Source organism: Gossypium arboreum, chromosome 13 (assembly GCF_025698485.1).
Source record: "Gossypium arboreum isolate Shixiya-1 chromosome 13, ASM2569848v2, whole genome shotgun sequence".
NCBI classification, from domain to species: Eukaryota; Viridiplantae; Streptophyta; class Magnoliopsida; order Malvales; family Malvaceae; genus Gossypium; species Gossypium arboreum.
The window spans coordinates 110,632,608-110,704,696 of NC_069082.1; the positions used below are offsets into that span (position 1 = coordinate 110,632,608).

Below are 72,089 nucleotides of genomic sequence, written 5' to 3' on the forward strand. Positions count from 1 at the left end.
GCAAAGTCATTCACCTTTCTTCCTTTACACAAAGGGTCGACCATCAGTGAGAGAAATGAGGGAGATTATCATTCTAAAAATAGAAAACTCAAGAGTTGTAAGGAGTATTCAAAAGTTCTTGTGAGTAGCAAAAATTCAACATTTATAAGGCATTCGTGTGAAGGAACAAAGAAAAAGGAAGGAGGAAAAGCAAATACAAGTTGTGCAGCAGAGAAACACCTCACTTGTCTTCTAGTTCCTTTTTCTTAATTCTTTTGATTTTGTTCTGAATTTATGAACATGATTGCTAAATATATTTCTGCTTTTTATTTCATTAAAATGGCTTAATTTTGTTTATGTTAGATTGATTGCATTTTTTTAACTTAAATTATTAGAATTTTATTAATGATGTTATGTGCCTTGGTTGCTTATTCATTCAAATAAAATCTGAACATGTTATTCATGCATTATAAATGTTGGATGCAATTGAATTAACTATTAAATCAGAACCAAATTGTAATTAATTGACACAATAACTTAATGGTGCATGTTTGACTGTTTTATGATGAACTTAGGTCAAATTAGTAATAATATCAAAAGAACTTTATTACCTTGCATAACGCTAGGATTAATGTGATTAAACTATTTTAGTATAGAAATATTACCATTACCTCACATAATCTGATTTCTACTTATTAAAATACTAAGTTGATTGAACATAGACATATGCTAGAAAAACTTAATAATTTAATAAGTGTAATTTCTTAGACGATACCTGGAAAGGTAACCTTGAAGTTAGAGTTGACATAGAAATATGCATGGAGACTAAAAGGTCAAGCTTAAGTCTTCAAGAGAAGCCAAACATTCGTAAAATCAGGGTTAATAACAAGTTAAGTTGCCATGGATTTTTTTCGTAACATCATTATACTATTTTAATAATCATAAGTTAAAGATAGCAATTAATCGAACTCTTTTATGTCAACAGAATTAAACCTTATGAATTGTTGTTTGCTATCTTATGCTTATATCTTTCATTCATTTTTAGCGCACTTAGTTAAATTTTAGTTAAGTTGATTAGTTAACTCAAACCTCCCTTAATTAATTTTAATCACCAACTTGTAAGTGATAAATTTCACAATAATTGCCTATACAATCCCTGTGAAGACAATGACTCTTACTTACTACTTTATTACTTGTCAATGATTGTCTACACTTGCACATCATTCGAATTATTTCACGACAGCTTCCCCACAGCTCAAGCCACACGAGAAGAATTGTTCTTTTCACGATTTGGAACTCGCAGCTGGTATACTTTGAATATTCGGAGGCGCTACCTTTACGGAGAAAAGTGTCACGTCTTCACTAATCATAAAAGTTTGAAGTAGTTGTTTACGCGAGATGAGTTGAATTTGAGGCAACATAAGTGGCTCGAGTTACTTAACAATTATGATTTGATCATTGACTTTCATTCGGAAAAAGCCAATGTTATGGTTAATGCTCTGAGTCAAAAATCCATATTCGCTTTGAAATCGATGAATGTATATTTGGATTTGGAGTGAGATGGCTCTATTTTAGAAAAATTAAGGGTTAAACCTATGTTTCTTCAAAAAACTCGGGAGTTTCAAAAATGTGATAACTAGCTAAAAGCAAAGCGGAAGCTTGTTGGAAGTGAGCAAACTAGTGAATTCAACATAAGTGATGACGAGAGTTTATACTTTCATAGTAGATTGTGTACCAAATGATACAAGTTTGAAACCAAATATCATCCACAAAGCTCATAATAATACCTATGTGATGCATCCAGGTGACAACAAAATGCATAATGACTTGAGATTGTTCTACTGGTAGCTAGGCATGAAAAATGAGATAGTCGAATATGTAGCCAAGTGTTTGGTATGTCAACTAGTAACGACAGAACATCAAGTTCCTTCAGGATTTCCGCAACCTAAAATGATTCCTAAATGGAAGTGGGAGCCAGTCACTATGGATTTTGTGACATGATTGCCATTATCGCCAAAAAATAACTCAATTTGGGTGATAGTTGACAAGTTGATGAAGCCTACTCATTTTATTCTGTTGAGAGTTGATTATTTGCTAGAGAAATTTGTTGAATTGTATATCCCTAAAATTGTGAGGTTTTATAGAGTGCCATTGTCCACCATTTTGGATCAAGATTCGAGATTTTCCTCTAAATTTTGGGTAAATTACATAAAGCTTTAGGTACAAGGTTGAACTTTAGTACAAGGTTTCACCTTCAGACTAATGGTCAACTGAAGCGAGTAATTCAAATACTTGAAGCTATGTTGCGATGTTCTGTAATTGAATTCGAGGGAAGCTAGGAAAAGTTCCTACCTTTGGTTAAATTTGCATACAATAAAAACTACCAACCGAGTATCAAAATGCCACCTTAGGAAGCCTTGTATGGTTGTAAATGCTGAGCTTCTTTGTGTTTGATAGATTTGAGTGATAAAATGCTTATTGGAATTGATCTGGTAAGAGAAACCAAAGATAAAGTCAGGATTGTTCAAGATTTCTTAAAAGATCTTCAGATAGACAAAAGTCTTATTCCAATTTGAAAAGGAAAGACATTGAGTTTAAAGTTGGTGATAAAGTATTCTTGAAAGTCTCACCTTGAAAGAAAGTTTTACGATTAAAAAAAAAAGGAAGCTTAGTCCGAGATTCATTAGGCCTTACTAAATTCTCGAAAGAATTGGATCTATAGCATACCAATTAGCTTTACCTCCGGAATTAGATAAAATCTACAATGTTTTTCATGTCTCGATGCTAAGAAGATATACATCTGATCCCTCCCATGTCTTAACTCTCGATAAAATTGAGTTTCAGCCTAATTTGACATATGGCAAGGAACTTGTTAAGATATTAGATAGAGAAGTGAAAGAATTGAAAACCAAGCACGAGGCATTGGTGAAAGTATTATGGCATCATCACGACATAGAAGAGGCTACTTGGGAACTGGAAGAGACTATGAAATTCCAGTATCCCCATCTTTTCTCAAGTAAATTCTAAGGTCAAATTTTCTTAAAATGAAGAATTGTAATGGTCGGATATTTAGTGGTATCAAAAAATATGGTCTCAAAACCCTAATTTCGTAAAATAAGTCCATAAATCTAAAATTTGAATATTTAAAAAGTTAATATATATATATTGAAAAATGGTAGAATAATTTCGTCAATTAAATAGTTAATTAAGGTTTAGGGATTAAATTGTAAAATTCCAATCACTATAGAATTTTAATTGGCAAAAGGCTTGAGGACCTAAATAGAAATTAACCAAAGGTCTAAAATGGTAATTAAATCATTTTCCAGTAGGAATTAGTGGATGATGATGACATCTTCTGTAACAGCCCGATTTAGACCCTAGTCAGAACAGTGGTTTCGAGACAATGAATCCGATTAAAAAAATATTTTAATATTATTTTTGGTGTTTACAGTATGTGAATTAATATGTGTGAAAGTTTCATATGAAAATTTAGTCGATTGTGTGTTTAATTTTGATAAAAGGCCTAAATCGTAGAAAATGCAAAAGTGGCCTTCTATTTGATTAAGTGTCGAATTGATGTGTCTTATTAAATGTGAGGCCATTAAGATGTAAATGGACCATTGGAATTTTGCATGGACAAAGTTGGACATTACTTAGTGGTTTTTAAATGAAAATAGTAAGGTTAAATTAGTAAATGGCTTATTAATGTTTATTTAATTATAAAAAAAAACATGAGATTAGTGTATTATTCATCTTGTTTGCTGAAAAATACAAGAAAGAAAATAGGTTTTATGTGTTTAAAAGCATTTGGCACTCACATTTGCTAATTGAGGTATGCAATTTACTCGATTTTTGATGATTTTTATGTTTTTGAGATTGTTGCTTAAAAATCTATCAAGCTCATATCTCAATTTCAGAATTTGATGATGCTTTTGAATTATTCCATTGATGTTTTTGTGAGATTTGTGATGATAGTTGATGAAAAATGAAAGATATGTGTTGGATTAATATATTTTGTGTTTAGATTTTTGATGAATTTGCTAATTATGGACTAATTTGTTAAAATGAGAAATTGAGAGGTTAAAATGTGAAATAAATGAAATACATGGGCTGCTAGGGACCTTAGGAAGATTTGGCTAAGGCATGGTTTTGATGAATTTTGTGTATTTGGTGTTTCGTGTAATAAGGACTAAAATGTCAAAATATGAAATGTTAGGGTCTAAAGTGCAAAAATTCCCAAATGTATATTTTTGGATGAAATTGAAGGGATAGGTGATTAAATGAGTTAATTTTGAATACATATAGATTAAGAAAAGAGGAACTCAGACTTAGATCGAGGCAAGAACAAAGTACTCGATTAATCGGCTAGTTTCGTTGTTTCTACGACCGAGGTAAGTTCATAGATGTTAGTTTCATTATAAATGAATGTTATATGCTTTAATATTTCAAAAAAATGTATTTATGAGATTGTGGATAGTGATTTAATTGTGAAACCTACTATACGGAAGTGTTCGACAACGAAATCGACAAGCGAAATTTCTCGGTCAAACCTTAAATACAGATATGATGGTAATGAAATTTCATTAAGTTAATGTATTGGCTTCAAGACATTATATCGGCACTTTAGGTTTGAGTAAATACCTTGATTTTGCTACGGGCCTTAGTATAGGTATTTTGTGAGGAGTTACCTTGATTTGGCTACGGGCCATGGTATAGGTACTTATCGATTATGATCCTTAAGTATCCTATTTTTATTCTAAATGATCCAATGGGTAAAAGAATGACTTGTTTGAGAAAGAGGTTAGTACGAGGTGGTACAGGTACGTATGGAATTTATTTGAGTATTACAACGAGTAAGTTAAATGAGATGTTAAGGAATCATGTTTTGAGACATGATAAGAAGGTTTGTATAAATGAGATGTTGTTTTTGGTAATGTGTATATTATAGAATTATATTTATTTGATGAATTGAATTGCTTAACTACAAACTTAGTAAGCTATGAAGCTTACTGTGTGTTATTTGTCTATGTTTTATAGATAGTCAAAGCTAGCTGGAACTCGAGGATCATCAAGAGCATCGTCGCACTATCAAACATTTTTTGGTACTTTTAAAGCTTGTATATATGGTATATGGTGATGCATCGCTGAGAGCACCAAAAATATCCTATTCCCTGTAAAATAGTAAAAATAACAGTAAAGGGGAAGTAGGGTCGAATCCTCAGAATCAGTAAAGATAAATACTAAAAGATAAATACAAATAAATAAAGATAAATAAAGATAAATGAAAATAAATTCCAGAATTAAATCTAAATAAAAATCCTTAATAATTATCCTAATATAATTGAAATTAAAATAGAGTCTTGTGCTATAAAATCTCTTCTTTTGCATTTTAGTCCTTGGGTCTTCCATGTTTGCATTTTTGGCACCACTTCTCTCTTTCTTTGCATGTTCGCCCATTATATCTTCAAATTCGCACTTTTTGCCTTTAAATTATATGGACAGTAATGACCAAAGCAGCAGCAACAATAAAAAAAATCAGCATAAAAAAAACGACAGAAAAAATAAGGAATGCCTCCCTTACTTAAAACACATAGTCCTCGATGTGGAATAAATAAATAAATAGGCAAAAGAAAAGTTTAGAAGAACTCTCCGTATAGTTACTGTCGTTTGTATGGTAATGAGTTCTCCCTATTGTTGCTTCGGTTTACCTAGACAAAAGAAGAGAATTTTATCAACATCTAAAAAATAATAATAAAATAATAAATAGTAAAATAAAAAAAATAAAATTAATAATAATAAAAAAATTAGGTTGCCTCCCAATAAGCACTTATTTAACGTCGCTAGCTTGACGCCTCAACTAGTATTGGGGCTGTTCCAGCTGAATTCTTTCGTTCGTATGGGTTTGGAAATTCTCCTTTTTTATCACATCTACCATATTTGGGTTTAATCGTCCTTGCGCTTCTTTCCTTGGTTTCATATTTTCCTTCAAGGGGTTGATCCCTTCTAAGTCGGTAATGGTTCATCATTCTCTAAAAATGTGAATTTCAGATGTTCGGGAAGTGGTTTTAATATTAGATCCGGTGCCTGCACAATAGAAGGTAGAAGTTTAGTATTCATGGGAACCAATAATTTATTAACAGATTCAAAATCATCAAACATCATTTTAGATTTATCTCCATAAGATGACTCAAAATTTTTTTCTACTGATGAGTCATATGTCGACACGATTTACGTCCAAGACTTCACTTGGGTGACTAATAGTGCCATAAACATTAAACTTCATGATCTCCCCTCCAAACTCCATTGTGAGGGTTCTGCTTCGTACTTCAATCTTAGTATTCGCAGTACTAAGGAAAGGTTTCCCAACAAGATGTCTAAAGACCCAAGAGCGTTATCCTCCTCCATTTTTATCACATAAAAATCTGCAAGGAAGATAAGTGTAACATCCTAAACCCGGCCTAGACGTTACGACCGAATCTGGCGTGTCACATTGAAGCGTTATTAGAGAAGTCATGTTTTATCTAAAATATTTCTTAGTGTTTAAAAAACATTTTCATTTTAAATTAAAGTGAATGGAAGCTGTGCACCAGGTAGGATTCAAGAAAAGAGGAGGTGAGTCAGTTAGACTGCTTAAGTACTTAGCTCTTCCATGATCCAATCCTAGACATGCACACATCCATTGCCACACTTTAAGCTTATTGCTTGTCCACGAACAACAAATTAAGTTTAAGTCTATTTAAAATATTTATTTCCTTTGAAAACATTTACGTTGCGGAAGCTTTGCTCGGTTATCGTGATATTTTGAAAATAAGTAACTTTTATAAAACGTGCCCTAGAGCTAACCAATTTAAAAACCCAAAATAAAAAATAATAGAGCGGCCTTATTACAACTTTAACCAAAATAGAAATAATCAAAAATAAATGCAAAATTTAAAAGGAAGCTAATTGAAACTTATTTAAAAAAAAAAACCAAAAATTTAATCTTCGTGGCCACTCTAAATCCTGCCCAGCTCCAAGTCCACCAACTAGGGCTCACCTGCAAGGATGGAAGAGAAAGGGGGTGAGTTCGGAAAACTCAGTGTGTATGGAAAACCCATCCAAAGCCCAAGTCAGCTCAAGCCCCTTGGGCCGAAGCCCTATTCAGATAATAGTGAGTACTGGGTCGAAACCCTTTTCAGAATACAGTAAACTGGGCCTTAGCCCCTTTTCAGATAACAGTATGGTCCATAGGCTCATTCTAGAACAGAATAGACATATTCGTGTATGCAAGCCCAACCCAGCCTATAACCAACCGCTACACTCCACCCGTAGCAGCCCTACACTCCATGTGGGGAATAGCTCAACCTACCCAGCCCTACACTCCATAGTTGCAGCATTGTTGCTCAGATATCAATAAGTTGAGGCAAAGCCTCCAGTACGTGGACAAGTCACTTTCAGTACTTCCTCCATCAATAACCCAGTCCCATGCATCAGATAATAATAACATGGCATGCAGTAAATAGTAACAGTCAAACATGCATTCAGGTCAACCTTAACCCTAGGGGTATATCAGTAATTTTGCTCCTAGGGGTAAATCTATAAATTTTCCACCCATAAAGGTATTTCAGTAATTTTATCAGTTATAAGGGTTCTCATGAATGTTACTGTCCTTACTAGCCCATTTTTCATCGCAATAATTTAGTTATCTCAATTTCACAATTTTAGCCATTGGGCCCTAAAACCCCTAATGGGCCCTACAGTGTCCACTAGCAATTTAAGCCCATTTAATTCAAGTTTTATGACCAGTTTACCGGTTTAAGCAGTTTCGATTCTACAGTCTAACAGAACATACTTATTGCCTATTTTTTTATTATATTTTTTTCTCGTATGGACCTGTAAGCCTATTGGGCCCAATTTTAGCCTATCGAGGCCTAATTACCGAAGTGCACGAAATTTCACACACGACTAACTTGCCACTTTGCGATTTCAGATCTAATAATTTCTAAACGTCTTGTGAGCACTCGCATACTCACAAGCCCATGGAATATCGAATTTTCGGCATTTCGACTTTTGCCGATTTGAACTATGAGAGGGTGTTCGATACACACCTGATTTGCGAAAACTGCTACTGAGATCCCTTACGATGTCCTACAATTGATTACCACAATTCTTAGATTGCAACCCACAACAACCAATCCCAATATTCACCTACCCATATTCGAACCATGCCCCTAAAGCCTTTAGAATCTTACCTTTTTACCGAAAACCGATGACTAGGTCCAAGTCTAGTTGCTCCAAAGATCCAAGCCTTTGATCAAACCTCTAGAAGACACTAATCAACAAAAGAAATCATCGGTTAAAGACACTTAAAGCCCTATGCCCAAATCGATAGCCTCCCTATATTTTAGGGACTTCGGCTTTTCTAAATTGTAAAATAAGACTAGATCTGAGGTGATGAGCACTTACGACTTTTTCTTCTTTGATTTCTATGCAGATTTGATGCAGATCTATCCTCCAAACAATAGTAGAGCTCGAATCCAGGAGATTTGAAGTTTCGGCTATAAGTCCCTACATCTATGGTATTTCGGCTTTTTAAGTGATGAAGAAGATGACGATTTGAGGCTATAACTTTGAAGTAATGTTGCCTACAGATACTATGGGTTTAAAGAAGATGAAAGTTGATCAAAAAGAACAAAAATAACTGAAGGATTTTGGCTTGGAGAAATCAGCACAAGAAGTGAGTTTTCGGGATTTTGACTTTTGTGGCAATCGGCTATGGAGGTTTTGTGGAGGATGGGATTGACAGAGGAGGTGAGTAAGGTGATCAGAAGGTTTTGGCTAGATGAAAAAGTAAAAAAGGAAGAAAGAAAATGGAGGAAAAAGAAATCAACACTAAGGAGAAGGAATTTGCATTTTTGGCTTTTGTGAGAACTCAGAAAAGATGAATGGCAGTGAAAGCTTTCAGGTGGCTAACCTAATTCTCCAAGACAGAAAAAGAAAAGAACCTAACCCTAATATCAACTAAAACAATCGGTCCAACCTCCCTAAGGCCCTTGCCGAAATTCACTTAAATGATCATATGCCCGGCACATGCCTAAAATTAAAAAGTAACAATATGCTTACCTTGCAACTTGAACCCTAAACCTTTAATTCCTCCCCAGACGCCATTTTTTTTAGGAACTTAGTGGCGCCAGCTTTCCACTTTACCAAGGCCTTATTTGTGTCCTATTTTACCACCTCAACTTTAAAAGCCCATATCGCTAGAACCCTCTCTCCCAAAATTAAAATTCAGGAATTGCCTCGAATTAAATTTACTCTTGGGCCCTTTTTCCCACACCATAAACCCTTCGTAATTTATTTAATTACTAAACTAAACATACAAAATAATCATAATAACATCCAAATTATTCGGGCCGTTTTCCACCCGAACCCAGACTCAAGGCCTAATACTTCCAAGCCCAAAAATCGGGGCGTTACAATAAGCCCATTAACTTTGACTAATACATCCTCGAGGATTCCTTTGGGATGCACAATGGACCTGTCTTCTAACTAAATGGTAACACCTGTCTTTGTCAAAAAACCCGCGTTAAGTGATTCATAAATAGAAAAAGGCATGACATTTCTAGAGGCCCTTAAATCACATATAGCCTTCTTAATTCTTAAATGACCTATTTTACAAGGTATTGGAAACATGCCCCTATCTTTACATTTCGATGGCATTTTCCGCTGTAACACTGCAGATACATTCTCACCAACACTTACCTTTTCATTACCTGTTAATTTTCGTTTGTTGGTGCAGAGTTCTTTAAGGAACTTGTCATACCGCGGAATTTGTCTGATGGCATCCAATAGTGGTAAATGGATCACGACATTTCTAAATGTTTCGAGGATCTCCTTGTCTTCCTTACCTTTCTGACACTGATTTAATCGTCCTGGAAATAGAGGTTGGATTTTCGGTAGTGGAGGTTTCACTTAGACCTGTTCGTCTTTTTCAGGATTTTCCTGGGTGATTTCTTGGCCAAGATTTCTGCCAGGAATTGGTTCCAGTACCTTTCCACTTTGCAGCATCACTGCATTTGCGTTTTGCCTCAGTTTGATTCTGTTTATGATGGCAGCTTCTCTTGAGAGTTCAATCTCTCAATGATATTGTCAACTCCCTTATGGATGTCTCGGTTTTCTGTTGGAAATCCTTCGTCTCTCTTTGGAAATTAAAAGTTTGCTGTTGAAAATCAATGACATTAACTGCTAATTTATTGACCATGGTTTCTAGAGAATTACCTGAATCTCGAGCCTGTTGTGGGAACCAATTTTTGTTTGACTGGTTAAATCATAGGTTGGTCCCATAACTTAAGTTAGGGTGATCCATCCATCCTGGGTTGTAGGTATTAGCGTAAGGGTCGTATCGCCTTTGTGGCGGCCCAGGAAAATTTCCCACAGCATCTAAATAAGCCATAGTATCATCATTCAAACTGGGACATGCATCAGTTGTATGTTCAGAGGTAGCACATATTCTGCATAACCGGGCTGTCTTTGCTTTTTCTGCAATAAGAGAATTCAAAATATTAGCAATTCTATCAACCTTATCTTCTAAGGTCGAATTACTTAGCTGGTGAACCCTTCTAGGGGGTTCAGGATTGGCTTGAAATTGCTGAGAATTTGTAGCCATTGTGAAGATTAAGTCTCTTGTTTCTTGTGGAGTCATGTTGACCAACGCTCCTCTACTCGCGGCATCTACCATATTCATCTCCATGGGTTTCAGGCCTTCATAAAAGTACTGGAGCAAATACTGTTCCGTTATACCGTGTTGTGGGAAACTTGCACACAACTTCTTAAATCCCTCCCAATAGTCGTATAGAGACTCTGCGTCTTTTTGTCTTATTCCCACGATTTCTCTTCTTAACTTTCTTTGCTTGCGATTACTGGAAAAACTGTTGAGAAACAAACGAGACAATTCAGCCTAAGTCGTTACAGATCCAGGAGGTAAATAAAATAACCATTCCCTAGCATAATCTGCTAAGGAAAAAGGGAAAGCACGTAGCTTAATTTGATCCTCAGTTACCCCTTGAGGTTTCATACTAAGGCAAACCATAAGAAATTCTTTCAAATGCTTGTGGGGATTTTTGTTCTGTAACCCCCGAAAAGTTGGCAGTAACTGGATCAAGCCTGACTTTAATTCAAAATCAGTATCTATAGTAGGATATGCGATGTATAGTGGCGGTTGTTCCGTCGGTACTTCGGCCAGTTGCCGAATTATCTGAATTATAAGTTAAGGTGCTAAATTAGGGTTTACATCAACCCTAGCGTTAAGCACTTCTTCTGGGGAATCGACTTCTGCTTTTTCACCTTCAAATGTTTGAGTATGGTTTTCGTTAACCCTAGACTCTACTTCGTCGTCGATTCTAATTTCTAGCAGTGGATTACTTTGAGTCTCAACCACCACTGACTGCTTTTTCCTTATCTTTGTTTCCTTGCGATTAGCTCTCACAGTCTTCTCAATTTCTGAATCAAACGCAAGAGTTCCTGGAGCAGATCTGGTCATAAAAAACAAAAACAAGATTAGTATGTTATCGGTCCCCGGCAACGGCGCCAAAATTTAATGCATCGTTAAGAGTACCAAAAATATCTTATTCTCTGTAAAATAGTAAAAATAACAGTAAAGTTGAAGTAGGGTCGAATCCTCAGGGACCGGATTGTACGAATGCTAGTTTCTTGAAATCGTGGACAATTTCTTGGCCAAGAAAACCTGTGTTCCTGAAAAATAAAAAAAATATAATTAAGAATCTAAAAAAATAAGAACAGAATTTAAAGTGAATTGAAATTTGCAAATTAAATAGATTTCAGAAATTAAAATGGAAAAAATAAACAAAGTTTGAAAATAGAGAAAGTTTATTATGTGGCGAGATTCTAGCCTCCGGTTGTCTTATTCCGCCTTGGGTTCAATCCTTGACTTTTAAGTAACCCTTCTCGAGCAGGATAAGCCAATTATAGTGGAAGAGGACGCCTACGACCACCAACTCCAAGGATTTAAACTTAAAATTTGGCGGAGCCTGACTCTAGCCAATAATCGCTTTTGTGGGACTATCTTCTGCTAGATCACCTCTTCCCAACGGCGAATACCACGCCGTTTTGTCTCTTAGATTCACCAACCTCTGACGAAGAAGGCCAACGAACCAACTGTTCAACCTTCCCAAAAAGTACAAAGCTGCCGTTCCTTGCACAAGTTGAAAAGATCACCTATTAAGGGACATGGACGGAAGCGTCAGTCCCGTAATGCGGAGAAGCGATGAATACCTTGTTGAGAAAGCTAAGTCTGGATTTTAAGCCTCATGAACCTTTTTGGGGAATTTTGACAACCTTCGGCTAGATTGGTTTAGTAGCTCATGATTTTTGGGAAAGAAATAAATATAATAGAAGTGAGATTTTTATTGAAGAAAATATGGAGAGAACAAAAAGACAAAGTTTTGGGGAGAGGGAGTGATTACAGAAAAAGAGATGTCAAATATGTGCCACTCCATCCCCTATTTATAGTACTAGAAATCCTAGTATATTCCTAATAAAATTTTAAAAGATAAATACAAATAAATAAAGATAATTAAAGATAAATAAAGATAAATGAAAATAAATCTTAGAATTAAATTTAAATAAAATCCTTAATAATTATCCTAATATAATTGAAATTAAAATAGAGTCTTGTGCTATAAATCTCTTCTTTTGCATTTTAGTCCTTGGGTCTTTCATATTTTCATTTTTGGCTCCACTTCTCTCTTTCTTTGTATCTTGGCCCATTATATCTTCAAATTCGCACTTTTTTCCTTTAAATTTCCTCTTGCTTCCAATTTAATCGCTAAAAGATAAAAGACCACAAAATAATCCAAATTAGTGGGATCATACTCAAAATAAGCATGCAATTAGCACATAAAATATGTTGTTCTAGAGTATTATCAATATGGCATGTATGGCTAGTGTCATTTTGATATATTTTAAGCTATGATGTTAGCCATGTGAATTAGCTTGTTAATGATGTAAATGTTAGTATGTTTTTAGCCATTTAAGTTGGCTTAAGTCATATGCTTGATAATTGATATATATGGTGCTTATAATGCATTATATATATTGGGTTATTTTGGTATGTTGCTTTAATTGTGGATATAGCTAAATGCATGTTGAATTGGTTGTTATCAATGTTTGAGGAATGGTAATTTTTGTAGCTTGAAGTAGGTGATGATGAGATACATTTAGAAGTTATACAAGTTTAATAATTTTGGTGTAATTTGGTTATGGAATTGAGTAGTTGAAATGTTGTGCAAAGAGGACATAATATGTGTATGAATTGGTTTGTTTTGGTTGCTTATAAATGTCTTGAAATGGTACCATTTAGGTTGATTGATATGCATGAGATAAAGGTGGAAAAATTGGATTTTAAAATGGCCTATTTTTGTCTACACGGGCAGAGACACGGGCGTGATTCTCAGGTTGTGACACACGGCTATTTTACACGACCATGTGTCCCCTAGGATAGCCCTACAAAATTAAGTCAATCTCGAGCACGGGCTAGGCACACAGGCGTGTGGTTGGCCATTTGACCCAAGTCAGTAACCCCTCTAGTTTTCCCACGGCCAAGGCACATGGGCGTGTCTCTGGCCATGTGGTGCAAGTCAGTATGTATGCCCTTTTTTCACATGGTTTATGACACGGGGGTGTCTGGTAACCTTGTGAGGCACACGGCCTGTTCACACGAGCGTGTGACTCTGTAATTAAAGAAAATTTTCTAAGTTTCTTAAGGTTTGTTAATGTTATCGGTTTAGTCCCGAACCACTTTTAAGCATGTTTTAAGGTCTCGTAGAACCTTATAAGGGACGATGTGAACTTTTTGTGAATGGTTTTAGATAATGAATGTATAAATGTATGTGAATGGGATGTGTTATTCGGTAATGCCTCGTAACCCAATTCTGGTGTCAGTTATGGGTTAGGGGTGTTACATCTTCCATTATATATATGATTAAGAGATAATTATGTTAATTAAGGCATGATTAACTTAACTAAGCTAGGTTAATTAGTGAATAATCAATGCATAAAAGAAAAAATTAGTAAAGAGATGCATCATATTTTTCCACTTTCACCATCCACCATAGAAAAACCTTAAAGAAGCTTAAAAAATTCTTCCTACTATTCGGTCAACACTTAGATAATGAAATCAAGCCTTTTTCTTGTAATTTTTATAGATTTATGATCATAGAAGCTTGATTTAGTTAGCCCATATATTAATTTGATCAATTGTTGAAATTTTAGTAAGTTAAAATGGTGATAATTGATTAATTAGGCTTGGAATTGATAGATATTGAGCTTAGATTGTAAAAAGAAAACTAAATTATAAAGCTAGTTAAGCTTGTTTATTAACTTTGTTACATTAGGGACCAAATTAAATAAATGTAAAACCTGTCATGAAATTTTGTTAGAAATAGAAATTATAAGGTCTATGATTAAAGTATGTGAAATCTAATTTTAATTTGAAGCTAGGAATCAAAAGATATACTTCTCCCGAGTATAGGGACTAAATTGAATAAAATGAAAAATATGTGAGAAATAAAAAAAGAGTTTATTTAGGATCATGCATCTCATGACATTGTGTGATAATGTGTGGTATTGATTTAGTATATAAAATATTTGTATAGATCAAGAATTAGACCAAAGTGGAGCAAGTAAAGGAAAAGCATAAATTGTAGATTAGTCCCTAACGAATCCACCTGTATTGTGTTTTGAAAAGGTATGTTCATATGGAACTTACAACTCTTCTTTGGGTTATATGTATGCTTGTGTTTATTCCATTATAACTATGTTTGAACATGACTTTAAATGTTGATTAAGTTGGCATACATGGCTAGAAAATGAAATGGAATTGAATTGAATAAAAATGAATTAAGATTGATGATTTATATGAAATGGTACATGGTATGATATATAAATGTCAAAAATTATAAGGTATGAACATGTGAACATGAATGATTACAGGGTATGATAATGCAAATATGTATAATTGATGCATATGTGAACTTAGTAAAATGTTAGGATATGATTGGCATGCCAATAAGGTCATTTGCACGCTTGTTCGGGATGTGTGATGATACGGAAATTATGTGTAATGCCCTATTTTCAGTGAAATCAGAATAGTAGTTTTGGAACCATAAATTTAAGGTCGTAAAATTTATTTTAATATTATTTTAATATCAACAGCATGTTAGAATTATAGTATAAAAATTTCGTTAAGAAATTTTACCGTTTGTATGCTCAATTTGTGAATTAGAACTAAATTGAATAAAGTGCGAAAGTTGTGTTTTACTAGTAAATGTGTTAAACAGCTATAGAACTTTAAATTAGAGGTCCTTATTGAGTAATTAGACCACTAATTGAGTTAGTGGATGTACATGGAGTGTAATCATGAAATTAGTAATGTTAGGTTGGTATAAGGTAAATTAAAGATAAAATAAAACAAAAGAAAAGTTATCATCTTTTACATTTTGCTTACACCAACCTATTCTACAAACAAGAAATAGCCATGGAAGCTTGAAAATTTCAGCCAAGCTATTCCTTAGCATGTAAGTGATGCTTTGTCCTGTTTTTGTTGATTTTTATGTTTTCGGAACAGTTGTAGCTTAGTCTAGTTAAATAGAGGACTAATTTGCAATATGATTGAATTCTAGGGTGTTACCATGAGAGCATTTTTTTTTCTTGATGTTTAATGGAAGAAAATGAATCATTATTGTTAAATAAATAACTTTTGTTAAAGGATTTTTAATGAAATGGTCAAATATAGGTGAAATTGTGAAAAAAGAAAAGTTGGTGATAAATGTGTGAAATTATGCTATATGTGGGCTGTTTTGAGCACCTATAAAATTCAGCTAGGCTTGGGTGTTGAGTTGCATGAATTTCATTTTACGAGCCTAGGGGCTAAATTGTAAAGAACTTAAATGTTAGGGGCAAAATGATAATTTTTCCATATTATGAAATTGGACTGAATTAAATAGAATAATTATTAAATTAGTTAAATTTGATATTATATAGATTAAGAAAAGCCATGTTCAGATTTAAACCGAGGAAAAGAAAAAGTAGCGGATTGATCAGTCGATTTACTCCGTACTAATTCGAGGTAAGTTCGTATAATTACATTTTGTATTTATATACTTTAAATGAAATATATGTATGTGAATTTAGTAATTATGGTGTATAAATATTGAATGCATAACTGATATAGTACTAAGAATACCAAGCCCCATTTGAACATTAGAAATTCGTAAGATACAAATGACATGTCATTAGGGTTACCGATTTTGGTTGAGCTCTGGCATGTGTTGCGGACTCACCACAGCTTGTATGTGCTTACCGATTCTCAGCTCATATGGGCTTACCGTATTTTGGCTCAGAGGAGCTTACCGATTCTGGCTCGTAAAGGCATACATATATAGGAATTGACGAATTTATTGTTCAGTACATTTTGCATGTACCACTGGCGTATCTAACGGCATTCTAGATAGTTCAACAAGCATAATATTATTACAGGGTTATACAAGTCCAATATGAACAAGTTCAGGTATTTACATGGAAATGGTTGATATTTGATATATGATTACACAGCATAGGCATTACATGTACAGGGAATTCAATTAATCGATGAATTCATATATGATTTTCAGTTTTATGTGAATATATGACTAACATGATTATGGAGTATATGATAGGCTTTGGCCAAATTGAACTGAGTTATGCTTTGAGTTATTTATGGTAAGTTTTATTCTATGTTTTACGAACTTACTAAGCTAAATTGCTTACTCAGCTTATTTGTCCATGTTTTATAGTGCCTTGGAAGCTCGCTCGATTTAGAGGTCATCGGAGATTTGCGTCACACTATCAAATACCCATTTTGGTACTTTGGACTTTACATTTTGGGTTAAACGGCATGTATAGGTATTTTGGCTAATGTGGCCTATATGTTTTGTGGTGTAATTAGCCAATCGATCTAGCTTGAAAATGATATATGTTTTGATATGTAATTAGATGTAAATGTCCTTATGATATATTATGTATACTTTCTATGTGAAAGCCATGTTGATGAATTGGTATTGAAAGTTCCAAGTGGTTGAAATTTGAGAATGTTATGACTGTTAAGTTAGGCATAATGCCTCATACATGTAGTTGACCATTTAGGTAACCTTTGAAGTATATTTGGTATGTTTTAAAGTGGTCGAATGAATTTGTTTGTTATATCATGTTGTGGTGTAAATGTCCATGTTATAAACTTGATATTGGTTGGTTTTGAGTACCTATTTCTGTCATGGTTGTATGTTAATTGATGTGTATAGGTTGTGTAACAGCCCGATTTTGGGCCTAGTCGGAACAGTGGTTTCGGGACCACTATTCTGAGGCCAGAGAAAATTATTTTAGTATTATTTTATGTGTTATAATATGATTTTATAAGTGCATGTTAATTTTGGTATATTAATTTTAGCGATTACTAGTCCAATTTCGAAAAATGACTAAATCGCGTAAAAAGTAAAAGTTGTGTTTTAATACCTAAAGGTGTTAAATTGCCTTGTATCTTAAATTTGGGGTCTTTAAAGTGAAATTAGGCCATTGAAAGTGTGATGGCCGGCCATGGGAGACAAAATAGTTGAAAAGTCAAAATTAGACAAAATAGTTTTATTATTAACAAATAAAAAAAAAAAGAAAAAGAAAAAGCTATCATTTTTCTCTTCCCCTTCACCTAAATATGCAGCAAAGAAAAGGTTTTGAAGCTGGAAAATTTCAGCAACATATTTCCCTTGCTTGTAAGTGATTTTAATGTCTTTGCTCGATGATTTTTGTATTTTCGGAACCCCTAAAGCATAAGCTTTCATAAGAGGGGATTATTTTGCAAAATGATGAAGAGTCTAGGGTTTTACCATGAGATTAAATGTGTTGTTTTCTGTGTTTTTATGGAATATTATGAGCCCTAGTTGTCTAATAAACAACTTTTGTGAAAGAAATTGCATGAAAATACCTTAAAAAGGGGTAAATTGCTAAGTTGTAAAATGAGTTGTAAATGTGTAAAATAGTTGAAATTATGAGTTGCTATAGTTATGAAAATGGTTCATCTAGAATCAAGGAGTAAAGAAATGTGATAAAAAATAATTTACGAGCATTGGAGAAAAAGTGCAAATATACAAAAGTTTAGGGGTCAAAATGAAAATTTGTAAAAATATGATTTTTAGACCCATATGAATATTGTGACTGATTGGTAGGCTAAATGTGATGTTATAGATGATGAAAATTGAGATTTGGACCTAGAACGGAAAGAAATCGATTTATGGACGAGTATGTATTTTCACCTTTGTGGTATCGAGGTAAGTTCATGTGTAAATAATGTAGCATAATTGTTATTTTTAAGTTATTGATGTTAAATATATGATATGCTGATTTTTATCATGAAATATATGCTTTGTGGTTATTTTCGAATAAAATGCAAGTTACGTGTATTATCTGTTAAATATAAAGTGCTACCGAGTATTGGTTTTGGTATTTTACGGAAGATGGCAAGGATATGTGTTCGAGGAAAATCCCGTTTGAACCTTAGGAATAGATTAGGATACAAGTGACATGTCACTAGGATGGTTGAGCATCCGAACTCGTTGAGTTGAGTCCGAGTTCACTTATGGATGCGAATGTTCGAACTCGTTGAGTTGAGTCTCGAGTTCGTGAGATGTAACTAGGCATCCGAGCTCGTTGAGTTGAGTCCGAGTTCACTTATGGATCGACGCCCGAGCTCGTTGAGTTGAGTCCGAGTTCACTTATGGGCGGGTTACATGGTAGCTTGGCTACATATGTGGCACTTATGTGCAAACTTTCCATGTATCCGAATTATATTCCGATGTGTTCAACGGGTAAAATTCTACTCAAATGGAGGAATACTCGAGATGAAAGGGACGTATTGGTAAATGTTGTGAAATGGATACTTTGAACAGGTATGTACTTAACCCTCGGGTTGAAAACTCGACATAACAAGAATATGGTAAGATGGTAAATGAAAATGTGATATGAATGTCTCGGTGATGATTATACAAACGATGTTGTATTAATTTTGTGAACAATGATCATGAATGAGTAATTTAGCCTTGACAGATTTGAGTTACTGCAGTAGTGTAACTTTGAAAATACACTAAAAATAGTAGAAAATGAGTTAGAGGCAGAATAAAATATGGATTAAAGCTCAATGAGTCTATTTTCACATGAGAGAAACAGGGAAGAAAAAGAATTCCATATTGTGTGATATTTGAATTCTTGTGAAATAGGGTCTGAATGAATTCGAGATCCCCCTGTTCTAACTTTATAAATTCACAAAAAATTGTACAAAAATTATTAAGAGTTATACCTTACATGAATAGATTCCTTATTGAGTCTATTTTTATGGGAAATAAACGGCATGATCGTTGGAATTTTGTACAGGGAGAAATTCGGTTTGTAGTGCACAGGGGTCAAAGTGGTCATACCCTGAAACAGGGGAGGATTAAACTAATAAACTGTACTATTTGACTTAACCAAAAATTCTGGAAATTTTATGGAAGAAAGTAAAATAAGTCTATTTTCAGGGAAAATTAATGGAACTTAATTCGGAGTTTTGTAGCTCCAGATATAAATAATTTAGTGACTGTTGCTCAGGAAGACAGCTTGTAGTGAACTTGAGAATATGTTGTAAACATTGATAAAACAAGTTAATGAGTTGCTTATTGTTTTCATATGAAACTTACTAAAGCTTACCCCTTCTTTCCCATGTTTTTAGAGTTTCCAGGTTAGCTCGGGTTGGAGGCCTTCAGAGATATTATCACCCTATCGAGTTAACGTTATCGGAGTAAGTAAACTCAAGTGATTCGAGTCTATGGCATGTATAGGGTTATAATGTGAGTATGTAATATTATGATTTAGCCAAAGGCATTGGCTTGTTATTAAGGTAGTATTAGTTATGTAAATTGGCCTATGTCGGCTAATATCGTTATGGGCCCATATGATTATTCTTATGCATTTATGTTATTATTTCTTGTGATGTGGTTTACAACATGTATGCCTAGAGATTGAATTGAGATTCATTGATGAGCTAGTAACTAATGCAGGATTAAGTGATTGGTAAATAGTTAATAATGCTTCATGAATGGTTTGTGATGTAATGATAGTTATGTCTAGTATATGATAATGATATGGGCAAATTCTATAATATTTATTGCATAAGAAAATAACTTGAGCATAACATGTTTGTAGATGTTTAAGAGCTCATTTATGTCACGTTGTATGTTATTGGATAAGTATGTATCTATGCATATGGTGTAAGAGTGATAAAAGGCTTAATAATTAGCCTATTTACGCCACACGGCACTGTGCACATGGGCGTGTGAAGCCTTAACGCAAGAGATTTTTTAAGTTTTTCATGAGTTCTCGATTGGGTGCGAACCACTCGGATGTATGTTTTGGGCCTCGTAAGCCCGTATATGGGACAGATTGTATGTGAAAAGAAAATTTTTTAACTATTTGAGATTTCATGGCCCTGTTTAGTATGAAAGTGTTAGTAAAAGTCAGGTAGCACCTCGAACCCCGTCCCGGCGTCGGATGCGGGCGAGGGGTGTGACATTTAGTGGTATCAGAGCATGGTTTAGTCGGTTCTCGGGCTAACCTAGCGTAAGAGAGTCTAGCTATACATGCCATAGTATTACTCGTGATAGTGTGATATCTCTCAGCCCTAACAAAACTGTTGATTAAGACAGGAATGAGTTCCAACCGAGCAAATCTTGATAGAGATAAGAGTAACGTTGAGATTATTGAATCATGCTTATGAAATGCTGAAAATTGGGAAAGGTATGAAAAGAAATCCATGATTTTTTTATATGAACTAATTTTCATTATGTGATACTCTTGAGATAAAGAATGTGAAATAGTGGAGTAAAACACAATTAAGTTGTGAAAAAACGCTTTTATGCATGTTAGTATTCATACGATGTTAAATGTTCAACTTGATTTGGCCAAGTGTTTAGGAAAAGAAAGAAATTTGCTTGAAATGACAGAATGTATGTATGAATGCTTTTATTGCATGATTAATAATCAATATATACATGAGGTTGACATTTATGTCTAGATTGATGAAGTCAAGATGCAGTAATGTTATGCTTTATAATCTCGATTCTGTAATCATAAATGTCACAATAGCATGAAAGTTGTAATGAAAGATCAAATTGGATGGAACGCAGGGAATGAGTACGATCGTTCACTAATGAATTGACGGAAAAGACCATGGTTGGACCATGGCAATACATGAGATTTGTGTGCCAGTGTAAGACCATGTATGGGACATGGCATCGGCATTGAGACAAGGGCTAGTGTAAGACATGTGCAGGACATGCATCACCACGATGAGAGCGATGTAAGACATGTGCAGGACATGCATCGGCCTCGAGATGTTAGTCAATGTCGACATGTCAGGACATGCGTCGGCTACGAGATGTGCTAATGTAAGACATATGCGGGACATGCGTCAAGACGGTTACATGTGTCGATGTAAGACACATGCAGGACACGGCATCGATCTGAGATAGATGAGAGCTAGTACAAGACCATAGTTGAACTATGGCATCAAGTAAACGATGTACTCAAAACCATAAGACGTTCTCCAATTTGATAAATATTGGCAAGTGATTAAGACTAAATATGGGAATTTGATAAAACATTAAGGGTAATTTGAAAAAAAGAAATGAAAGTTTGAGTTATGATAAATTCACTTATGTTTAGCTAATATTCGCACGAAATAAAGTTGCATGTATTACTGAGATATGTGAAAATGTGTTCATAACAAGTTGGAAATTTGAAATGTTTGAATCAATATGCGTAAAGCTATATTGTTGTTGAATATGTATTTGCTTGAGAGTCAAAAGTTTAGAGGCTTTACAATTTTCGCCCCCTTACCAGAATAGAGTTATACGATGAGATTCTCGAGAGATATGTTGCATAAGCTTGCAAAAGTGAAACTAAAAAGTATAATAATGGAATAGTATGGGATTAGTGAAGACAGAATTAGTTAGAGGAATAATGTCGAACTTGCACTGATGTTTGAGTATGTCGGATTCAATCAAATAAAAGTGATGGCTATCTTTCTCTTCTGAGTATTCTATGTTTTCCTCAATTCTGGGGAATACGTATGGTTATCTCTTTCGAATGGAAATTCTATCATACGAGAATGCTAGTGATTGTGATATTAGATGAAAAGCTCTATTGGTCCAGTTAGTTATAATTGACATTTTCCCCATCTCTTCAGATTTCTATTCTGATATATTGGAATGAAGTTGATAGTAAAAAAAAAAAAAAAACTATGTGAGATTATTCTGATGTTCTATTGATTATGGTTTATATATGCGAGAATTATATTATCTCTATTATGAGAAATTCTAAAGCGTCATGACATGTAGTTTCCTACGGTTTTCTCTCGAGGATTTTTCGGATCATATTTATTATTTTCTTCTGGATTATATTCTCGAATTTCTGGTGTAGTCTTTATATCTTGGAATTTCTTATATTGGCTTTTCTCTTGTACTTGTTTCGAGAATTATCAAGCTTGGCTTATCTTTACGAGTAATCTTTGACTTGCGATATTAGAATCTGTTATGATTAAGCTTCTGGCTCGACCATAGAAGTGTGGGGATTTCAATGTCGAGATTTCTTTAAAACTTCTAGGGTAAAGAATGGTTATTCTGCAAAGGTAAATCTGAGTTATGTGCATTTAAGTTTATTCTCTGGTTCGAGAATACCGTTACGTGTTCTTTGGTAAGTAGTCGTACAGTCAGAAATGATGGGGTTTTATTTTTGAAAGTATGTTATGGAAACATATTATTTGGATTTCTCTTGTTCGAGAGATGTTATAAGTATAGTTATCCTGATTAATAAAAAGACCACATCTATGAAGTTGGAATCATTTGATTCATGTTAGTAAAGTTTCTAAACAGTTGATGATCAGAGTATAGAAATGTGGCTATAAGTGGTAAATTAAACAAGTACAACATGATTCGACTTTTAATTTGGAATTGCAGGGAGGATTTGATTTTTGATTTCTATTACTATTAATTTGAGTAAGATTTGATCTTGAGAAACTCGGGTATCAGAGAATTGAGTCTGAGTTCACAAAGATATCTTGTTTATTCGTTCAAAGGATGTCGAATTGTCTATAGGGTAAAGCCAAATATCAAATGTATTCGAGATCATTATTGTCAGTGATGACAGTGGGAAGAAAATGAGAAAGGACTGTTATGAATTTCGTATCGGGATGTCTCTCATTTCCAGGAAAAAAGAGAGATGCAAGTTGAATTGTGAAAGATTGATGATGGAAGTCTGCATGATTATTTTAGTATGTACAGATATATTATTCAACAGATGTGACTGAGTTGTATGTTTCTGAGTTTATAGTTCCAAGAATGTCAGTCTCCAGTGTTTCAAATTGAGCTCCTAGGTTTATACCTCAACTATGGAAAAGCTATAGGAAATCTTGAGTATGAGCTTGTGCGGAGTTGTTTTGTAAGTTGTGAGAAAACGATATAAGTGACTCGTGAAAGTAGAGAACAACTTTTTCTGGTAAGATTTTGGGACGAAAATCCCTAAAGGGAAGAAATGTAATGACCGATTTTGGGCCTAGTCGAACGATGGTTTCGGGACCACTATTCGAGGCCAGAGAAAATTATTTTAGTATTATTTTATGTGTTATAATATGATTTTATAAGTGCATGTTAATTTTGGTATATTAATTTTAGCGATTCCTAGTCCAATTTCGAAAAAGGACTAAATCGCGTAAAAAGTAAAAGTTGTGTTTTAATACCTAAAGGTGTTAAATTGCCTTGTATCTTAAATTGGGGGTCTTTAAAGTGAAATTAGGCCATTAAAAGTGTGATGGCCGGCCATGGGAGACAAAATAGTTGAAAAGTCAAAATTAGACAAAATAGTTTTATTATTAACAAATAAAAAAAAAGAAAAGAAAAAGCTATCATTTTTCTCTTCCCCTTCACCAAAATATGCAGCAAAGAAAGGGTTTTGAAGCTGGAAATTTCAGCAACATATTTCCCTTGCTTGTAAGTGATTTTAATGTCTTTGCTCGATGATTTTTGTATTTTTGGAACCCCTAAAGCATAAGCTTTCATAAGAGGGGATTATTTTGCAAAATGATGAAGAGTCTAGGGTTTTACCATGAGATTAAATGTGTTGTTTGCTGTGTTTTTATGGAAGATTATGAGTCCTAGTTGTCTAATAAACAACTTTTGTGAAAGAAATTGCATGAAAATACCTTAAAAAGGGGTAAATTGCTAAGTTGTAAAATGAGTTGTAAATGTGTAAAATAGTTGAAATTATGAGTTGCTATAGTTATGAAAATGGTTCATCTAGACTCAAGGAGTAAAGAAATGTGATAAAAATTAATTTACGAGCATTGGGGAAAAAGTGCAAATATGCAAAAGTTTAGGGGTCAAAATGAAAATTTGTAAAAATATGATTTTTAGACCCATATGAATATTGTGACTGATTGGTAGGCTAAATGTGATGTTATAGATGATGAAAATTGAGATTTGGACCTAGAACGGAAAGAAATCGATTTATGGACGAGTATGTCTTTTCACCTTTGTGGTATCGAGGTAAGTTCATGTGTAAATAATGTAGCATAATTGTTATTTTTAAGTTATTGATGTTAAATATATGATATGCTGATTTTATCATGAAATATATGCTTTGTGGTTATTTTGAATAAAATGCAAGTTATGTGTATTATCTGTTAAATATAAAGCGCTACTAGAGTATTGGTTTCGGTATTTTACGGAAGATGGCAAGGATATGTGTTCGAGGAAAATCCCGTTTGAACCTTAGGAATAGATTAGGATACAAGTGACATGTCACTAGGATGGTTGAGCATCCGAACTCGTTGAGTTGAGTCCGAGTTCACTTATGGATGCGAATGTTCGAACTCGTTGAGTTGAGTCTGAGTTCTTGAGATGTAACTAGGCATCCGAGCTCGTTGAGTTGAGTCCGAGTTCACTTATGGATGCGAACGCCCGAGCTCGTTGAGTTGAGTCCGAGTTCACTTATGGGCGGGTTACATGGTAGCTTGGCTACATATGTGGCACTTATGTGCAAACTTTCCATGTATCCGAATTATATTCCGATGTGTTCAACGGGTAAAATTCTACTCAAATGGAGGAATACTCGAGATGAAAGGGACGTATTGGTAAATGTTGTGAAATGGATACTTTGAACAGGTATGTACTTAACCCTCGGGTTGAAAACTCGACATAACAAGAATATGGTAAGATGGTAAATGAAAATGTGATATGAATGTCTCGGTGATGATTATACAAACGATGTTGTATTAATTTTGTGAACAATGATCATGAATGAGTAATTTAGCCTTGACAGATTTGAGTTACTGCAGTAGTGTAATTTTGAAAATACACTAAAAATAGTAGAAAATGAGTTAGAGGCAGAATAAAATATGGGATTAAAGCTCAATGAGTCTATTTTCACATGAGAGAAACAGGGAAGAAAAAGAATTCCATATTGTGTGATATTTGAATTCTTGTGAAACAGGGTCTGAATGAATTCGAGATCCCCTGTTCTAACTTTATAAATTCACAAAAAATTGTACAAAAATTATTAAGAGTTATACCTTACATGAATAGATTCCTTATTGAGTCTATTTTTGTTGGAAATAAATGGCATGATCATTGGAATTTTGTACAGGGAGAAATTCGGTTTGTAGTGCACAGGGGTCAGAGTGGTCATACCCTGAAACAGGAGAGAATTTAACTAATAAACTGTACTATTTGGCTTAACCAAAAATTCTGGAAATTTTATGGAAGAAAGGAAAATAAGTCTAGTTTCAGGGAAAATTAACAGAACTTAATTCGGAGTTTCTTAGCTCTAGATATAAATAATTTAGTGACTGTTGCTCAGGAAGACAGCTTGTAGTGAACTTGAGAATATGTTATAAACATTGATAAAACAAGTTAATGAGTTGCTTATTGTTTTCATATGAACTTACTAAGTGAAAGCTTACCCCCCTTCTTTCCCATGTTTTTTAGAGTTTCTAGGTTAGCTCGGGTTGGAGGCCGTCAGAGATATTATCACCCTATCGAGTTAACGTTATCGGAGTAAGTAAACTCAAGTGATTCGAGTCTATGGCATGTATAGGGTTTTAATGTGAGTATGTAATATTATGATTTAGCCAAAGGCATTGGCTTGTTATTAAGGTAGTATATGTAAATTGGCCTATGTCGGCTAATATCGTTATGGGCCCATATGATTATTCTTATGCATTTATGTTATTATTTCTTGTGATGTGGCTTACAATATGTATGCCTAGAGATTGAATTGAGATTCACTGATGAGCTAGTAACTAATGCAGAATTAAGTGATTAGTAAATAGTTAATAATGCTTCATGAATGGTTTGTGATGTAATGATAGTTATGTCTAGTATGTGGTAATGATATGGGCAAATTCTATAATATTTATTGCATAAGAAAATAACTTGAGCATAACATGTTTGTAGATGTTTAAGAGCTCATTTATGTCACGTTGTATGTTATTAGATAAGTATGTATCTATGCATATGGTGTGAGAGTGATAAAAGGCTTAATAATTAGCCTATTTCTGGCCACACGACCTGAGCACATGGGCGTGTGAAGCCTTAACGCAAGAGATTTTTTTAAGTTTTTCATGAGTTCTCGATTGGGTCCCGAACCACTCAGATGTATGTTTTGGGCCTCGTAAGCCCGTATATGGGATGATTGTATGTGAAAAGAAAAGTTTTAACTATTTGAGATTTCATGGCCCCGTTTAGTATGAAAGTGTTAGTAAAAGTTAGGTAGCACCTCGAACCCCGTCCCAGCGTCGGATGCGGGCGAGGGGTGTTACAGGTTGGTACCAATGTGGGTGAGGAATATGGCTTCGAAAGAGGCCTATTTTTGTCCACACGGCTAGAGACACGGGCGTGTGTCTTAGCCGTGTGTGCCGTGTGTCCCTTGATATTTCTTTTGAAACCAAGTCAATAGCTTCACACGGCCTAGCACACGGGCATGTGGCTTGGCAATATGGCACAAGTTAGTATACCCTCCAGTTTTCACACGGCTTGGCACACGGGTGTGTGAGGCCATTTTGAAGGGTACACGACCTGGCACACGGGTGTGTGGTGTGACCGTGTGACCCAAGTCAGTGAGTTACACAAGGTCAGACACGGCTTGAAACACAGGGTGTTCCATAGCCACACAGACCTGTACCCTGGCCACACGGGCGTGTGACCCTTGCACTTTGAAAAATTTTCTATGTTTTCTTAAAAATTCGTAGAGAACTCGATTTAGTCCCGAACCACTTCTAATGTCTATTTAGGGCCTCGAGGGCTCGTATTAGAGACTGACTAAATGTATTTGAATAGTTTTTTTATATGAATGATAAATGTAAATGAGATGTATAATTGTTTGACTTATAAGTTTGATAATGCTCCGTACCCCTGTTCCGTCGTCGAATACGGGTTAGGGGTGTTACATTATGACAGGATATATCGAGATCTTGCATTTTTTATGGATCATCAAGCATTATTTCTCCCTACAGAGACTTTGATGTGGTAGAGGGATGTAATTGAAAATGTTTATACATTTGATTCTTACGAGCTTTGCATTTTGGTGCCTTCGTGAAGTATAGTTAAGCTCTTACAAGCTATCTAATGCGGTGTAGTACACTCATGTATCCGAGTTTATTTTACTAGGGTTCCATTAGGAAAAATGTTGAAAATGGATCTTAAAATGAAAAAATGAACTAATTTAATGTGTTATTATGATTCGTGATTCAAATTGAAATGGCTTGATCTTGTAAATTGATGATGTAATATGAAATGGTAATGATCTTAATAAAAGTAGAGAAATTTGTGATAAACCTATATGAAATGGTGTAAATTGGTAATGTTTATGTTACTTTTATCATGTTTAATGCATATTAATACTCATGATTTTTTTGTATACCTTGTTGTGACTTAGAGTGTCATGTGCTAGCTAAATGTATGCCTAATTTGTGGTTATATCATGCTCACCTATGAGCAAGGTATGTGTTTTAATTCCATTTGAACATATTAAGCATTTAAATGCTCACTCTAGTTGTTTCTCCTACTTGTAGATCATCAACTTGCGGAACTCTCAAAGCCGAATCTTTGCAAATGTCACACTATCATTGAAACGATAGAAATATGTTCATTTTTGGTTCCTAAAGTTGTGTCATGTATATAGGATCATTGTGTTTTATAATGGTCATCCTTAATTATGACTGCTTATGTTATGTTAATGGACAAGACTATGTTGTTTGCTAAGTTTATATATGGTCTAATATAAGTCTAATATGATCATATCAATGTCTTTTGAATCCTCAATTTTTAAAGCTTACATGGACCTTATATATTGGTAATTTGATAGATTAAGATTGGTGAATAGCTTGAATGAGCTAGGTTTTGATCATGTGTTTGGTGCCAATTGAGTAGGGATTCTAATTGTTTTATAAACTCAACTTGGTATGGTTTAGGATAATTTGATGCATGGATGAAATTGGTATAGGCATGTGTTTGTAAAAAAAAAAATTGTGTTTGATTGAAAGTATTGAATTTGTACCAAAGTGATTCTTGCCAAAACAGTGGTGACATTGCGACTACAAGTCCCCAATGTCGTGACATGGATCAACAATGAATGACGTCATGACGTTGAGATGTTTGAAGTCATAACGTAACTCATTGACTAATAATGTTGCAACGTCAACTTGTAAATTTTGAAAACTTTACAATTTAGTCCTTAATCGACCTTGGGTTAATAAAAGACCTTTCATAAGCTCGTATAAGAACAGAAATTGTTTTTGTATCATACTGAAAATGTGCTTTATACTAATGAGCATGTTAAAATGATTGAATTGTATTGAAGCTTGTTGTAGTTACTTTGGTTACAAATGTAACATCCCGTAATTCGAACTCGACGATCAGGTTAGGGAAGGGGTGTTACAAGGAGTCTACCGATGGAGGAAAAACTTCTACTTTTTAACCAACCTCCTCATAGCACCATTCACCTGCTGAAGGCGAATATGAAAAGGGTTGATTTTCTGAGAACTATTACTTTAGTTTGATCAAGACTTTAGCCCTCTTTTGTAATAAAAAAAAAAGGAAAAGGAAAAAAAAATCATTGAAGATGGTTGGTTTTAAGACCCTTAATAAGGCAATTAAATAACTAGGTTTGTTTGGATAATTAAATGAAAAGAAAAATAAATGTGAAATTAAAAAAAGATATCAAGAGGAAATGTCTTCTTTATGGTCATGAAAAAAAATACAAAGAAATATCAAGAGGAGACATAGGTTTGAACCTTGGAGATGATATTTTTTAGAAGGATAATCACGACTTTGAATCATAAAACAAACATGGACATACTTTAAAAAATCCATTTTTTAGTACTATTTCAATTTTAAAAGGATATATTTTTAAAAAATTAATTTTTCAATAATATTTTTTTGTAATTTTGAATAATTTTTGCTACATTTTACATTTTATATTATTATCAATCGAATTCAAAATGAAATTAAACAAATAATTGTATATTAATGAACCACCACTTGTGTAAGCTCATTCTATATTTTATTAATTTTTAAGATTTCTTTAAAAATTAATTTTTATAATTTTTTGTTTGGTCAACAACCACATTATCAATCAATGCTTGATACATGGCATGCTCTCATTAGTTGAGTGGACCACCTTTCACACCATTAACTTTTGGGGCCAAAACTATAATAAAGTAATAGTTTAAGTAATAATATGAGACAGAAAAATGTTAAAATATTTAATCGAGAAAAACTGTACAGTAAACTTGAATAAAGCATAAATATTGTGATATTTAAATGATTCGTCTAAATGAATAGGAAAAATATTTTATTTTAAAAAAAGTCATGATCAATCTTACGTGTAAATTTAGATTTAAGTTAAAATATATTATAAATTTTTGTACTCTTTACAAATTTGGAAGAAACTTAAATTTTAAAATTAAAATTTAAAATTCAGATTCAATTTGTTAAATTTATCAATGCAACATTTTGAAATAATAAAAAACTCACTTGATAGTAATATAATTAAAAATTAGTGTTTAATAAACTTAAATTTGATAAAATAATTTTAATAGTGTTAATAAGTGAATCTAAATTTTAAAAATAAATAAATAAATAAACTTTTTAAAAATAAAAATAAAAAAAATTACAAAAAGACACAGACCTTAGGCTGGTGTAACCCCAGGAACTGGTTTAGGATGCAATTAGGGTTGTCTCTAGAACTTCCCACAAAGAAACAGCTCGTTTCAATGGGACAGCCACCGCCAGGAACATGCATTTATTAAACCCCATTATTATGGGAAAGACCAATGAATGCAGCAGTGTTTTCAGAATTTATTAAGCTCGTCCCTCCACACTCACAAAAAAAATCATCTCCATTTTCCTTTTCAAAGAGGAAAAAGTAGAGATATAGCAGTGGTGCGTGTCACAAATGACTCGTGATTCTCAATCCAATGTCCCAAAGCGAAATGGTCTTCAATGCTGTGTTGTTTATATTAGAGAAAGACTACAAGCAACTTAATTAGTCTCAAACTCCAACCCAACTAACTAAATTTCTATTTGTTTATACCAAAGGTGTTAGCAATCATGCATTTGGCTCCTAGTTTCTCATTACATTTAATTCACACCCGACAAAAAATTCTTAATTTCAATCTCCACAAAACAAAAGAGATAAATTCCCGAGAACGTGTATGCATGGAGTTTTGTGTGTTTTATGCTGTGAAAAATAAATGCTGTCACCTAACTGAAACCCACCAAATTTAAAGTGCAAAGGGAGTCCAAGTCGAAAATCGAATATTTTAATGCATGCCCATTAAAGCTCCAAACAATCACCTTTTAGTTCCACAACATGTAACCAAAAGTATCTATACTTACTAGGGTTTTATTTATTTACTTTAAAAAGAAAAACATTAAACTTCATTAGCATTTCCTAAACTGAGGGTAAGCTCTTAAAATATCTTAGTTTAAGCTCACTTTAATTTCCATCTCCTCCTAGTTAGATACATTGTCAATCTACCAACTCCAAATTAAAACCATTTATCTACACTTTAAGAAATATTGCTTCTCTCCCATCATTATCATTGATATACTAAATATATCAAGGAATATGCCAAGTCTCGTTGATCCAAGCCAATCACGCACCATACCCAAAACTTTGTTTTCATGTCCAATGGCTTCAAGACAAATGCCCTCTCACCTACTCTCAGCAATTAAAACTCTCAACAAACTTCATCTGCCTCAGCCTATTAAAGGGTTGTAAATGTTAGTATTCAAACTACTGGATACCACATTGTAGGAGTGGTCTTCCCATCATTAAAATCATTCACACAAGCTTTACCAATCACCTATTTGCTATTTATGATACAAACCAGGAAAGTTGGAATGAAACTGAAATATGGCATGCAAGCTTGTTACACTGTTCTTTTTTGTTAATCTCCTAATGCAAATACCAAAAGTAAGGGCAACAGTTCCTGCAATTATCGTTTTCGGAGATTCTACGGTGGATCCAGGGAACAACAACCAAGTATCTACAGTTCTAAAGAGCAACTTCGAGCCATATGGTAGGGATTACTATGGTGGTCAGCCAACAGGACGTTTTTCTAATGGAAGGATTGCAACAGACTTCATTTCTGAAGCCCTCAGGATCAAGCCAGCCATACCTGCATATCTGGACCCGAAGTATGACATAGAAGATTTCGCCACTGGAGTTTCCTTTGCTTCAGCCGGGACTGGTTATGACAATGCCACTTCTGATGTGCTAGTAAGTCGAGCTACGGATTGGTGATAAGTTAACCGTCTTACCATGTGAAACAGAAGTCATGCAGTGAGTTGTAAATTTTTGTTTGCATCAGGTTTTCCATGAATGTTGTTAAATTCCATTTTGATTCTTGCCTGCAACAAATGACAAAAGATTTCAGTTTCAACATGTTATTTTAGTCTAGCTCAGTAGATTTAATCAACTATAAACAACAGGTCATCAATTACAACTTACAAAAGCCATTTTCTTGAATTTGCAGTCTGTCATACCATTTTGGAAGGAACTGGAGTACTACAAAGAATATCAGAACAAGCTAAGAAAACATCTAGGCAAAGATGAAGCTAATCAACGTTTTTCTGAATCATTGCACCTAATAAGCATAGGAACCAATGACTTTTTAGAGAACTACTACATTTTGCCTACCAGATCTTCGGAGTATTCAGTTGACGAGTATCAGAGCTTTCTGATAGGAATTGCCAGCAATTTCATCAGAGAGCTTTACAAGCTCGGAGCTCGGAAGGTAGTCATTGGCGGCCTTCCTCCAATGGGATGCTTACCATTGGAAAGAACAACAAATATGTTCTTTGGAAGTGACTGTATCAATGAGTATAATGATGTGGCTAAAGATTTCAACAAGAAGTTACAGGGTGCAGTCACAGAGTTGAAACAGGAGCTTGGTGGAATCCATCTGGTTATGTCAAGCCCCTACGATAAGCTCATGGAAATGATTCGGAATCCAAGTCACTTTGGTAAGCCATTAGCGATACTTTACAAAAGTTAACTACTGTTACTAAGGTCATATATAAAGAAAAGGAATGCCTAGAATAAGAGCACATCCACTACTTGAATCCAATCACCTAACTTGTCCAAACGGTTAACTACTGTTTTATGCCATCCACATGGGTCAGATATTATGTGCAAAACTAGTCTAGTAAAATTAACCATGTTGAACCCCGTAACTAGCGCAGTTACTTCATTCAGCTTCCCTTAAACGGTAGCATATATCAAATCTTGTTTGGAATCCTAGCATCTACAAGCCTTTCCTTATCGCTGATTATGGCTTCCTTCCTACCCAAGATATTCAGTAATATAAATGATTTTGCATGCGCTTTAGTACAGACATTGCTTACTCTACGGCCATGAGATGATCCTTTGACTTCAAGCATGAATGGACAAAGACATAGAAGGCCGATATACAAAAACACAATCATGGATACAAGTATATGAAACCAGACAGAAACTAGGTACTTTCATGCCCCCCATGTTGTCATTTGCCTCGAGCAAGCCTCAAGAACACATTCACTAGTTTCATCCAATGAACTTTTTTGTTTAAAACATGCATAAAACCATGCAATATCATACCACCTAATGAATGAAGAGCCATAACACCATAAAAACAAACCTTTTCAGGCAAAGCCAAGCAAACTGTGTGTGTGTGTGTGTGTGTGTGTGTGTGTTTGGATGTGTTCTTGAACCTATGTGCGCACAGTATGAATGCAGATGTTATTAGGCAAGTGTTTTAACATACTTCTCCTCTTATGGTAAATTTCTGATAAATTTTCTACATTACAGGATTTGAAGATGCAGAAACAGCATGCTGTGGGACTGGATTCTTCGAAATGAGTTACCTGTGTGATAACATGAACCCATTTACATGTTCAGATGCCAATAAGTATGTATTCTGGGATGCCTTTCACCCGACAGAGAAAACAAATGCCATTTTGGCTGATTATGTGGTCAAAACTACCCTAGCCAAGTTCCGATAATTACTAGAAGTAAAAGAAAGAAGCGCTTCTTCATTGTTGTAGAACTAGTATTAGTAGGCATTATATTTACTATTGCCTTTTCAACTACATCCAATGAAGGAAAATATATAAAACAATAAGTCAACTGGAAGAATGCATGTTAGATGAGAAAACATAAGAACAAGTTCAAACTTCAAATCAAGCAAGTTATCCCTCCCCCCCAAAAAAAAAAAAAAAAAGAGAAAACAGCTATTTCTGTTGTGATGTAAGAGGTTCTGCAATTTTTTTATTTTGGAAAAGTGGTTTTGCAAAATAATTCAAAGAAAGAATCATTCAATATTTCAAAATCTAATAGACGATATTACTGTAAGAAGAGAAAACCGTTAGATTCAGAAAAGCTTCCTAAGAGATCCCACCACAGAAATGGACATTGTCTACTCAAATAAGATTAACAAATAAAATGGTTCTTCATTATAAACTAAGATCCTTCAAAGAAAAGGTTTCGTTCAGAGGGAAAGCCTAAATTTTAATAAGAAATTTGCTCCAAAATATCAAATATCAGCATATACAAATAATAATAATAAACTGATTTAAAAGAACATGAAGCAGCTAGAGATCTTCAATGAAGATATGGGAGACACTCGGTGCAGCACAACTTGAATCCTTCGGCTTATTTTGGCACTTTAGGAAAATGCAGTTTGATAAGTGCAGGAAGTTCAGCCAGCTCAACTTGAGACTTGCCCAATAAAATACTCCTCAATTTTTCATCACAATTTACAAGATTCTTGTTGTTTGGATCCTAATCAAGAAAAAGTGACATGCTGAGAGATCTTTGGGTAAATTTGTGTATATACCAGAGCATCAAGACTAAAAGTTCAAAATCAATCTATAAGGTTCAAAAAGTAGAGAATGATTCCATAAAATGAGAATTACAAACTTTATGAGCTCAGTGCCGAATTGCCAGCCATGATAAACAATTAAACATACATAAGAAAGCCTTAATAACAAATAAAATCATTTAAGAGCCTCTAGACTCTAGAGCAAGTGGTGGTGACAACAGCAGTGCCCATGAATTCCATCTTATAGCATCAAACTTTCTATGATAAAATGAATGATCCAAGACATGATTAACATTTCCTGGGACATACAATGCAAACTTGTAGAGAGATGATATCATTGTCATCATGAACACACATCTTCACGAATTGTAGTAAAACATTATCATTCATGGAAACAATGATATAAAGATGCCAAATGTTTGATAATAAACACCTGATACAGATAAAATACTCAATTGAAAGCTCATATTAATGGGGGCGAAGACGCTATTTGTCCCTACTTAAACATCACAACAATTCACCAATCCAACTCTGACATGCTAATAACGAATTGGAAGACCCGACTATCAATGACCATGAGATTTATTCAATAATCTACAGGCAACGCCAGGGAGTGCAAAACAATAGGAAAAAGATATGGGTGAATAAAGCCTCTCCAAGATTCGTTTACAAACATTAGATTGAACAGAGGAGAGACCTGAGAGTACCTGAAGATTGTTCTCTTTGATATAAGACCAAACACGAAAGAAGCAACCCAAACGTGAAATCTGAGACTGACCCACAAATTCTCTAACTGGGGAAGGAAGATTTGCAAGGTCAATCAAGTTAGCAAGCTTTTTGGGGTTATCAGTGATTGTCTTCTTCAGTCTCTGTGGCAGCATTTTTTCTACCTCCTCTTCTTCCTCGCTATATATCCAAAAAACCATACATCAAACACTTAACAAAATAATAATAATAATAATAATAATAATAATAACAACAACAAATTTTCAACACCCAATGAATTTTAAGAAAAAAAATTAATGTTTTTTGCTGCTAAAAAAAAACAGTACAAGCTTAAGCTTCTGGGGAATTTTATCGAACAGTTGGCGCCATTTGGTTATCGAATTCGTAACCTTCTACATTCGTTGTCAATTGCTAAAGTTAACAGAGTTTTGTTAGAAGATAGTTCAGCTGGTTTACCTGAAGAGGAACGGGATAGCGGCAAAGTTCAGGGGTTAAAATGGTAAAGAGAAGCAGTTCTGAATACCAAACCTCAAGGTTTTGCAGACGAGAGAGAGAGGGAAACGAAAGCGTGAGTAAAGGGCTCTTAGTAAGAACTGATGGTTGCTTGAGTTCTTCAAAACGGCAAGGGTAGTAATAATGAAACCAGAATGTAATAACTAGAGGTGTTAACGGCCAGACTGGGCGTAGGTCTGATCGCAAAGAAATTTTATATGTGTTTTATTTTTTTATTTTTGGTAATTTTTATTATTTTTAATAGTTTTGGTAATTTTCTACAAATTTATATATTCCTTTGATATTTTTGCAATTTTTCATAAATTCCTTATCTTTTATATTTGTTTAATTTCAAGGCTAATATAGAAAAACAGCCCTACCCTCATGCTATTTTTGTAATTAAATAAGTCACCAACTTGATTTTGATTTATAACTAAAAATATTTTAAATTTTTAACTAATTTGTCTTTTGATATTGTGAATTTGATATGAAATACATAATACCATCACTCTTTTAAAAATTTTGATTAGTTTTAAATTTTATGTTGATGTTAAAGTACAAAACCTCGTTAAGAAATTAAAAGATGAAATTTCAAAAAAAATTATTTTAATATTAAAATCAATTATTTTTATAGACAAAAACCATAACCACAAAAACGGTGAATTGTCAGAAAATTTCACTTTTTTTTGAATATTTATCATATTAGACCCTTTTTTTAATATTTTTGGGATTAGGCCGATTTTTTAAAACGCGCTGAGTTGGACGAGTTTTTAGGATACTTTGCAAGAAAACACGCTGAGTTAGACGCATTTTCAGTGAATGTTGCAGGAAAACACTACCAGTTAGACACGCTTTCATGCTCCGTCAGTAAAACACTTCCAACTGGATGCATTTTTCCCAATGGCTACCCCAAACGAGTGAATTCCAATGACTACTTCCCACCTGCAACAGTAAAAAAAAAAAAAGAAAATAAATATTTTAAACCCCTCAATTCCTTTTTTTTTTTTCAATTCACTCTCAATTTCTTTCAATTCTTTCAAATTTTGTAAAAATTGTCTTAAGATTTTTTTATTTAATTCTGTATTATGAAATTTAATCCTTTTTTTAATTCTTAATGGTCAATTCTCTTATTCATTTGGATGACAAATACATTTCAGCCTTCTAATTGCAAATGGTAAAAAGAATATTTATATTATTTTTAATCTAATTAAATTTCATTAATAAATCGTTATATTGAAATTTAAATTTTTGTATGTTTTTCTTTTATAAATAGGTGGAAGATCAAATTTTGGAGACATATATTAGACAGTCTTGACGCAATACCCGTGACAACACACGTATGTGAAGCGATATATTTCTTGATAGTCCATAACCCCATCTTTTTCTTCATAGAAGTCATGATTTTTCATGGACATCTACTATCTAGCATTGCACATTTCGCCTCGAATTTCTCCAATTGGGATTTAACAACATAGAAGTTTACTCTATTCTTTATGTTGTATTGCTTCATTGCTACGACAAAAGCATCTTTAGAGGAGAACTCATTCTCCACTTCTAAATCATCAACATCCAACAAAGGACTCGCATGGTCCGATTCTGTGTGGGAGTTCTGAAAACACCAACCCACCTTCTGCTGAGAGGTCTATATTATGCATGTGGGTCGAAGGTAAGTATGCCCTAAACCGTAGATCTTCTTCAGCAGTTTCATTTGAACCTTCATCGCCTGAACCTCCATCTTCTGGTTCAATTGGAACCGGTTTTGGTTCAGAAAATAATGCATTTTCCAAATCATCTAGCCCAGACTCCTAGATTGGATCGTCATTGGTTTCAGTGCCCTTTTTAATCTCAACCCCTCTAGCATGTCCAAGGTTGGATGTCCCTTCACTGGTGGAGGTTGTAGGGAGTACATCATTCATTCCTGTATAGTTGTCGGTACAACCAAAACCACCTGCGAATTGTCCACCGGTGGAACTTAATGTCATGCCCCTGTAAGTGTTCTCGACATAGAACATTGGACTCTCGAAGTTGAAATCAAAACTACTAGCAGAGTGTCATGTCAGGGTGTTGACCTCCTATAAATGAGTTACCGTTTACAGAATAAATATAACACCAAAAATACAATAGTTAAGAATGGCGGTGTCCGCAAGTGCACCGGTCAAATTGTAATATAATTTTACAATGAAATATTAGAAGGTCCAGAAGTATTCTGGGGATCATACCCAAAGGAGGATGAAATAAATAATGAAAACGTTTTTTAACAATAATAAGCCTAAATAGTAGTAATTATTTCCTATATACAATTAACCATAAAAATAGATTAAGAACAATAAAATAAATAAACAATGAAAATAAATAAATAAAGAAAAATAAACAAATGAATTAAATTGATAAATCAATCTGGAAGATTAACTTGTTTCAGGTTTATAACTAACTTCAAATTAAGGTTTTGAGATGGATTAGTAACCGATTAACTAATTATTACCTCTCGGCCTCTAATTAATTAATTGATTGGTTGGTGATATTCACTTATCTCTCGACCTTACTTTCTCAACTACGATAATTACAATTTACTCAATTTGACTTATCTTCTGACCTCTTCTAGCTTATGATAACTTGTTAAGGTTGTCAAGCCTAACAATTTAAAAACACATAATTCATACCAACTAATCCTTCTCGAAAAACCCCAAATCCTCTGTTAATCACATCCTTACCCACTTGTTAATTTCCCCTAAGATATTTAGCCACTCATGTTTGTCATAATCTTAACTTCGATTGAATAAATCATATGAAAAATACAACCAATTCGGAGAAGAAAAGAGATTTGAATAATCGTAGATTGAATATAAAACGAGGAACGAAATAACAAATCTCTCGATTGGAATAAAGAAATAAAACGAATGTAAAGAAAAATATAATTGAATACTTTAATTAAATAAACATGTTATTGAATCAAAACTGATTCAAGAAGAAAAACAAGAAAGTTATGAAAAGTTGTAAAGAAAATAAACTACAACTACTTTTAAACTACGAGGATTTTTTTGAAGGCGTTTAAGACGACTTGATTACATTCAACCCTTAGTGTCTTATTTATAGAGGTGTTGACAACTCAAATTAGGTGTTTGGCACGTCCTAGGTCTTCATATAAGTTTGATTGTGCAGACGAAAATTACCCCAAAATACTTGGGCAGCACGTCGGCCTTATGTCGCACCACACACCTTGCATGGCGTGACACGACACCCAAATACTATCTTGTCTCGTTCATTTTGTGCTTTGACATCCAGGGAAGCTTGATACATCATTCGACCCTTACTTCCACGTCAATTGGACCTTTATATATCCATCTTACACACTCAATTAAACCAATTAGCACAACCTCAAGCCCATGTCAGCCTATTAGGTCACAACACCTACAAACTATGTTAAAAACACTTATTTTTATTAATTTTCAATCCTAAGGTTTAATTACTGAAAACATAAAATAAAATCCTAAATTGCCTAGAAAATAAGTTAAAAAAATCAACATTTTCTGTTAATTCACACCTACAAAAATAATTTAATAAAAAAATCGACATTTTCTGTTAATTCACACCTACAAAAATAATTTAAGAGTTTGTTTAAATAAAGTGCAGATATTTTTACTATATTAGTACATTTTTAATAGAGACAGACAGAAGGCATGAGTTATGGGCGTGGTGAAACAGCGAAGCCCCCAGGACCAAGAGAGATCTTTTTTAGTAGGCCTTCGTCTCAAACAGAACAATAAAGTAAGAATAAAACCCGAACAAGTGAGCTGGGAGTAGGAGAATCCAGTGATGGCCCAAAACCCTTCAGAATCATAACATAAATGAAACCCACCAAGGTAGAAAAGACAAATAGTAAAGATTGCCAAATCCCCGCTGGAGGATGGAACAAAAATATGGTGGCCGGAAACACTCGAAACAGTGGTTCCATACGCAACCAGATCTGGCATCCTACCCAAAAAACCAGCAGAAAGGATGAAAGAAGTGTCACTCCTCAGGCCCGGTAGTGATTCAAGTATGAAGTGATTGAAAACTTTATGCAAATTCTGCAACTTTTCTGAAGCACAGAACAACATTTTAACCGATTGAAACGATACATCCGAACAAACCAAATAATTTTATATATCAGTGTTAGAGTATATGATTTGGCCTACATTGCTTAGCACTCAAAGTTATTTACATCAAGGGCAAAAAATCATCAGTGTCTCTATCAGACACCACATTTGTGTTCCTTTCGAGTATAATCTGAGCAAACCGTGTTCTTGAAGGATAAATTAAGCGTTGGTGATCATGAAAGCAATCGTTGATATCCACAATTTTGGATTTAACGATTTCGAGTAATTTTAAGACTTCTTGACTGAAGCATCCAAGTGAGCAGCAGCAACAATGTCGGATGGCAGGAGTTCTGATGTTCTGGTGTTTCAGTTCAACAAATTAAAACTGATAAATCCAATATGAAGAACTTTGTCATAGGAATGAATCTGGAGACAACAATAAACAAGAAGTTGTCATCTACAGATGAACCTCCAAACATGCAATGCAAAGGTGAAGCCAAACTTTATGGTCCGATGATCTTTGATTCGGGCAATCAAGTTTCATTTGACATGCGGCTTGTTAAACTGTTGACACATAATATCAGTTGGTCAGATTCGAATGAATGAATTAATATTATCAGAATGCAAGGGATTTACAACTTCACCAACCTGCAAAGCCATGATGAATTTTCCGAGATATGGTTGTTTCCTGGAATTGAAATCAAGACCTCTACGGAAACTGAAAAGAGGATAAATACAACACAAATAAAAGTAGCATGATGAATGAAAGTAAGTATGGATGAACAAAAGGAAGCAATGTAACACAGTATACCAACAAGAAACCTGAAAATTCCCATACCATGCACAATCATTCACTGCGAAATCAAACATTGAAAATCTAGTTGTCAATCTAATCACTTCTCAGCGACAGACCTTGAAGAAAATCACAGGACCATTTGTATCACAAAGCAGCCTATAATTAGAGAATTATACTTCTATACAACATTAGTCTTCATAGTGATGACCAATTACAGGAATTGGCTGCCTGTAACCTAGACCAGAAGCCATCATTTGAAAATGTGATACCTCCAGATCCTGCAGTGCTCGGTCAAAGATGACACAGTATCAGAATTGACAGGAACGAGACAGATTAAGAAGATTAGGGTTAAAAATTTAAACGATGATTCAATTTTAGAACAATACCAGCAAGTTAAGAAACAACCGTTAGCTATACAAGCTCATAATCATGTAACCAATGCCAGCAATAAGACAAAACAAGAGCATGAGCATTTACCGTCTAAACTCTGAAGTCCTGCAAACAAATTACTGAGCTAGAATGAAATTTTTGTCAGATGGCTAGAGACAAATCAACAATAGTCTTGACATGAACAAATGCCGCTTTTGAAGTGATGGAAACAGTTTGCATCACGAACAACTATCTCCTGTTTTATGACACCAGAGACAAGCTTCATAAAATCATGGCAGTCTTCACATATGTGCAAATTTTTGAATATCCGAATTGTTTTCACAGGGTTGATGCTAATAAGAGCAAAAGCAAGAGCTAATCTTTCATTATGATGAAAGAGCTGTTCTAATTTTTCATCATCACCGACATCATTGAGTATATGATCTGTCTTAGGCACATATCCTGCTAAAATAGACTTCTCGACAAGCTCCTTCAATTTTATATAGATCTCCCCGTGTTTTGGATGACAACCATCAGTGGACCTGAAAATGTGCACTTGACCATTGACCATCACCCAACTACACCCAGGTTCTTTCTTAACACCACAATGGGTCATCAATGCTCTGACTCTTCGGACATCCTCCCACCTACCCTTGGCAGCAAAAATATTTGCTAGTAATATGTAATGGGAGGCTATACCAGGATTAAGTTCGAAGAGTTTCTCTGCAGCACTTTCACCAAGTTTGTCATTTCCATGCATTCTACAAGCCCCAAGAACTGTCTCCCAAATCAAGGGATTCGATGTAACCTTCATGTCCTTGATAAAACTTTTAACTTCATTGAACTTGCCAGCTCGACCTAAAATATCAATCATACAGGCACAATGCTTAATTGTGGGTACTATTCCAAAAACATTGGTCAGGGAATCAAAGTACTCTTTCCCTTCATTTACAAAGCCCATATAACTACAGGCAGATAAAACTGCTATGAACGTAACCTCATCTGGCTCAAGGCCTTTGTCTAACATCGTCCTAAAAGTTTCTAAAACCTTCAATCCTTGCCTATGTTGCAGGTATCCAAATAACATCATGTTCCATGATACAGTATCTGTTGACACCATGCCCTGGAAAGCAGCTTCAGCTTCTTCTATGCATCCACAGTTAGCATACATATCTACAATTGAAGAAGATACAAACACATCACCTGAATTCCCAGCCTTAATTGCCATTGAATGAAGCAGCTGCCCATTTTCTAACATCCCCATATTGGAGCAACTACTCAAACAGGTAGCAAGAGTGAAATTATTGGGTGTGACACCTTGCCTTTGCATATGATTGAAGCACTTGATAGCCTTCTCTGAACAATCACTTTGAGCATAACCAGCAATTAATGCAGTCCATGAAAAAAGATCCCTCTCAATCAATTGAGTAAAAAGTAGCTCTGCATCCGCCAAGAATCCATTTTTGGCATACAAGTCAATAAGAGATGTTCCCACTAAATTATTATCCTTTAGGCCATTCTTTATTATATGGGCATGCACTTGATGTCCAAATTTTATATTTAAAAGATTGGAACAAGATCTTAAAATGCTAGTAAATGTACAGATATCAGGCTTAAAACCTTCAGCAAGCATCTTGTGAAAGATACTTGGTCCTCGATCACAAGTTTTACCATTATGAGATCCAGAAAGAAGAGAATTCCATGATGCTGAATTCCAAAAACTCATTTCCTTAAACACCTGCCAACCATTTTGGACTGACCTGATTTTCATATACATTGCAATAAGTGCATTGCTCAAAATGATTTCAGATTCAAATCCATGTTTAAGTATACAAGCATGAACACCTTCACAATATAACCGATCACCCAAATTAGCAGCTACACCAGCAATAGAGGCAAAAGTATGCTGATTGGGGCTTACCCCTTTGCATCTCATTAGAGAAAACAACTCAGCTGCCTCTTGAATCTGGCCTTGCTCATCAAGGCAATCAATCATTGCACTCCAGGCTACTATGTTGGGTTCTTGAATCCTTTTAAAAACCTTAAGAGTATCCTCAGCCAGTCCACATTTTGAGTACAAATCAAGAAGGCAACAACCAACAAATTCATCATGCTCACACCCGATCTTAATCACCAAAGAATGTGCAATCAAGCCCCATGTTAAGTTTACCAGGTACGTACAACTTTTGAGCACATTTGACAAAGTAAACTTACTACACCTCAATTCAGATTCCGTCATCCCTTGAAACAAATTCAAAATCTTTCCTGCATCGCCCTTTAGAGCATATCCATTAAGCAATGCATTCCATGATACGACATTCTTTTTATCCATGAACAGAAATACTCTCTCTGCCAGTTCCATCTGACCACATTTCGCATAAAGATCAACAAGAGAGGATCCAACAAAAATATCCAACAAAACTCCAACTTTAACACCTTCCCCATGCAACAATGTACCAAAAAACAAATCCAAACTCAAAGAACAAGCTTTCAAAGCGGTCACTAAGCAATGCCCATTTGGCAGAACCCCATCTTTCTTCATAGAACAATACAAATCCAACACATCATATCCATACCCTTCATTAACCAAACCAGAGAACAGAGCGGTCCAAGACACAACATCTCTTTCAGGCATTCTATCGAGCACTTTACAAGCATATCCAAAGACCCCACGTTTTGCATAAGCATTAACTAAAGAGTTCCATAAATGCAAATCAGGGTCAAACCCTTTTTTTATTATCTTCCCATGAACAGATTTGGCTGAACTCAAAGACCCTTTTGATGCACAATCATGTAGAATCTTAGAGTAAAGCTTTAACCTTTTAGTTCCTTCAAGCTTTGTTTTTTCTTTGAAAAGTGGGACTTTTAAAGATGGGTTTATCTCTTCTGTGGCAACATGGGCACTAAAAGAAGAAACGACCTGAAATGAGGCCGAAAGCAACCTCCTGGGGAATTCAATGACAAGATGGTTTTTTCTTGTGGACAAACATCGAAATACAAGTGATTGAATAAGCATTGAAACAAAATAAAAAATAAAAAAATAGCTTGGGGTTTCAGATTTCTTTGTGTAAAGATATAGAGTTTGAAGCTTTTATCTCGCTGTTACTTGAGATATACCTGGGCTACTCATGCAAGTACGAAGTATCACTCGAAATCGCAAAAATTTAGATAAAAATATTAAGTTAAGAAAAATAGATTTGAATAAAAAATATTAAATCTATTTAAAAATATGAGTTAAGTTTTGGGTTTGAGTATTTAAAGTCTTTGATTCGATTCATTTTAAGTTTGTAATATTTTATATTATATTATTTTATATATTATATAATTTAGAATACATTAAAAAATAAAACTATACTAAATATATATTATTATTTTAATATAAATATTAAAATAATATTAAGATTACTATATTAAAAATTTTATAAATAAAAAGTATATAAAATTATTAAACATTAAAATAAAATAAAATAAATATTTTTAAAAATAAAAATAACATGAGCCAAACCTAAAATGGACCTAGATTAATTTTTTACAAATATGGACGGATTTGAATAAAATTTTAAATTCATATTTCGAGCTAAACCAAACTTAAACAAACATAAAATATATTAATAATATGCTGAAGCCCAACCAGATCTGGTTCATGAACAACTCTAATAAGATAGCTAGGCTACTTGTACTTGGTCGGCATAGGTAGAAAATGAGAGTACTTTCTCTCTTTATTGCTTGTAACAAAGCATGCTTTCAAATGGTTTTTAGGCTTTGGTTCCAAAACGACGCGTACTTTCGAATGAAACGTGCTTTATGATATTTTTTGGGCATTTATAATAGTATCAAGTTCTATTTCTATTTTGACATTTCTAATTTTTAGAGTTTTAGGCTCGATTAGAAAGGGTTTAGAAAAATTTTTTAGTTATGAATTGGGTAAAGAACCAATAGGCGATGCTTGCTTACAATTTCGAATCCGTTATTATATGTTTATTCTAGTTTTTGTTGTTTTTTTTATGTTGAAACTAGTTTTTTTTATCCATGGGCAATGAATTTCGATGTATTGAGGGTACCTGTATTCATAAAAGCTTTCATTTTTGTGTTTATCTAAATTGTTGGTTCAGTTTATGCATGGAAAAAAGGAGCATTAAAATGATCTTAATTCCTAAATATTCAGATAATAAAAAGAAAGAAAAAAGCAAAAATACTAATAACATTGGGTATGAATTCCATCGAATTTCCTTTAGTTTACTTTGATCAAGGCTTGAAGTAAAGAGTTTGTATTGTACCACTTTATTTGGACTTTGGTTCTGTTTGAACATATCCTTTTAAGTAAAGAATTTTGTAAAAGTCTGTTTAAAAGAGAAGTTTCCTTAAAATTTCCAAATATATATTTTAATAGGCTATTTTTGCCTGGACCCAAACCAAACCAAATAAAAATAAAAATTACAAGTCCATTTTTAAAAAAAAAAAACCCTAAGCCTAAATTACCAGTCCATAACCTAAACTAAGTTTCTGTAAAATAAAAAAAAATCCTAGCCTCCAGCGTCGCTGCCCTCCACGTGAACGGGCATGACGCTTGAGGCCTAACGGGCTTTTGCTGTCGTTTCACCAAAATGGAAAGGGCACGCTTTCTGCCACCGTCACTAACTACTACCTGCAAAGAAAAAATGGAAAAGACAGGAACAATAGAAGCAGATGTAGGAATAGTGACAAAATAAAAAATATATGTATTTTAAACAAGTGTAAAATGACTATAAAAGTCAAGGAATAGATTGTATTAAAAAAAAAAGGGATCGAAATCGAACACAAACACACAAAAAAGGGTGGTTCTTTTTTTTTTTTCAAAAATAAGTAATAAAATAAAAAGGAAACTTTTTACCTTCATTGTCGCTGCTGTTGTCTCCATTCGTCTCCCTTCGTTTTGAAAGACCGTCGGATCCTCGGGGATTCGCTGAAAGGTCGCATTGGAGAGACCGAGAACTGAAAGGTTCCTTTGCTTTTTTGGTATTTTGGTGTTTTTTTTTGGGGGGATTTTGGCATTTGATTTGGGTTGAAGAAGGTAAAATGGCCACAAGGGGCACTTTTTTTTTATGAAATCTGACCACAGGAGACGGCGGTAGCCATCGCCGATGACCGGTGGCCGTGGCAGATGGACGGCGATCCCCTAGGCCGGATCCAGCCCCTTTTCAGAGAAAACAAGAGAAAAATAAAGTTTTTTTTTTATCCTGTCTCAAATGATTTTTTTTGGTTTTTTTTTTACTTAAATAGGGTGCCTATCGTTTTGGCTGGCATTCCTAAGCACCAAAACGACCTTGCTTTGAAACCCGACCCAAGATCCGATTGATCCAACCTAGGATCCGCGTATTTTTTCTTGAAGGATATTTGCGCCTTTAGTCTTCCGCATTTTAGGTTGTTTTAATTTAGTCCTAATTTCACTATTTCTTCTTTTTAAAAATTTTTCCATTCAATTTTATCCCGTTTTCAATTAAGTCCTTGGTTCGTTAATCTCCTGGAGAAAGGACACGTGTCCTGTGGGTCAGGATAATTTCGCATTTAGTCCCTGTGTATTTTCGCGCTTTTCCTTTTAGTTTTTATTTACTTATTTTATCATAATTTATACTTTTAACTTCATCTTCATTCTGATTCAGGTCCTTGGTTTATTTAATGTCAATTCTTTCATGAAAGTTTTTATTTATTTATGTATTTATTTATTCATTGATTCCTTTATTCTTTTGTATTTAAAGTTTATAGTGTTCTTTATATTTTTATTTTGCACATTTTGTTATTATTATTCTCATTATTATTCTTGTTATTATTTATTTTCATTATTTTTAAATTTTAAATTTTTATATTATTATTTAATTGGTATCAAAATTAGTAATTATAATGATTATTGTCATTGTTAATTGGTGTTTTATTATTATAATTATATCATTGTCACTTACTAGCATGGTATTTTTATTTTTTTCAGTATATCATTTTAAGAAATATCGTCGTTTTACCAAACGTATAGAAAATACTCAAAACTGAGCTAATATTCGTTATTTTTGGAATTTGAAGAGTTATGCTCCTAACTTACGGAGTATGGGATCTTTTAAAATCGAAATAACCTAATATCCTATTTAAAACAACGAAAAGCAAGATTTAAATAGCTATTAAATGGTGATTATTTTAGTTTTCGAGAATCGAAGGCGTTGTGTCCTAACTTACGGGACATGATTCTTTCTTCTCGATTAACTTGAACGTTCGTTTTTGCACGATGCATAAAAAAGGAAATTTTTTAATCGAAGCAATATTCATTATTTTTGGAATTAAAAAGAGTTGTGTTCCTAACTTACGGAATATGGCTTCTTTCTAAAATCGAGATTGTTGAATATCTACTTTAAAAAAAAGATTTTAGCATTTGTTCTCGTTTTCGAGGATTTAAGGCATTGTGTCTTAACTTACGGAATATGATCCTTTCTTCTCGATTAACTTGAAATAAGCCCCTTTTTGTGAAAACTAATTTAGTTAAGTAACTTCTTAATAAGGAATTGTATTTTAAATTCTCTTTAAAATTTTAATTTTCGACACTAAAGGCGTCAAATAATTAATTAGGTACCAATTTTAGAAGTAACCAGGGTGCTAATCCTTCCTCTAACGTAAATGACTCCCGAACCCATTTTCTGAATTTTTGTAGACTGAAAATTATTGTTTTAATAAATCAAACCTTTTATTAAAACGATCGAATTACGAGGTAATCTGATCACACCTTTTATTAAAAAAGATCGGTGGCAACTCCCACTTTCGTTTTTTTTAAATAAGTCGATTTTCAAAAAAATGGTTTCGACATATATATTACATAGATACGTACAATGTGTGTCTCAAAGAAATTAAAGGCTAACAATGGTCTTTCCAAGCAACCATAAAACAAGCGATAACTCAAGGCCAAAAATGGTGTGGAGTGTGCTCCTATCTAGTACGAACCCATAGATTGTAATCCCAGCTCGATTGTTCTCAAAATAAGTCACTGTCATCAACCAAGAATGAAACAGACCAATATCATCATGCAACTCAACACATATACTACTGTTATGTTCATGTTGACATTGTAACAACCGAGTTTCAAGACGTCTATCTCAAGTCACCCTATGCATCAGGATCTAGCCGTCACTTCCAAATACACTAAAATCCCGATAGGCAATGAGAAGGAAATGTCCTAAAACCCAATCGTTACATGTAATGTTCTTCGGAGTGACATTATTACCTAGAGCTTGTCTCTTTTGGAATGAAAGGGTACTATAAGCATAAGATGGGATCATCTTGTTGTTATCTATGTCATCTTCATCACCAAGGTCATCTCCATCGTCCGATTCACCATCCGTACCCACATGAGGGAAAGGTTGATGGCTCTGAATGACAGACGGACTCCTCGGCATATCATCTTCGTTCGCATTGAGTGAATCTAATGTTGCACAAGCATGCCACTTTGCCGCTAGGCATGTAATAGCTTGTGCTTTGTGAGTTATTTTCGTTGCACTTCGTAATAATATACAGAGTCCAGTGAGGAGAGTTATAGAACACAACTACAACAACAAAAAGGGCACTCATCCAACAATGTGTTAACCGTTTTGATCCGAAAATCTCATGTATAGATAAATGAACACTTACAGCAAGTTCTCCAGCTTTATAAAAATTCAGTGCAGAAGTAGCCTTTGTAGTGATAAGCAAAGAAGTGAATTGGCTGCCAGTGATCAAGATTAGGCAACATATTATAAATGCGCGATATCGATGGCTGATGATCCTCAAATGCCTCCTGATCCGCAGGTGTTCGGACAAGACTGAACCAACATCAGAGTCAATCTGGAAAACCTGAGCAAAGTCGCGGAGTCGGAGAACCTGGAGGTTGCAAATAAGGTGGAAAAGAACACACACAAGGAAGAAGACAGTCGTCCGGTAAAGCCACGAGAACAACTCCGTAATGCAGGCGACCGTGTCACTGAGCCAGACAATGCCTAGGAAAGGAATTTGTGAAGCACCTGAGGCATACCACCATACTTTGTACGCAGTCTCAGCTATGAAACATGGAAGAACAAAGACTGCTACAATTTTCAGTGATCTCTGCATATATTATACAGTAAAATTCAATCACAGTAATCTATGAATTGAAAGTTTTTTTCAATATCATCCAAAAGGAAACAACCTAGCATTCTACATTTTCTTGTAGCCATCTGAAATTGAAATTCTCAAAGGAACTGAAACTAGAAAATTCTAAACATTCTTACCTATCAATAACTAAAGATTCAGACAACACCAAAAAAAAAAAAAAACCAGAAATTCATTCAAATCCACATACGAAAACTATTCTAAAAATTTCAATTTAAAGAAACAAAACAAAAAAAAAAAGGTCATGAATTTGAAGGGAAAGAATGAAAGAATACTTACATTGAGCTGACCAGTGTATCCTTTCCTGACAGCTTCACTTTCAACATAAAGCTTATCAAAAAACAAGAACCGTTTCAAACCGTATGTCTTGACAAACCTCGTCAAACAAACAAAAGACAAAGCTGAAACACTGCTCAAAGACAGCTGAACCACCGAATCATAAGGCCTTGCATGTTTAGCATCACAAGTGGAACAAGCCAACCAAAAATGAGACACAGATGGGACAACAAGCCCCAAAAATATGAACAAAAACCAAGACAAACAAGTTGTCCAAATGTTTGATTGATCAACACACATCCATTTTAGGTATGTTCTAAAGCTTTGTAACTCATCTTTTGCATGAGATATGCTTCTTGTGAACTTCTTAGTCACATCATCCACCAAAGGTTCCATGGTGTCTCCCATCAAGGGGATTTGTGGGAGAATTCGAGTTTGGGGGGAGGGGTAGGGGTATGGGGGATTTGTAAGTTTTGTTGGATTTAAGAGGAGAGAATGTTCTGGTCAAATCAGAGGATAACAAGTGTTGGAATCGAGAGAGAAAAGAGGACTTAACTTTTCTTCTATTTTCCAGGAAAAAGTTTTGGGAAAAATCTATCAGAAAAATTATTTTCTCTTTTTTCCTGGTCTTGACTGTACATTAGAATTATACAATTATTTTATAATAATAATTCTTAATTGTGATTTTCTGTCTAAATCTGACGTTGGTCCTCAGATCAAGCAGGCATTGTTGAAATTATACCTGAAAATTAAACCATCAAATCTAATTTATTTACATTATATTATTTTTTATTAAAAATTTATCAAAAAATGTTGATTTTAAAAAAAATTACTGGATTAAGTTGATTTTTAGAAAAATTACGAGATTAGGTCGAAAAAACAAAAGCACTTCCAGTTAGAAGCGTATCCAGCGGATTTACAGAAAAAACGCTTCTCTTTTCCCTTCCTATATAAACCCCATAAATTCTATTCTTTTTCAATTCAATCTCATCTCAACTTTCTCTTACATTCTCAATTTTCTCTCAAATCTCTAGTTCTCTCAATTCTTTCTTGATTTTTACTCAAATTTTATTCCTCTCTCAACTCTCTTTTCTTATATTAAAATTTTAATAAGATTTTCTTAAATTAATTTTTTTTGTATTTATTGAAATTAGTAATGTCAAAGTCTCTAATTCGCTTGGATGACAAGCACATTTCAGTCGATTAATTGCAAATGATAAGATGTTTTTTTATTATATTTAATCTAATTTAATTTAAATATTTTGTTATTATACTGAAATTTAATATTTTGTATTTTTTTATATATAATCGGAAGATCAGATTTTAGAGACATATATTCGTATTCTACTCGTTCCTCCATCGTCTTTAGTCAAACCATATTTGAGAGATGTGAGATTTTTGCACGTAGCCCGTATGGGTAGGGGTTGTAAATTTGACCCTACACTTATAAGCTCGTTGGTGGAAAAGAGGAGACTTGAGACGTACACATTCTATCTTCCATGCGGCGAGTGTACTATCACACCCAAGGACATGCAATTACAACTCGGGTTATCGGTGGATGGTTCGGTAGTGACTGGGTCAGTTGTCGCGGCCGATTAGAAGGATGTATACGCGCAACTTTTAGGAAGGGTCCCAGGCACGATTTATGGAGCTTGGATAGATATGAATTGGTTGAAAAGAAAATTTGGTGGGCTCGATGAGGAATCAAATGAAGTTTAAAGAGAACAACACGCTCGGGCGTACATCCTTATGATCATCGGGGGTCTCCTAATACCTGATAAATCATGAATTCTTGTCAATTTAAGGTGACTGCTAAAACTCGTAGACTTTAGAGAAGCGAGCGAACTTAGTTGGGGGTCAGTTGTGTTGGCAACATTGTATCGAGAGATGTGTCGGGCGACGAAACCACAGAAAATTAAAATCGGTGGTTAGATGCTATTGCTACAATCATTGGAGTGGAACCGGCTTCCATTTTTACGTCTTCGAGTGGACTGCCCTTATGCATTCCCACTCGTAACAAGGTTAAATTCATTAGAGAATATATTTATGATAATAAAATTATTTATATTTTAGATTATCGTGTTAACATATTATTTCAATAGATGAAACCATGGGTCAAGTTATGTGAGACTGTCGGAAGAGTTTCAAAATATACGACTTATGTTAGATCAACGACTGAAAGTGTAAGTATGTGTTTTTTAAATTTGAATTATATAATATTAACGTATATCTAATTAATAGTATATATAATTAAATTTTTTATTATTTTAATATAGTTTGAGTAGACACCATACTCCGATATGAGAATTCAAGAATGCATCTCGTCTGAATTCTTGATGAATCCTAACATCTGGCACTTGAAGGTGCCACTGGTAGTGTACACTACGGTGGAGATGCACGAATTAGATGTAGTTATGCAGCAGTTTGGGTTTAGGCAAATGATTCCGCCGACACCCCAAGACATCGAAGATCTGCACCATATTGACTTGCGGAGGAGAACTGATGAAAATTGGCCCACATTTCACGCTGAATATATCAACGTTTGGAACCATAGGTACAACTTTTTACCTAGTCGTGAACTCATTATCGCTTGAAAGTTAGCCTACGATTCAGAGTACATGTCATTGTTTAGACGTCATGACAAGCCATATCTACTAGTGGAAGAGACGAAGGGTAAGCAACGTTATGAGAAGAGACCACGATGGACGCTTAGGCATCCAAGGTTTGGAACAGATGCCGCGTTAGATCCATCATCTACACCAATGCAAGGATAGGCATTGATGGCAGCACCACCCCCCGATCAGTACGGCTCGACTTATTCTGATGCTTTCACTAACCCCACCATTTTTATACAAGCACCATATCTTGTACCACATTTTTTTTGTTTCTACATCAACTTCAGGTATTATTTTTGGACCACCACCTCTATCCGACACATATTACATGCTGATGCCATCGACATTTTAGACAACAACGATTCCGACGGTAACATATAGGCTTTCTTTATTTGGGGCACCGGTCGGAAGTCTGATTATTTTGCCATCGGTGTATGAGACACAATATGGTTATACGCCTATGTTGGTGGTGTCTCAAACTCCGGGATCATTGTTCCACCAAGTTGGACCATCTTCACAACTAGTTGTGTAACTGACCTTTTTCAGTGGTGTCAGAAACAGTGGTTTCGGGACCATTATTTCGATGAGTGAATTATTATTTTATTATTTATTTAATGTCTAAAATATTATATTAAGGTCATATTAAATTTGCATTAAAAAATTTTGATATTTAAATGGTTAATTAGATAAAAAAGACTAAATTGTAAAAGGTGTAAAAGTTGAATTGTATTAGTTAAAAGGGTCAAATGACTATGAAATTTTAAGATAATGGACTTGAATGATAAATAGACCATTTAATTAGTTAGTGGATAGTTATGGATAATGTTTTATTGAAAATTTGATAATTTTAAAGGTTAAAATAGTAATTGAATAATTAAAAGAAAATTTAAGTAAAGAAAGATGAAACAAAGTCATCATCTTCTTTCTTTCATTTTATTTCAATCGAAAATCCATGGGAGGAGAGCTTGAAGTTCCGCCTAGAGTTTAATTTATGCATGTAAGTGAATTCAAGCTCTATTTTTATTGATTTTTATGTTTTTGAGTTTGTTTTAGTTTAATCTAGCTAGCCTGAGGATTAATTTGCAAAAATGTTAAAGATTAAGGGAATTTCCATGGATGTTTTTGAATGAGATTTGATGTTATTTGATAGATTATGAATCCTTATTGTAAAATAAACATGTTTTGTTAAGTGATTTTTGGTGAAATTACATTTAGGGATTAAATTGTTAAAAGTATAAATTCATGGATTTTATTATGAAATATTAGTAATAATAGGTTGTTTCAAGGTCCCTTGTAACTTTGGTTAAGTTTGATTTAGATTAAAATGGTTAGATTTTATGTTATAAGCTTATGGACTAAATTGTGAAAAGTTAAAATGTTAGGGGCAAATTCATAATTTTCATAAATATGAATTATGGATTAAATTGAATTCTAGAGGTACTTAATTGATTGAAATTATTAATTTAGATCAAGATAAACCACAATCGGACTTAAATCGAGGAAAAGCTAAAGTTTCTAATTAGTTTGACTTTACTTCTACGCCCTAATTATTGATGTAAGTTCGTATGAACTCTGATCGTTTTAATGTTAGCTAAAATAACTATTTTCTATGCTGTTTTAATATAAATGAATCTATATGTAAATGTATCCATGTTATGATGAATTGATGGATATCGAGTCCCGGTTGAACCTTAAGAATTCTTAGGATACAATTGACATGTCATTAGAGATTTCATGTTTCGGGTGCTGATCTTGAATGTCCTACCAATGACTGAGATCCTACATTTGTTGCGGATTCTCCACAACTCGTGTGAGAAGCATTATATAGCTTACATTCTGACCCACATCTCGTGTGAGCATTGATGTAAAAAAACGGTTACGGTTATATGTAAATGCACACTATGTGTAAGCTTTTCTGAGTACCAGATGTAATTCTAGATGGTTGAACGGGTAAGAAAAGAAAACGAAATGGAAAATATGCAAATGGATTGAATCATGACACTATGAAAAGATTTATGAGTTAAAAGATGTTATCTACATATAGAAATTTACTTATCTTATGGTTGAATTCATTTGTATCATGAACAAGTGTACTAACTTGTGAATTTGATAATGTTGTATAGGCTTAAGCTAAGCTTAAAGTATTTGTAATGATTTATGCTTAATCTATGAATTGTAAAAATGACATGGTAAGTATGTTTAAGTTTATACAAGCTTACTAAGCACTCGTTGCTTACGTAGTTTCTTTCCTTTGTTTTGTAGATTATCGAGAGCTCGATCGGTTGAAAGCTCGTCGGAGACCTATCACACTATCTAGCAACTATTTCGGTATATTTTATGTATTTTGGCCAAGGTTAATAATGGCATGTATATGGACTTATAATATATGTTTTGGTATGTTTAAGCTTTTGAAGTTGTGTTGGTTTGGTGCATTTTGATGCCTTACCAAATTATGTCATTTTGGTCACTTTCAAGTGCTTGCATTTAAAGTCTTTGTTGGTATGTTTGTAGTGTTATGCAAAAGGTCAAATGTGATGTTATGTGGTATCCAAGGAACTAAGATTTTATACTTGCAATATGACAATGTTGAAGTGTTTTGATAATTGATGTTTTGATACAATTGTGGTGCCTTTGAATGACATATTGGTTAAGTGATTTAGGATATTTGAAATGGTATGTTTATGTGTGTTTGGATAGTGTTTGAATCCCTTAAATGTGTGCTCAAATGGTTTGAATGATTAATTATGAAATGGATTTGAAATGGATTGTTTTTAGGTAAATTTTGGGTTCATACGGCCTGGGACACGGGCTATCACACAGCCATGTGACACACACAGCCTGGTGACATGGCCGTGTGTTATTTGAGAGTTTCTTAGTGCTTCAAGTTAGTGAGTTACACAACCTAGCACACAGCTTGACACACGGGCGTGTGGGGCAACTAAGTGAGTTACACAAGTGAGAACACGAGTTGGGACACGGCCGTGTGACCCCTGTTTTCCAAATTTTGCAAATTTTTCTTAAAACTTTTATTTTATTTCAAATTAGTCCTGAATTGCTTCAAAGCTATTTTTAGGGCCTCGGAGCTTGATTTAGGGACAAAATACATGAGATTGAATGGCTTATAATATGAGTTTAATTTATTTAAATATTATGATGTTAAATGTTTTCGATTGTACGGTAATGCTCGTAACACTAATTCGGCAACAGAGACGAGTTAAGGGTGTTACAAGTTGTTCCTAGAACAGAAGATACACGATGGCAACCGAGGAGCACTCTACAATCAACCATGGATGAAGGTGAATAAGATAAGAGGCCAAGACCACAACCTATACTCGAAGGTAGACGTAACGGTGAAAATGAGGAGGTCAGTATATAGCTTGGACGAAGAAGAAATCTGGCTCGCAACTGACGACCACCCCGTTGTGGTACACCTATGGTGAGCAAAACTCGATTCGAATTGAAAAAATAAAAAAAAGAAGAAGTGAATTTCGAGTTAAACGAATCGAGTTATTCAAGTTAATCGAGTTGTTCGAATCAACTTAATTTTTTTTTTCAAATTTTGAGTTCGAATTGAGTTTAATTTTCAAATTCGAATAAATCGAATATCAAACTATAATATTTTATATTTTTACCCCAAAATTCTAAACCTTTTTACTTTACCCCCTAATACTTTTACTTCCTCCCACTTTTCCTCAAAACTTTTACTCCCTCCCATCTCACTCTCATCTACCTCAAACCATTCCCCCTCCCCTTTTTTGAATATTTTCCCCCCATTGACTTTCCCCTCAAAATTTTACTCCCCAACTCTTAAAACTTTTTATTTTACCTTAAATTTTACTTTTCATTCTTTACCCCAAAATAAAAAATCATCTAAAGAAATCTCTAAACTTAAATAATAATTTTAGATATATACTATTTACATTATTAAACTAAATCTTACATTTTGTACTATTTATATTATTGAATTGTTTAATCATATTAAATCTTTATAATTTTTGTTAAAATTGAATTATTGATGATGCCATAAAATATTTGAGTTAAAATTTTATATTAGTATCAATTTCACATTTTATCTTTAAAATAACTTTTATTAAAAATTAATTTTTCATATTTAATATATTTTTAATTTCAAAATGCATAATGACAAAAATCGAAAATAATTGAAGCAACGAAGCAAGCAAAAAAGTTAATCCGTAAATAAAATATTAATAAATAAATTATGAAGAGATGAAAGTTAATAACAAATTTTATTATGGTGGGAAAATTTGATTACGATGGGTGACAATGGTTATAAGGACCCAAAGTCATTTTTTTAATTTATCTCGAACAAATATATTCGACTTGATTCAAATTTCATCTCACTTGACATGATTCAAGAAAATTTCAGATTGAGTTAGGATGATAAAATAGGATTCGTCAAGATGATAAAATAAGATTCGTCAATTCGATCAACTTGAAATTTTTTCATTCAATTCGACCGAACGCTCACCCCTAGGTACACATTCTGATCGAGGATATGAATGATTTTTTTTTTTTTTACTTCTCATGTAAATTTTAATTGTTTAGCTAAGTTATAGTCGATAAGATTGTAACGATATTGGATATGAAATGTTTTTAAATAAATATTATTTTAAAATCAAAATCGATTGTCATTGTCATTTTATATTGTTAAATCAAATCTACACGAGAAAAATGGAACAAAGTTGTATATTGTATTGCTCTCTATAGTATAATAAAAATGCGTATTTAAAAATTATAAAAAAAATTAAGTATGAATGACAAAATCAACAAATAGGTTTCGGTTAAAAAATAAATAAATCGGTTAATAAGGTATTGTCCTTATAATATCCCATCAGTGTGGACAAAACAACATTGTTATGCCCTGGGTAGATGTTGGTCGACCTTTTGGTTTGTGATGCAATGACCTATTGGGTAACAACTTGAATGGAGCGCTCGATACCGGGGACCACATACTTTCATCTGGGACCGATGGGAATACATTTCTCCACATGTTATACATGTGTTCTAGTTTGTCATCTTGTATTGTTTCTTCTACGATATGTACACTTTGTCCAAAAATATTTGTGATCTAAACTTACGGAGGAACATGCTGCAATTGCATAGGCGCATAGGAAACGAAGTGCATCAAATCTCACACAGTTGCAGGTCGATTGTCTCTGGTGTACACGGTACGCTCCCCCGGCAATACCTTGGTTGGGTCTGTCGAACTCTGTAACTCAAAACAATAGGTCTTTGCACGAGTGACACACTAGATGCATACAGTTCGCTCATGCTATAGCCTTCCTAATTTCTTTCATAATGTCCTTGCACCAAACATGGTCGTCCTTCATCTGTCCAACATATTTTTCCACTCCATTTGGAAAAAGTTCTGTCAAATGTAAATATGTTTCTTTCACAACAAAAGTTATCAGCAAATAATGTATTCCCTTCAATACAGAATTGATGCATTCCACTAAGTTTATCATCATGTACCAATATCGTAGACCCTCGTCATATGATTGTGTCTACTAATTGAAGGGTATGTTAGAGAGGTACCTTACCCCAACACTATTAATGGCATGTAAGTTTTCCAACATTTCATGGAAATGGTGTTTGACAAGCTTGTACCTTGTCGAGAAAAGTGAATAGTTTATTCATAATGCCCAATATCTGCTGCCCAGTTAAATATTAAACAATTGAAATAGTGGCACATACATTCCCATGTTAATCACTTGTGCGTGCTAAGCTTCAAATTCGTATTGTTTGTGGTAGTTCACCGCAACATGTCTTAAACAATACCTATGGTGTGTTCGGTCCCAAAGGCTTCTCTATCATTCAATTGTGGCCAATATTCCAGGTCCCTTGTTTGAGATGACACATACATCGGGTTGGCGGCAAACATACCTCCTCAACCTGGACAAGAAGAAATCTCAATCATTTGTCTTCACTGACGGCGTTAATGCAAAGGAAATTGGTAGGATTTTTTTATTTTCATCCTATGCCACAACTAACAACAACAACCGATATGTATATCCGTACATACCATCGATTTGTACTAGTGGCTTGTAGTATTGGAATGCTTTTCAACATTGCTTGAAAGCCCAGGAGAAACGAGGGAACACTCGACATCTATGGACTAACCGATCGTTATAATACACAGGCATCATTTGCAGATCGGTTACGTAACCTGGAACGTACTTCTCTAGTACCTGACACCACTGCCACAAATAATTGTATGACTTATCCCACCTATTATGTATCTTCTCTAATGAATTCTACTTTGCGATCCACGCCTTACCGTATGACAGTGTGTAATCGTACTAGCTACGAATATTTGCAATTAAAATCGACAAACAATCCTTGGACTTGTTTTCACCATATTTAGTATTATTTTCAAAATTATCTCTGAACCCAGTTTCAGATGATCTTGTGAAATACCTGTAATAACACAAGTATGTTAAAATTAGGAATTCAATACCCCAAATATAAGAAAATCTTGACACAGTATCTATGATAACATACGTATACGGAGCGATATATGTTTTATGGTCTACAACCCCGTCTTCTTATTAACAGAAACCATGATTTTCCATGCACATTTATTGTCTTGTATTGCATATTTTGCCTTGAATTTGTCAGATCGAGATTTAACAACGTGGAAGTTTATCCCATTCTTTAAGTTGTATCACTTCATTGCAGCGACAAAACCATCTTTAGAGGAAAACTCCTTCCCCACTTCTAAATCATCCGAATCCAACGAAGAACTCGCATGGCTTGGTCTTCTGTGTAGGAATTCTGCAAACTCCAACTTATCTTCTGCTGAAAGGTCCACATTATGCATGTGGGTCAAAGGCGAGTACATCCTAAACTGTGAATCTTCTTCGACATATTTGCCCAGACCTTCACTATCTAAACCTTCATCTTCTAGTTTAGTTTGAACCAGCTTTGGTTTAGGAAATAATACAATTTCTAAACTATCAACTCCGAGCTCTCGGATTGGATTGGCATTAGATTCAGTGCCCTCTTCATTTTCAGCCCCACTAGCATCTCCAGGGTTAGAAATCCCTTCGTCAGTGGATGTCATAATGAGCACATCATCCCTTATTGTATAGTTCTCGAAACAACCAAAACCACCTACTGATTGCCAACCGTTGGAACTTGATGTCATTCTCCTATAGGTGTTCCCAGTATTGAACATCGGCTGATTGAAGCTCAAATCAAAACCACTAATTGAATGTCGTGCGGGGGTCTAGTATTATTGGTTACCGCCAAACCCTGTAAGATTTCCCACTTTCAACTCCTACAATTTCCCACTCACCTATCATATATCTCGGGATTCTTGAGATAATATTTTTTAAAAAATTCTGATCGACCTCAACCTCTCGTAAGCTGCAGGTGATCAAAACTTAGTTGTATTCGAAAAAATAAAAAAAAATTACAAACTAAGAGTTAATCAAATTGAGTAGTTCGAGTTTTGATTTTGAATCGAATTAAATTTTGTAATTTGAATAATTCGAATATACGATTGTTGTAAATTTCGAATTAAATAATGTTAACTTTACAAGTCAAAAAATATAAAAAGTATAAAGAATATATAAAAATTATAAAATATAAAACCCCTAAATCCTAAAACACTAAAACCTACAAAGCCTTAACCTTAACCCTAACTTACTTTAACAAAAATCAAAATCCTAACCCTAAAAAAATAACCCTACCAAAAAAAAAATGCTTCCAGCTAAAAGGTTTTCCTACAAATCCGCTGAAAACGCTTCTAGTTGGAAGAGTTTTCATGTTTTCGGCCTAATCCTGTAATTTTTCAAAAACTAGCCTAATCTGGTAATTTTAAAAAAAAAAATCGACTTTTTTTTAGAACTTCATTCTCTGTTGACATCATTACTGTTACAATAATTAAAAAATATAAGTTGGGGTGAGTTTAAACGAATATTATCTTTTAATTTAAAGATTAATAAAATTATAGATAGGTTACCACAAAGATCCTTTTACATCTTTTTGTTTTCTTTTCTTGTCATTTTTATGTGTTTTTTTATGGCTATTGGTATCAAGGATGTTTTCAACATGGAAGTACTATCAATGAAAGCCTAGAACTTGAGTTTGAGATGTTGGATTTTATTAGCAATTGAAGTTAAAGTGAATGAAAGGATTTGAGAACTTTCTTAGTTGGTTATTATTGATTGTGTGATATCTCAAAGCTCACTTTTTACTATTACTAGTATGGTTCACTACCAAATTCCTGTTGGATTAATTGTTTTTTTATGAGTAAATTTTGAAGGTTAAAATAAATTCTAAGTCTTCATACTTTTCATGTGTTTAGAAGTTAGTCTTCATATTTTTAATTTTAAGAATTTAGTTCCTTTATTTTTAAATTTAAAATTCAGATTAAATTGTTAAAACTATTAAATTGACGGATTGACGTTCGAAATTAAAAAAAAACTCACACGGTAACTATGTAACAAAAAAAAGACATTGCAATGAATGTGAATTTAATAGATAATTTTAATGGTATTAATAACTCTTGAAAATTACATTGTCATTTTAATCGAAATTAAGGTTTTTGGGCTAACTAATAATGTTAAAGAAGTCAATGTACCAAATTATGTCAAAAGTTAAAATATAAAAATTAAATCTTAAATTTGAGCATAATACAAGACCAAAATAGAAATTTAATTATTATTATATAATTTATAAAAATAAACTTATTCCAATTCATCATACTAAAAGAGGTTTTTGTTAGTATTGTTTAAAAATCTACGTCAAAAACTAATTAGAGTAGTCAACAAAATTAACAATTTGGACTAAATATTATAAAAATAAGACCAAATTATTGTAGAATTTATGAATAAAGAATTAAATCTTAATTTTAGGTATAATAGAGGGATCAAAAGTGATATTTGGCCATTATCCTATGAAAGAAAAAAAAATGGTGGGAAGCAAGGGCGAAGCCAAATTTTTTTTTAAGGAGGGTCGAATGAAATTTTAATTTTTAATAGTCTATATCTTTATAATTTTTAAAGGATTAAATCAAATTTTTATAATTTTAGAGGGGCCAATTTACAATTTTACCTTTATTAATTTAAAATTTTAAAATTTTTTAAAGAGTCCAAATAGCAAATTTCCATTTTAAGGGGGTCGGAGCCATAACCAACCCCCTAGATTCGCCTCTAGTAGGAAGGTTCAAAACGACCTTTGGGTTATTGATAAAGAGACTTTAGCTGTTTGAGAAGGAATTAGAAAATTATGAAGTAGGAGAAAATTTATTTTTGTTTGTGTTTGAAAGGTGAAAAAAAAAAGTCCTCATCAACAATCTTTAAATAATGGTTGTCACATAGGGATTAGAGGTGTTTATGATCGTGAAACCGGCTTTAAGTATGATATTAATATATTTTATATTTTCCAAAGTTTGGTTTAGTCTAGAATATGAACTTAAAGTTTTGTCTAAATCCTACTATATTTGTAAATGGTTGACCCAAATTCATTTTAGTACACACTCATATTGTTTTTAAAATCTTTTTAAAATTTTATTTATAATACGTTAATTTAATATTTAATTATCTTAACATTTTTTATGTTTACTTTATAGTAGTATTGTATATTACTACAAATTTAATTTTTATGTGTTATAAATTACAAAAATATATAAAATTAACATAATAATTGAGGTTGGTCGAGCCGAGCTTAGGCCTTGAATATTCAAGCCCAAGCCCAACTCATATTTTAAATGGGATTAATTTTTTTGTTCAAGCCCATTTCTCGAACCTAATTTTTTACCTAAATACTATCAAATTTCGGATGGACCTTCAAGCGTTATTCCAATTTAACCCTAATTTTTTTAATCCTTAATATTACATTTTGAGTTGTAATAACCCAACTTGCCCGGGCCCATCACAATAATAATAGAACAAAAATAATTAAATAAGTCCAAGTATCAAGTCCATTTACAATAGTCATCAGCCCAAATTACATCGGCCCAAATTAACCCTAGCCCATAGCCCAAAAACTTAAAAATTTTTAGAAAAAAAAAAGATATAAACCCTAATGTGCCGCACCCCCCTCGGTTGCCTTGCCTGCGCCTTATACAGAGGCTTGGCACCCTTGGTCGCCTTGCACCAAAATGGCAAAGGCAAGGGCCTTCGTCCCACCGTTGACTGTGCATCGTCACCTGCAAAGAGAAAGAACGAAAGGACAACAAACAAAGAAATAGAGCAAAGCAACAGTAGCAAATGAAAGCAAAACAGTAGCAAAAGTAGTGAATAAAGCAGTGTAATCGGCTATAAAAAGCCACGAACATTATCAATGTAATTTTACAGACAATCGAATACAAAAAAAAAGAGATTGTTAATCAAAAAAGAAAAACTTCAACAATGATTTGGATACAAAAAAAAAACACAAAGAAGAACAGAAAGCAATTTCTAAGAGGTGGTCCTTTTTGTTTATTTTTTACTGTTATTTTTATTTTTTCTTTTAAGGAAATAAATATAGAAAAGAGTGGTTGAAATCTCACCTATCGATCCGTCTACAGCCGCCGTGAGTGGCCGAGGCTATCACCTCCCATGAAAGGTGACATCTTGTAGGCTTGGAGATTTGAAAAGCAAAAAAAAAAATGGCCTTTTATTCTCTCCGGCCACCATGGACGGCGGCGCCGTTTCCGGGGATCGGCGGCCGCCATTGTGTCCAACGGCCGGAGCCAAGGCCGGACCTGAGGGCTTTGAGAGAGGGGTTAGATTTTTTTGTTTTTGTTTTGAGGGATGAAATGATTTTTTTTTGTAAAAAATTTGACTTATATAATGGCATAAAACAAGTTTTAGACTAGTGCACATAGACGTCGAAACGACGTCGTTTCGAAGCTGACCCGCCCGTCGACCCAACCCGATCTTAGGATCTGCTTTTTAAGTGGATTTCAATGTGGTCCTTTTTCCCTTTTGAAATTTGACCATTTAATTTTATTTCGTTTTCACTTTGGTCTCTAGACCATTTTAAGGGAGGGGTACTTGAAACGACGTCGTATCAGATGACCTGATGACCTGAATCCAGCCCGACTCGATTCAGACCCTCATGTTTTGAAAAGAATAGGGTTTATTTGTTTCTTTGGTCCCTCTATTTTTAAATGCTTTTAAAATCAAGTCCTATTTCTATTTCTTTGTCTTTTTAATTTTTGCCTTGTAATTTTACTTTTATTTCATTTCGGTCCCTCGACTTATCAAGGGAAATAACGCAGGTTTTGGGATATTTTCCCAATTAATCCCTCGTATTTTTTGTGCATTTCTAAGTGGTCCTTTGTATTGTTTTACAACTCAATTTATTTTATTTTATTATGTTTTATACATGCAATTGTCTAAATTACAATTTCATCCTTGGTTGTTTAATATCAACCCTTTATAGATTTTATTTGTATATATATATTTTACCTATTTATTTATGTATTTGTTCATGTACATATATTTTTCTTTTTACTCTTTTCGTATTTAAAACTCATATTATTCTTTATCTCTTTGTTTGCACATTTTGTTGCTTATTATTATTATTATTATTATTATTATTATTATTATTATTATTATTTTTTGTCGTTGTTATTATTCATTTTATTCTTTATTTGATTGTTCACATTAGCATTAAAGTTAATATATCATGTGATTATTGCGAATTGTTAGCGTATTCAGATTATTGTTATTTACTAGCGTAACAATTTTATTCGCATATCATCGTTTTAAATAAAAAATTTACACATCGTTTAAATATTACACTTGTTATTATTCAAAAATTTTAAAATAAGGCAATGTTCTGTATTTGGAAACTCGAGAAAGTCCTACCCTAACTTACGGGGTTTCGATTTTTCTCATTGGTCTAAATAACCGAATATCCTTTTAGAATTAAAATACATAAGATTTCAAATAAAAAATAAAGGCAAACTTATTCTCAAAGGTTCAAGGTATCGTGTCCTAACTTACAGGATGTGATATTTTGTTATTTTGAGATGATAGGGTTTTAACGTTTGCTTCGATTTATTTAAGCAAATTTTAAGTAAAATTAACATTAACACAAAAAGGGATCGTATTTTAAACTTTTTTGAGTTTTCAACTTTCAACACCAAGACTTTAATTAATCAACTAGGTACCAATTTTGGGCGTTACGAGGGTGCTCATCCTTTCTCGGGTGTAACCAACTCCCGAACTCTTCTTTTTTTGAATTTTGTAGACCAGAATCGTTGTTTTAGTAAATCAAATCTCTTATTAAAATGATTAAATTACAAGGTGACCGATTTAAAAAAATGATTTCGACATAAGTCAAATCACTTTTTTTTAATAAAAAAATACCGATTGAACCGTTAAAATTTAACAATCTTAACATGAAAATTTGATGTAGATAATGATTAAATGATGTGGCAAAAACAAAATGAAGAGTTGGCATTGTAGTCGAGGAAGTGGAAATCTAGAGTAAAGGAATGAAAAGAAAATTTAGAAGCTTCATGCAATTAAAAAGAATAACCACATTCAAAATCTATTGTCAGAAGGACGTATCAATTTATTAAAATACATTTTTATGTATAGGAAAATAGAGAATGGAATCCTTTACTATGAGCTTCCGGTGGATCCTAACATGATTGTTGAAGAAAGGTGAGAGCGCCTTCTAACTTGCAATGCTATGAACGTGTATCGATTTATCAACCAAGGGATGGGATATTACTTTGATCTATGTACACTTTTTATATAAAATGAAACAACATTAAATTAATAAAAAGTATATAAATTAATGACTAAATTTGTTATTATATCGATTAAAAAAGTATCGCCATTAGCCATTTAACAAGTGACATAATCTTTTTTTCAATAACATTAATGGCCAAATTATAACTTTTTCAGTCTGAGTGATAAAACAAAAACTCATTGATACTCATATAACGGGAAAATTAGCAGAAAATATCATTTTTCAAAAATAATTAAGAATTTAGGCCAATTTTGAAGAGAGAAATAAAAAATGCGTCCAGCAGGATGAGTTATTAGTTGAAATGGTAGAAAGTGCGTAAGCCCTGTAGGACACGCTTTTAGCGTCCTTGCTACCACCTCATCTAAAATGTGTCCTACTAGATGTTTTTTCATCCAACGGTAACCTTTTCCAATGGTCAAAAAGTCTAGCGGCTAATTTCCAACGGTTTTTTTTTCAAATGGCTATATTTTTTTTCCTAACGACTAGTTTATTTGTTATATAAACCCAACTCATTTTCTTTCTTTTGCATTCAAATCCTATTTTCTCAATTCTCTCAACTATTTGATTCTCAATTTTTCATTCAATTTTCCATTCAATTTCTCTCAAATTCTTGTTGTTTTAATTTTATATTTTGTAATTTCTTTATTTTTAATTGATTTTTATAATGACAATGTCGCTTATTCATTTGGATGATAAACACATTCCCCACGTCCAATTACAAATGGTAAGAAAATATTATTAATTTTTTATTTTTAATTAATTTAAGTATTAAGTTGTTAACATTATTAATTTTATAATTTTTTTATGTTTATATAATCATACCGAAGATCAAATTATCGAGACGTACATACTCAATTTAAGTGCGAGGGCATAGCGTGTTATTGAACAACACTTGTAAAAGGTGGGATTCTTGCAAATATCGCATATGCTCGGGCGGATGAAATTGGATCCCACACTTATCAGCACTTTGGTGGAAAAATAAAGACCCAAGACACACGTATTCCATCTTTCGTGTGGTGAGTGTACAATAATACTCAAGGATATAGCATTACAACTTGGTTTACTGATCTGCCGCAATTTGTTGCAATAGATTAAACTATTTTCCATACTTAATGAGCTTATATGAAAGTAATTTAGTTATGTTCTTATTTAGTTTTTTATTTTAGTTCATAGTTAATAAAAAGTGCAATTTGAACTATTTATACGACCTTGGGGCCAAATTAGGCCTAAAGGTAGGCTAATGTATTCGGGGAGACCATTCGGAGGCATAAGGACACGAGATTGCTTGTGATGTTGCAATACGAAGCCTCAACATCGCAACACAGTGAACAGAGTACTTAAAGGGAGAAGTCTGCCTTCAGTGTCGCGACACCAATGTAATGTGAATAATTAATGAGCCAAGGGTGTTTTCATCTGCACAATGAACTTTAACGTAAAAGTATTAGCCGAATTAGGTCAATGATCAACAACCAGCCCTAGTGCTATAAATAGAAGGCTCTAAACACTTTATGAACAATTTTTATTCAATTATCTTTTCAATTTTTATTCAATTTAGTTTTTCATAAAGTTTAGTTTTTCTTTTATTTCGTTCTTCGTGGGAACCAAGTTATAGATTGTCATATTCTTCAACGTATTATTGTTCGTGCATCATTAATATATTATCATGATTTTTTTATCTCTGCTCTTGATTTCTTTTATAATGTGTATCTTTATTATCAATTGCTTCGTATGTGTTAAATCCCAACTCTGTCATAGGTTTTAGACAATGAAGTTAAATGTAACACACTAAACCCGACCGTATGATAGGATTTGAGTATGCGTGTCACTATTTGAAATCAAACTAATTTTAAAAATTTTTCATGGAAGCTTTAAAAAATTTTAAAGTTATAAATATACACCATTTGATAGCTGTTGGTTTTCTCAGTTTAAATGGAATAATTGGTAGTTTATATAACATTCAAGCCATTTTGGCATATAAGTGCAAATATAATAATTTTATTAAACAAAATGTATTAATTTAAAGCCACGTATCGATACTTAATATAAGTATTATAAAACAGAGTTTTATCAAAGTAAAAGTTTTTCATACAATTCATTTCCAAAATACTCTTATGCACCACCCCCATGTGTAGTACCCCAAACGCGGCCTAGTCATTAAGGCCGAATCCGACGTGCCACTTTGAAGTCAAAAACCCGTGTTCCCTTTTTAGTGTTTTAAAAAAAAGCCGACTTTTGTCAAACTAACCAAGTGAATGGAAGCTGGGCACCAGGTAGGTATCCATAACAGAGGAGGTGAGCCATGAAGGCTGCTTAAGTACCAAGCTCTCCGATTGGATCCAATCCTAGACATGCCCACATCCATTGCCACACTTGGTTATAACAAGTTGAAATTTCTTTGAGTGATTATCTTTGGTAAATCGAATATTCGTGACGTCGTGTTATTTTAAAAAAAAAAACAAGTATCGTTTCAATTTTAAAAAAAAAATACCACGATGACAAGCAAAGCTTCCGCAATGAAAGTATTTTCCAAAATTAATCACTTTTCCAAAAAAAGACTTAATCAAATCGGTTTCCTAGAAATATACATGACGTTAAGGTTTGGCAATGGCGGTGTGCATGTCTAGGATTGGATCTGAAGGGAGCTTGGTACTTAAGCAGTCCGATGGACTCACCTCCTCTTTTCCGGTTTCCTACCTGGTGCATAGCTTCCATCCACTTTAACTTATAATCATCTTTTAAAACACTAAGTAAGTTTTTCTGGATCAACAATATAAAATGTTTTGAATGCTTCGATGTGGCATGTCGGATCCGACCATAACGTCTGGGCCAGGTTTGGGGTACTACTCAACCTACCAACCACTACACTCCACCCGTACCAGCCCTACACTCCATGTGGGGAATAGCTCAACCCACCCAAATTTAACACTCCACAGATTGCAAATTTTGCTGCTCGATTATCGATAAATTGAGGCAAAGCCTCCAAAGACGTGGACAAGCCACTTTCAGTACTTCCTCGTCAATATCCCAATCCCATGCATCAGATAATAACAACATGGCATGCAGTAAATAACAACAGTCAAACATGCATTTAGGTCAATTTAACCTTAAGGGTATTTCGGTAATTTATCTACTAGGGGTAAAACTGTAAACTTTCTACTTTTAAAGGTATTTCAGTAATTTATCTATTTTAGGGTTTTTCATGCATATTCCTACTTTTCACGTACTAACAGAATCACGTACCGAGGGTTCTTACCGAATTGGGCCCGTTGGCCCATCATTCCAATTTTGGCCCATTAAGCCCAAAAATATCGAGGGCACAGAAATCATGCACTTTGCAGTCCAAATTTTGCAGCTTACCAAAAACATTAATCGATTTACCTTACGAGCATTCGCACACTCGCAAATCTACACAATACCAGTTTTCGGCATTTCAGCTTTTCGACTTTTGCCGATCCAGACTAAGAAAGAGGGTGTTAGTTACACAATTGTTTGCGACGATATGCTGACGAGATCCACACACGAACTGCCTACAATTGGATTACCAACACGTTAATCTAACTATTCAAATACAAACTATGTATTAACCCCTTACAATATTCGGCCAACCACACCTACAGATCATAGTAAGCTTATAAGAAATCAATAAGCAACTCATTAACAAATTTTTGTCAATGTTTACCACATAATCATAATTTCACTGCAAGCTATCTTCCTGAGCAACAGTCACTAAATTATTTATAACTGGAGCTACGAAACTCCAAATCAAGTGCCGTTAATTTTACCTGAAAATAGACTCATATATCTTCTATCCATAAAATTTTCAGAATTTTTGGTATGGCCAATCAATACCATATTTTTCTTAAAGTTTCCCATGTTTCACTGTTTGACTAATATGACCATTCTTCATTACGAATCAAATTTCTCATTATACAGAATTTAAAATATGTTCTCGTTTATTCCATTTGAAACTAGACTCATTAAGCTTTAATTACATAATTTATGCAGCTTCTAACTCATCTCCCACAATTTATGGTGATTTTCCAAAGTCACGTTACTGCTGCTGTCCCAAGCAGATTTATTACCAAATCACTCTTTCACACCTAACTTGCATGCTTGTTATTTAAACATGTATATCACCAATCAATCATCACATATCTATGATTTTACTTAAGTATAATCTCCATTTCATCATTTTAAAGCACAAAATGTTAGCCGATTTTTCCTCTTAGTATCTAAGGCACATGCATGCTCATTTGTTTGGCTCAACTTCACCTATCTTCCATTTTTCATCAAAAGAACATGAAACAACAACCATTTCCTTCATTTTAATTCATGACTAAATGCTCACAACACAACTAAAACCAAAATATGCTTCAAGAGTTAAGGTAGAATCAAGAAGAACTCATGAACATCAAGATAGAAGCAAACTACCATGAACTTACCTTCAATTTTCTTCCCAAGTGACCGAACATTCAAGAGCTTTCTCCTCTCCTTTCTCTTCTCTAACTTTAGGCTATGATGAACAAATATGGACAAAACTTTGTTCTTTTCACCCCTTTTCTTTTAATAAAATTTCATATTTCATCCATTTAATTCTTTAATACAAAAGACATGAAATTCTAATCATGGAAAATTTACCTAACCCATTATCATGAAACATTTACCTAACCCATTATCATGAAACATTTACCTAACCCATTATCATGGAAAATTTACCTAACCCATTATCAATTTGTATCAATTTGTACCATAAATTATGGATATCAAGTGCACATTTTGTCTACAACAACATGATGGCTGGTCACTTCATGTAAAATGGGAGGTTTGTCATGCAAATCCTCCTATTTTGCACTCCTATTTATTTGGCCACTTCAATTTAGCCTATAGCATTTTCAAACATTTTCACATAGGTCCTATTTCATAATTTCACTCACAAATGACAAAATTAAAGCATGAAATTTTGCCAACATTCATAGAATTCCCGAAAATTGTGGCGTTACACCATGAGTCATGCATGATACAAACACAAAGCAATTGGCTCATGATAAAAGTAACACTCTAGCGTAGTCCTTCTAACAATGCCTTCCTTTAGTCAACAAGCCTGAGAAGGAAAAATGGTAACATAGTAAGTTCAAATGAACTTAATGAGTTCCAAAGGTAAATCGTACATAACATAATTGATAATACATCTAAACCTTTTTGAAGGATTCACACACATACACATAATACGCCCAATGGTGTATACAAGACACAAACATACTAAGTACGCCAACTTGCTTATCACTCAAATGTATATTGCACGCCAACTTAGTAACCTGACAAATCTATCTTCATGTCACTCTCACTCGTAATTGAATTAGAGGCATATCACTCAATCATTTTCACATACATTCTTCCCTAACTCCTCATATCATTCTCATTTAGAATATAACATGTTTTATCATGATCATCAATCCGGTTTGCAAGATAGTTGCCCTACTGAAAGCTATACAAACGTATCTCCTCATTTCCATCACCACATTGTTGGGAAATGTGTCAATATTGTAGTAAATATGTAACTATTTTCTATTTATTTGAACGATGAATAAATAACTAAAGTTAATTTCACATTTCACTATTATATCTTTTGTATTTTCTGTCTTTTATATTTTGCATGCATAGCGAAATTGTAACAAGCAAATATTAGCTCATTGATTGTCTAAAGTTTGAACTGAAGATAAGTAGCATTGTAAAGAACGTTTACATTGCAAGAAAGAGAACTTACTTCAGTAGATAATCTAAATGAGTCCATAATCTTGTAAAAAAAATCAAACTGAGCATTTGATTCAAATATTGAGAAGGATTATTATATCGTTTCAATTCCAATTGAGGAAATGATTAGTCTTGGTTATCGGAGCGATTGACTCCACGGGTAGAGACATAGATGTATTCATTGGTAGAATGATTCATTGGACTAGACTCAAGATGAATTAATTCTAAATCTATTTGTGAATTAATTCACTTGTGACGCTTATGGTGTGATTTACCTAAATCTTAAGTTAGTCAACGCCATACGTATGCAACTCATGTGCTTTGATATAAGTGGAGGTTTATGCTTTAAAATGATCGAACCCATAGACGGTATGTTAGGTACATGACTTTTGTATGGCATGTCTTTACTAGCAACAGTGGAATTCATAGCTCAATTAAAGAGTTAATGATATCCTCTCATTGGCATTTTGTGGATTGATAAATATGGAATGTGGTCACAGGTTGCTTGTTCTTGAACAAGTAACTTATCACAGTCATTTGTTGACATTGATCATATTAATCATTAGGAAGACACAATGGTGATAATGAGATAAAATATGATTGTCTTGAGTGAATAGATTTAACTCAAAGGAATCAAGGATATCATATGAGTGTAACATTTTCAGAATTTTTGGTATGGCCAATCAATACCATATTTTTCTTAAAGTTTCCCATGTTTCACTGTTTGACTAATATGACCATTCTTCATTACGAATCAAATTTCTCATTATACAGAATTTAAAATATGTTCTCGTTTATTCCATTTGAAACTAGACTCATTAAGCTTTAATTACATAATTTATGCAGCTTCTAACTCATCTCCCACAATTTATGGTGATTTTCCAAAGTCACGTTACTGCTGCTGTCCCAAGCAGATTTATTACCAAATCACTCTTTCACACCTAACTTGCATGCTTGTTATTTAAACATGTATATCACCAATCAATCATCACATATCTATGATTTTACTTAAGTATAATCTCCATTTCATCATTTTAAAGCACAAAATGTTAGCCGATTTTTCCTCTTAGTATCTAAGGCACATGCATGCTCATTTGTTTGGCTCAACTTCACCTATCTTCCATTTTTCATCAAAAGAACATGAAACAACAACCATTTCCTTCATTTTAATTCATGACTAAATGCTCACAACACAACTAAAAACCAAAATATGCTTCAAGAGTTAAGGTAGAATCAAGAAGAACTCATGAACATCAAGATAGAAGCAAACTACCATGAACTTACCTTCAATTTTCTTCCCCAAGTGACCGAACATTCAAGAGCTTTCTCCTCTCCTTTCTCTTCTCTAACTTTAGGCTATGATGAACAAATATGGACAAAACTTTGTTCTTTTCACCCCTTTTTCTTTTAATAAAATTTCATATTTCATCCATTTAATTCTTTAATACAAAAGACATGAAATTCTAATCATGGAAAATTTACCTAACCCATTATCATGAAACATTTACCTAACCCATTATCATGAAACATTTACCTAACCCATTATCATGGAAAATTTACCTAACCCATTATCAATTTGTATCAATTTGTACCATAAATTATGGATATCAAGTGCACATTTTGTCTACAACAACATGATGGCTGGTCACTTCATGTAAAATGGGAGGTTTGTCATGCAAATC

At 33.7% G+C, this 72,089-nt stretch overlaps 4 protein-coding genes and 3 long non-coding RNA genes across 7 annotated transcripts; 2 read left to right on the forward strand and 5 right to left on the reverse strand.

Moving 5' to 3' along the window:
* Positions 1 to 23,983: 23,983 nt before the first annotated feature.
* LOC128286720 (uncharacterized) lies at positions 23,984 to 26,529 on the forward strand. Its single transcript, XR_008277357.1, has 3 exons — positions 23,984 to 24,077; positions 24,550 to 24,632; positions 26,073 to 26,529. It is a non-coding gene; the product is annotated as an uncharacterized LOC128286720 (long non-coding RNA).
* Positions 26,530 to 31,441: 4,912 nt separating this feature from the next.
* Positions 31,442 to 32,322, reverse strand: LOC128286721 (uncharacterized). Its single transcript, XR_008277358.1, has 3 exons — positions 32,290 to 32,322; positions 32,101 to 32,157; positions 31,442 to 32,000 (listed from the first exon to the last, which is right to left on the reverse strand). It is a non-coding gene; the product is annotated as an uncharacterized LOC128286721 (long non-coding RNA).
* Positions 31,504 to 33,765, forward strand: LOC108461258 (GDSL esterase/lipase At4g26790-like). Its single transcript, XM_017761042.2, has 3 exons — positions 31,504 to 31,869; positions 32,126 to 32,615; positions 33,439 to 33,765. Exons 1-3 carry the CDS (start codon positions 31,504 to 31,506, stop codon positions 33,630 to 33,632), a joined length of 1,050 nt encoding a protein of 349 aa, XP_017616531.1. The 3' UTR covers positions 33,633 to 33,765.
* Positions 33,766 to 34,059: 294 nt separating this feature from the next.
* Positions 34,060 to 35,886, reverse strand: LOC108461259 (upstream activation factor subunit UAF30). Its single transcript, XM_017761046.2, has 3 exons — positions 35,633 to 35,886; positions 35,158 to 35,356; positions 34,060 to 34,410 (listed from the first exon to the last, which is right to left on the reverse strand). Exons 2-3 carry the CDS (start codon positions 35,329 to 35,331, stop codon positions 34,282 to 34,284), a joined length of 303 nt encoding a protein of 100 aa, XP_017616535.1. The 5' UTR covers positions 35,332 to 35,356; positions 35,633 to 35,886; the 3' UTR covers positions 34,060 to 34,281.
* Positions 35,887 to 39,742: 3,856 nt separating this feature from the next.
* LOC108461825 (pentatricopeptide repeat-containing protein At3g24000, mitochondrial-like) lies at positions 39,743 to 44,066 on the reverse strand. The gene is made up of 4 exons (XM_017761777.2): positions 41,018 to 44,066; positions 40,583 to 40,818; positions 40,393 to 40,462; positions 39,743 to 40,308 (listed from the first exon to the last, which is right to left on the reverse strand). Exon 1 carries the CDS (start codon positions 43,923 to 43,925, stop codon positions 41,091 to 41,093), a length of 2,835 nt encoding a protein of 944 aa, XP_017617266.1. The 5' UTR covers positions 43,926 to 44,066; the 3' UTR covers positions 39,743 to 40,308; positions 40,393 to 40,462; positions 40,583 to 40,818; positions 41,018 to 41,090.
* A 1,182-nt stretch (positions 44,067 to 45,248) lies between these two features.
* On the reverse strand, positions 45,249 to 46,130 carry LOC128286722 (uncharacterized). Its single transcript, XR_008277359.1, has 2 exons — positions 45,780 to 46,130; positions 45,249 to 45,554 (listed from the first exon to the last, which is right to left on the reverse strand). It is a non-coding gene; the product is annotated as an uncharacterized LOC128286722 (long non-coding RNA).
* A 1,564-nt stretch (positions 46,131 to 47,694) lies between these two features.
* On the reverse strand, positions 47,695 to 49,770 carry LOC108462509 (uncharacterized). Its single transcript, XM_017762451.2, has 4 exons — positions 49,325 to 49,770; positions 48,551 to 49,000; positions 48,147 to 48,465; positions 47,695 to 47,909 (listed from the first exon to the last, which is right to left on the reverse strand). The coding sequence occupies exons 1-4, from the start codon at positions 49,727 to 49,729 to the stop codon at positions 47,773 to 47,775; spliced, it is 1,311 nt and encodes a 436-aa protein (XP_017617940.2). The 5' UTR covers positions 49,730 to 49,770; the 3' UTR covers positions 47,695 to 47,772.
* Between the last annotated feature and the right edge of the window lie 22,319 nt (positions 49,771 to 72,089).

Bases quoted from the DNA above. Each gene is read 5' to 3' on its own strand.
- LOC108461825 (XM_017761777.2), bottom strand. From the start codon at position 43,925: ATGCTTATTCAATCACTTGTATTTCGATGTTTGTCCACAAGAAAAAAC.
- LOC108461258 (XM_017761042.2), top strand. From the start codon at position 31,504: ATGGCATGCAAGCTTGTTACACTGTTCTTTTTTGTTAATCTCCTAATG. The intron at 31,870-32,125 runs GTAAGTCGAGCT...TTGAATTTGCAG, and splicing joins ATGCCACTTCTGATGTGCTA to TCTGTCATACCATTTTGGAA. The intron at 32,616-33,438 runs GTAAGCCATTAG...TCTACATTACAG, and splicing joins TCGGAATCCAAGTCACTTTG to GATTTGAAGATGCAGAAACA.
- LOC108462509 (XM_017762451.2), bottom strand. From the start codon at position 49,729: ATGGGAGACACCATGGAACCTTTGGTGGATGATGTGACTAAGAAGTTC. The intron at 48,466-48,550 runs GTAAGTGTTCAT...TTGTTGTTGTAG, and splicing joins ATAAAGCTGGAGAACTTGCT to TTGTGTTCTATAACTCTCCT. The intron at 47,910-48,146 runs GTAATAATGTCA...GGTTGATGACAG, and splicing joins CCAAAAGAGACAAGCTCTAG to TGACTTATTTTGAGAACAAT.
- LOC108461259 (XM_017761046.2), bottom strand. From the start codon at position 35,331: ATGCTGCCACAGAGACTGAAGAAGACAATCACTGATAACCCCAAAAAG. The intron at 34,411-35,157 runs GTACTCTCAGGT...TTTCTTGATTAG, and splicing joins TCAAAGAGAACAATCTTCAG to GATCCAAACAACAAGAATCT.